We start from the raw sequence: 71,691 nt of genomic DNA, 5'->3' as shown, positions 1-71,691 counted from the left end.
CTGTGTTGCTTCCCTGATGTAGTCTCTGTCCCTCATGGCCTCGGAGATTTTTTGAAATGTTTTGGCATTTCATCTTTTGGAACGGAGTTCTGATAGCACAAATTTCTCTCCCCATACAGATTCAGAATCAGATTCAGTACCTCCCGTTCAGTCCATGCTGGAGCTCTTTTGCGATTCTGGGACTGCATGGTCACCTGTGCTGATGAGCTCTGCATGGTCACCTGTGCTGATGAGCTCGCCTGGCCAAACAGGAAATGAGATTCAAAAGTTTCCGGGGCTTTTCCTGTACATCTGGCCAGTGCATCCGAGTTCAGAGTGCTGTCCAGAGTGGTCACAATGGTGCACTGTGGGATAGCTCCCGGAGGCCAATACCTTCGAATTGCATTCACACTAACCCTAATTTGAAATGGCAATGTCGATCTCAGCTCTAATCCCCTCGTTGGGGAGGAATAGAGAAATCGGTTTTTAGAGCCCTCTATGTTGAAAAAATGGCTTTGTTGTGTGGACAGGTGCAGGGTTAATTTGGATTTAACACTGCTAAATCCGACATAAACTCATATTGTAGACCAGCCTTAGGTTGCGTTTTTGCTTATTTAGTAGGTAATCTGCTTTGCTCTGTTTGTTATCACTTATAATCACTTAAAATCTACCTTTTGTAGTTAATAAACTTATTTTTGCTTTATCTAAACCAGTGAGTTTGAGTGAAGTACTTGGGAATCTAGCTGAGAGAGGCTGTTGCTTACTCCTGTCCACACTGAAGGGAGTTCCCTGTGCAGCGCAAGACGATATAATTTTGGATTTATGCTCCAGAGTGGGTGTGTGCCTGGGAAGCTGAGAGTTACCTTGGCTTTAGCCTTTCTACTCTTGGTTAGTGCAGTGGCTAGTCAGAAAGGCTACATGTAACTGCAGCTGAGTGTGTCCCTACCTGTGTGTATGTTGGTAGAAATATAAGACCTGGAGCATGTCTGCAGCTTGTCACAGCAGCACAGTCTGAGAGGGAGCCCAGGCTGAGTCAGGGGGCTCAGTGGTATCCCAGTTCCAGGTGGCAGCTCAGGGAGAACCTGTCACAGCCTCCACATTTTCAGTAGTGGCAGTGACATCTGACTCTATCCCCTTCTCTTGAAAGGGAGCAGAACCAAAACTTAGTTCCAAGTGCTTCCCAGCTTAGGCATTTGAAATCTGGATCCAAATTTTTCTCAAACTTCACAGTGCTCAGATTCAGCCATTTACAAGAGTACCATATGTTTGAGCTGTGTAGATGGATCTATGGGGCTAGATCATCAGCTGATGTACATCAGCAAAAATTGAGGATCTGGACCAGAGTGTCATAGAACCACAGGATTAGAAGGAACCGCAAGGGTCATTTAGTCTAACCCCTTGCCAAGATGCAAGGTTTGTTGTATTTAAACCATCCAAGACAGATGGCTATCCAGCCTCCTTTTGAAACCTCCAGTGAAGGAGATTCAACAACCTCCCTAGGCGTCTGTTCCATTATCCTACTGTTCGGAAGTTTTTCCTGAGTTTTAATCTAAATCTGCTCTGCTGTAGTTGAACCCACTGCCTCTTGCCCTGCTCTCTGTGGCAGCCTTTCAAGTATTTGAAAATCGCTATTGTGTCCCCCCCCCAATCTCCTCTTTTCCAAACCAAACATACCCAGTTCCTTCAGCCTTTGCTCATATGACTTGTATTCCACCCCTTTGATCATCTTTGTCGCTTGCCTCTGGATCCTTTCCAGTTTCTCTACATCCTTTCTGTACACTGGTGACCAAAACTGAACTCCAGCCGAGGCCGAATCAGTGCCGAGTAGAGCAGTGCTATCACCTCCCATGACTTGCCTCTGATAATGCAGCCTAAAATTGAATTCACTTTTTTTTTTTTTGCAACAGCATTGCATTGCTGACTTATGTTGAGGATGTGACCAATCACAACTCTCAAATCCTTCTCAACAGTGCTGCTGCAAAGGCAATTTTTCCCCATTCTGTATTTGTGCATTTGTTTTTTCTTCCCTAAGTGTAGCACCTTCTATTTGTCTTTGTTGAATTTCATTTTGTTGTCTATAGCCCAATTCTCCAATGTATCAAGATCCCTCTGAATGTTAGCTCTATCCTCCAAAGTGTTTGCAACCCCTCCCAGCTTTGTGTCATCTGCAAACTTGATCAGTATGCTCTGTAATTCTACATCCAGGTAATTAATAAAGATGTTAAACAGTGGATACGGAACAGATCTCTGTGAAACCCCACTTGAGAACTCCCTCCAATCTGACATCATTCCATTAATGGTTACTCTTTTTTGTGTGGTTGTTTAACCAGTTATATATCCACTTAATGGTAGTTCTGCTGAGCCCGCATTTCTCCAGTTTACTTAACAGAATGTCACGTGGGACTGAGTCAAAAACCTTGCTAAAGTCCAGGCATATTATGTCTACTACATTCCCCCTATCCACCGAATCAGTTACACTGTCAAAGAAGGAAATCAAGCTGGTTTGACACAACTTGTTCTGGGTAAATCCAGGCTGGCTGCTTGTGATCACCCCTTCGTCCTGCAGGTATTCACAAATTGAACGTTTTGTACATTGCTCTAGTAGCTTCCCAGGTATCGAAGTCAGACCCACTGTCCCTTAGGAGAAGACAGGTCTCAGCTTCACTTAAGCTGTAGGACACAGAAAAGAACCTCTTGTTTTCCTGGCACAGAAAGATTAACTCAGCTTGCACTGCTTCCTGGCAACACATAGGATTTCTGAAGTTCTGGCCTGGATCATGCCATTCTGGCAGAGGCTGTTGAATACAGTATCCAGCCACAGAGCTAGACTGACGGATTTTGGTTTAGGTGCATCTCTGCAGTCCAAATGGGTCAGCTAAAATAATAAACAACATGTTTCCCAAGTTAAGGATCAACCCAGCTGGCTGATGGGTTTTGTTATTGTTTCGTTTTGCAGGATGACTATTCACTGCATGCTTCTAGTTGGGAATGGAAATGGAAGTGGGAAAATAATACATGAAAGGCTGTTCTCATAAGAGTTCCAACTCCGTTTTGCACACTCAAAAGGTCCAAACAGTTTGGATCAACATCAGAACTGCTGGGGGTTCATCTCAGTTTCTGGATCTTTTCAGGATCACATATCACAGGTAGAGATGGGTAAACCACAAAGTGTTTGGGTAAAACATCAAAACATTTGTCTATTTACTGCAGCTGTGTCTGAACCAAGACTTATGGAGTTGCATATCTGCATTGGAAATCTCAGAAGAGCATCTTGTCTCGGTATTTCATCATTCTGCTTCTGGTCACAGTTGGAAGCAAGTGTTACAGAAGCAGCGTAAAAATGAAAACAAACTATGAAGAAGTTAGGCAAACTTTTACAAGTACTAAATATGTGTGATTTTTGTCTGTCTTTAGTGGCTGGTCTAGTAGAGAATAAGGATTTGTGTAAACATAGCAGTTCTACTACTTTAACTCTATTGGAATAGTTAAAGCAGTACAACCACTTCCCAAGTATGGATTTAGTTATATCAGTATAAAAGTGCTTATACCAGAATAGATTATTTCCGTTGAAGAAGGGAATCAGCCCTACTGGTATAAGGTATCTTTCCACTGGTATAACTGCATCTACATTAGGGGTTGTACTGGTATAACTATATTGGTAAACATCATACCCCTAACCAGCATAGTTGTAATGGTATAAATTTTCTAGGGTACCCCAGGCCTAAGCGTGTGTGATCATATCCCATTCTAGGTGCTGGTCAGCTAGCGAATAACAGCCTACCGTTGCTGCTAGCTAATAGAGTTACTCCTTTGACTCAAGGAGCAAAGGCTTTTGCTTTGGTGATGAAGGTCCCAGGTTCAAGCTCTTCTGAAAACCCATCGAGGGGGTTATTAGGCAGGGACCGCCAGATCTGGCATGACACGTTTGTTCTTTCTTGTGGCTTTTTCTGTCTTCTCATAGGGTCCCATTTGAAAATAGAGGGAGTGGATATGAATAAAGTCATTTCTTCTTTCTTTTTATTCTGATGTGAGTTGACCAAACATTTTTTCAACTTTTAAAAAAGATTAATTCAAGTTCTTGGAGAAGGGTCAGATTCTTTCTTTATATTATTCTAAATGGTTTGCCAGTTGCTAATTTTTTCAGTTTAAAATATAAGCAATTACCAGCCAAGTTACATTGTTAGCTTTGAGTGAGATTTGCTGTTATTCTGCACAGCTATAAAACAACATTATAGTTATAAAAAATAAGTAGACATTTGCAATTTTAAGTTCCTTAGGAATATAAATGATAATTCATTAGCATTTGTTTATACTGGTGTAAATCTAAAGTAACTCCATCAACTTTAGAGGAGTCGCTCTAGATTTACACCATAGAATTCAGTGGAATTGTTCCAGATTTACACCACTAATTTCAGTGGAATTACCCTACATTTACCACGGTGAAAAGAAGCAGAGTTTGGCCATTAAGAAGAGTTCCTCAGCTGATGTAAATTTATGCAACTCTGATGGTGCTATGCTGATTTCCACCAGCTAAAGATCTGGCCCTTAATTTGGAAATATCACCTTAGATACTCCTCCCGTTTTGGCCACAGAACCTCAGGAATGCTGCTGTTGTGTGGAGGGAGAGTTCCTGGAATGCTCCAGGTAGAGAGCAGACCTAGTCTTATATGAACGCCCTGAGCATTGGGTGTGGGCAGTGAGTACCTGTATAAAAGATGAAGCCTGTTGTACATAGCATACCCCTGTGGGCATAGTCCAAGACACGCACTAGATGGGAACCTTACCTCACTCAGGGCTGCTCTTACGTGCTTTTTAGGGCAGAAAATATTTTTGGCACAGTATCCGCCAAAGGCCAAAAGAGGCAACCTGGAGTGGTGTGCCCCCACCCCGGAAGTTAGTACCCATAGTCACTGCCCTGCTTGCTCACCCCTAAAACTGGCCCTTGGGAGAGTGCTCTGTCGGCAATAGCTTGGATTGGTTGTTCTGCCTCAGGAGACGTGCGAGGCAGGCAGCAATCAGAGGGCTCACATTAGCTAACGAGCTGGAGTTTCTAGCCTCACCGTGACACTGGCTCCAGCCTTGGCTATAATCCTATCCCTTGTGAAAAAAATTGTGAGAGCTGGTACTGCTGCAGGTTCAAATCTTCACTCTGCCTGGTGCAGTTACTGGAGATGAAAAACTCAGCTTAGAGTCGGGAAAACCAATACTCGCACCTGTATCTTCCACACCCCGGCTAAGTGTCCTCACTGCTGAGATAGAGAGAGGAAGAGTTTGCCACTTTGCATATATTTCCATAGACTCATTTCTAGAAAACAAAGCAGAGTCATATGATATCTAGACTCTGTGATCACAATCTGGAAGAAAAAAGTGGGAGATGCAAACCCAGAGGTGAAAGATTGGGCAAGTGACACCACACAGGAAAGATCGAAAACTCAGACACCATTTTTTGCTCCCCTGTTCAGGACAGCAAGGACTGGGGAAGTGACTTCCCGCTCTACATGTTAGTAACAAGCTTTGACCCATCGGGAACGAGCAGAGACAGCAGGAAAGCATCTCAGCTCTGCACTGTGACATCATCCTGCCAGCACAGAGCCCGGCACCATGATGTCAGCGCTGAGGTCAGCACAGCCCCTGGGTGGGAGATGCAGCCTGCCTGCCTTTCCAGAACAGACTCAGCAGTTCAGCACGGTGGGTGCAGAGTGGCTGGGGGCCCAGGCTCATGGCCAGAGAGGCCCCCAGGGCAAGGCAGGGGGAGAGGACAGAGAAACTAAACACTACAAAGATGAGATTTAACAGCCAACATGGAAGACAAAGAAGAGGAAATCCCTGACAATAGATAAATTCTTTGTCTAAAGTGTGTGTATGAGTGTGTGTGCGTGTGTGTGTGAAGGGAAGAGAAGGGGTCGAGCTCAGGGAAATCCCTAAATCAGTGAAGATGTCCCATTGCCAAGAGCTTGGGAGTTGGGGCTGTGAGCCTCGTGGATTCTAGGATTTTCCTGGTGTTGGGAATGTAGGTTCTAGGACTTGGTCTAATGGCTATGGGAGGCCACCCTGTTCCAGGTAATGGAATAGGGGATTGGAAAGAAAAGAGACAAGTGTTGTGTCTGTTCTGGCTCAGTGGGTGAAGTGGGGCTCTGAGGGTCGGGGGACTTTGGCTGGCAGGATGGCGTCAGACAGAGAGGGAGCTTTGAGTGTATCTAGAAGTTTGGCCTGCAGAGATTGGTCCTGATGGCTCAGGGGATTCCTGGTCCCACAGAGTTTGGTTCAAGGAATTGCTGCGGCCTGGGTTGGGGAATTGATCGAGTCTGTGAGTGTTCAGCTGAGCCCCGCTAGACAATGGCCCTTCTCCACTATGCAACAGGAATTAAATTAGGGCACCTTCCAAGCTGCAGAGAGCTCCCTTCTCCCACAAAGCTGACAGACAGAGCCTAGGGAGGGCAGGGGCAGGGGATGGACCCTAGGAAAGGCAAAGCCCAAAGGAGACATTTGGCAGAACAATTCCACTGAAAATCCCAACAGGGAGCAAGAGATTAGTATGAGCTGAAAACAACAGCAGCCAAATTCTTCTGGAGTCAGTAACTCTGAGCTGCATTGAATTCCCTCCTCTCCATGTTCTCTCAATGCACAAGACATTGCAAGTCAGACTAGTGGGTAAGGCCTGAGTGCTGGGGGTAAAACCCGCTCCCCTTCCCTAGGGGGAACAGCTGGAGTTTCTCCCGGGGGCTAGTTGCTGTGTTGAATCTAGACAGCAGAGTTCACCCTCTGGCAACTGTCCAATCTGTACCAGCAGGTCAACTGCCGGGGGGAAGAGGGCATAGTCCCTGGCAGAGGATAGACAGCAGTGCCTGCTCACTCAGAGCAAGCGTCAGGGGAATGGCCATGCTATGCACTGCAAAGGACCTAGGTCTCATGTCCTGGTCACAGCTGGGGGCCCAAGCTCGCTCTGTGTCTCTAAGGGCACCTTGGCTGAATGCACTGCATGGAAGAGGAATGAAGGGGAGAGAGTGAGGGGGGCAGCCCCAGAGACGTTGCACCTGTGAGAGGGAATCAATGGGCCATTCCATAAACATGTCCCACGCCATCCTCTCTGTGGGGTTTCACCCAGCAGCTTTGTGGGGAGGGAACAAAGATCCCCCTGGTCTCCGGACCATCTGAGTTTAGCCCCCACTTTTGGCGCTGGGCTCCAAAATCAACAGAATAAAACACTCAGCCAATCCCATTGTTGTTCTTCTCTCTTTCAATGTTGCAGGAGATCACTGAGGTAACTACATGAGGTCTAGACATTCTATTGCATCTCCAGGGGCCACAGGCCATGTGGAGGTCAGTAATGGTGTCCTTTGATAATGTGTGAAACATTGGGCACCTAGAGGGGCCCCTGTCTCATGGGTACTTAAGATAACTTCAAAGTTTTAATGGGGACAGTGTGAAGTTCCACCCCAATCTCATGGTCTCCTGAGCCACACTGGCCAAGGGGATGGAGGCTGGTAACATTGCAAAGTGCTACCCCGTAACTACATGAGGTCTAGACATTCTGTATTTCCCGTCTGCGTGGGTGGCAAGTTCCCGAGTGGGCTCTGTGCTAGCTAAGCTCCAGTGTGGCTGGGGTGAAAAGTTTCAAAGTTCCAGTGAGAGCATTTTGAAGCCCATGCTTTCATGATCCCCAGGCTCGGCCTGGCCATAGGGATCATGAAGGGAGAAAGGAGAAGGGTCCCCAGGCACCTGAGAGCTATTGCATCTCCAGGGGCCACAGGCCGTGTGGAGGTCAGTAATGGTGTCCTTTGATAATGTGTGAAACATTGGGCACCTAGAGGGGCCCTGTCTCATGGGTACTTAAGATAACTTCAAAGTTTTAATGGGGACAGTGTGAAGTTCCACCCCAACCTCATGGTCTCCTGAGCCACACTGGCCAGGGGGATGGAGGCTGGTAACATTGCAAAGTGCTTAGCCATCTGCTTTCCCCATTTGCCAACATTTGGGGACACTAGAGCCTGCTGGGGTCTGAGAAGTTCCCCAAGATCGCTGAAAGGAATCAAAGTCATAACAATGTTTCTGCAGAGCAGAGGTTCTCAAATTTTTTTCTGGGACCCCCTTTGACAATATTTCAGACCATTCTCACAAAGTGATGGATTCTCCCACCCCCGTACCAGGCCACCCCTACTACTGTGCTGCTGCTGAAGGTGGCACTGCCTTCAGAGCTGGGCCCTTGGCCAGCAGCTGCCATTCTCGTGACCCCCCTACAATAGTCTTGTGATTCCTTTTTGGGTCGGGACCCCGCAGTTTGAGAAACGCTGCTGTAGAGGATCCTCGAGGTTCGTGAATGGGGAGGTATGTATCATCAGACTGTCTGTTTCCTCGTGAAGGACGGGACCAGACCTCTCCCAACTCATGCCATCCCCTCCTCTTCCCATTCAGCTGGAGGGAAACATGAGACCAGCAGAGCAGGTTTCTTGCAATGCTGACAGGTAGTGCCTACAGGCCAAGCAAGATTGGGGCACCACTGTGCTAGGCAGGGCTGGATAGGAAATGGTTTTCCTGTCCCATGAGAATTTTTGAGATTTTGACATTTTTTTCCCTTCCAAAAATCTTGACAATTATCACAAACACAAAAGCTGGCAAGAATTCCAATTTGGGTTAATCAAAATGTTACATTTTGATAATTTTTTGAATGTTTTGTTTTGATCTTGACCTTTTTCAAACCTTTTTTTAGTATTCACTAGGATTAATAATTGTACAAGGCACTGTACAAACAAATAACACACAGGCAGTCCCTGCCACAGCTAGCTCATGAGCTAAGATCATCCTTCCTCTCCTAATAACTATATTTATAATAATAATCATCTGCCCTTGCTGATTGTTGTAGCTTTCCCCTATAGCCGTCTCATTACTACCACTTGGGCACCTTCTGGCTACATCCAAACGTCACTTAAACCACGGAATCATTGGCAGGTAAACTCAACTAAGATGCTTCTGTTTAGCACAGCAAATGTTACTTTCCACGCATGCCAAGGGGAGCCTTATGGGCCATACTTTTCCTCCCCCTTCACAAGGCCCTTGTCAGTGTGGCTAACACCTAAAAGCTCTCTATGTTCCTAGGTTAGCAAGGACTAAGGCTGACATTCATCGTGTGAAACGGGCTCCGTGGCGCTGAGCAAATGTGCCATGTGTTCTGTCATTTCTCACCTATTGTTCTTGGCGGTGTCTGGCTAATAAAAAACAAGCTGTCTGGTGGCTGTAAATGAATGTATCATTTCTGGTTAGGAAGTTGTCAGACAAATGAAGGAGCAAGAGGCAGCCTCCAAACAAGACTTTGCATATGTGTAAATATTTGAAAGGTCATTCAGTTATTCATACGGTATGTTCTGCCAAGTGCTGGTCAGGAAGCACTCACCTTTTCGGTGTCTCCTAATAAATCTTTTGGGGGGATTGCAAATGTAACAGCTGATTTCTTCCTTTTGCAGCTAAATAAGCTGTCGTAGGTTGATTCCTTTCTTAAGCAAAATGATTTCTTGTGGGTAAGCAGCGTGGAATGGGACAATTTAGAATGTGGTCTGCACACAAAATTAGTTAACCACCTCAAGGAATCGTGATGACAGATACTTGCGATGAGCAACAAGAATAGGCCCTGAACAAATGTGGGGGTGGGAGATTTGGAGAAGGCAAGACTTTAGTATGACACAGTTCCACACATTTGTTATTTACCCCTTTGCTGCAAGCAGCAATGCATCAGGACACATTTTTTTTGCTCTGTATTCCACAGATAATGGCCAGTGGTGGGCAGCTTTCTAAAGGTTTGGGATGAGTTGGACCTAAAGCCACCATCCTGGCTAGAGAAACCCCCCCCCAAATAAAGGGTAATTTGGGTTTAGACTTGTACTTCCCAGATGGACCTTGCCTTTGTAATGGGCTGAACCAACCCAGTATGCTTGGAAACTGCAGATCCAGCAGCTGATCAGAATAGACCTGGCGGAACATTTTCAAAAGTGCCTATGTGATTTAGAAGCCACAGGGTGCTGCAGCTGTGCCAGTCTAGCACCTTAGCATAGATACTTGCTACAGTGATGGAAGGGGTTTTCCCACTGCTGTAGTTAATCCACTTTGTGATGGGGTGTTGACCTCACCCCAGCCCTGAAGGGGTTAAGGCCAGCTAGCTCAATGATGCTTAATCAGGAACAACACTCACCTGGACAGGAACAGGTGGGGATGCTATAAAGCTAAGAGGCTGAGAACAGCAGGGGACTTCAGGGTGAAGTAGTCTGCAGGAAGGTGTCTTGGAGATTACGGGGTCTGGCAAGAAGCCAAATGGGGAAGTAGCCAGGGGGAGTGGAGGCAGCTCGGTTGGGTGGCAAACCCAGAGGATAGAAGCAGAAAGCGCGGAAGTAGCAAACAGGTCTGGGAGCAAGTAGACCATAGTTGCGGAGCTTAAGATCCCTGGGCTGGAACATGGAGTAGTGGGCAGGCCTGAGTTCCCCTACCAGCCACTGGGGAAATGGCACCATCTGAGCACTGAATGGAAAGATTGCCTGAAACAGTCTGTATAGAGAGACTTTGATAACCCGGAAGGGGAAAATGCACGATGCCCTGGTTGCAGGGCCAAGCTATGAGGAGAGAACACCCTGAATCGCATATATATAGAGCGAGAGATGGCAGGGAGTGTGAATGAGCAGCAGAAGGGGATGTCTGACCTGGCAAGAGCTAATCCCCAGAGTGGCCAGGAGGAGGTGGACTAGCAGTGAGTGGACCCCATGACACATCCCCGTCAGTGGTGGAAGCTAGGTTGATGGAAGAAGTCTTCCGTTGACCTGGGGTGTCTACAATGGGGCTTAGATTGGCTTAACTATGTCTCTGAAGGGTGTAAATTGCTCTTAGTCCTGAGTGACATAACCAGCTTGACCTAAATTTTAGCTGTAGACCAGGTCTCAGTCTCATTGACTTTCAGCTCCTCAGATTTAGCTCCTCACAGGAACTTAGGCAGCCAACTACCATTGAAACCAACGGAGGTCGGCGCTTAAATACCCTTGAGGATCTGGGTCTAAGTCACTTCTGAAACTGGGACATGGAGTCCTTAGTCACTTAGGTGCTTTTGAAAGTTTTACCCTGGGTCAAAAATGCCACTTAGTTTTTTGGTGAGAAATTTTTTGAAAAATGAGCTTTTTGTTTTTACATTTCGCATGAAACATTTTCAATTTTCAGACAAAAGAACCCGAAAACCCAGATCCTTAATGCTGAATCACTGCCTAGGCCTCTCTCTGGCCCTCTGCCCCAGAGTGAGGATCACCTATGGTGATTTGCTCAAGGCCACAGACACCCTCCTAGCCAGAGATCCCAGATACTTTTCCTGTGTTCTAATTCTTCGACCATCTGAAAAATGGGCTTATAATAATAATAATTCTGAGGACTGGGGGGGAGAGCTCTGCTATGGGAACCAGGATGCCTGGGGTGTATTCCGAGCTCCACCATTGGCACTCTCCTGTTCTTTACCTCTGTTTCTTCTCCTACCCTGAGTTTATTTCGTTTGTAGACTATTCCTGGACAGGTACTTCACGTTCTTGTGTGTCTGTATAGCACCCAGCATGATGGGCCCTGATCTTGGATGGAGCCTCCCTGGGTACTATAATACAAAAAATCACTTATTTTCCTCACTGCAGGAGCGGCTGGGGATGACTGCCTTCTCTTTGTGTTTCCATTTCGCTAATCCCCTCTTAACAAACCCCCATGCTAAGAATTAAAAAAAAAAAAAAGTCATGGAATTAACATGACATTTGCAAGCCATCCCTCCGTTCCTCTGTTTGCGTGTCTCACCCTTTCCCCCAACATGTGCCTGCCTCGTGTAGTTAGATTGTAAGTGCTCTGGGGCAGGAACTGTGCACTACTTTGTGTTTGGGCAATGCCTAGCACAAGGGTGCCGGCCTCATTTTCAGTGGTCCACCTAGCACTACTGAAAGACAAATAATAAATAAATAGGAATCATGATTCATTCATTCCTCCTTATAAAGCACTTGCAAGATGAAAACGCTGCCTTCTCTAAAGGCAAAGTATAGTATGGTTCTGGGATTGCTTTAGCAGCATAAGCTTACACAGCACCTTCTTGCACTCTGGCTGGCTTAAAACAATAGAATCACTTTTGTGAGCACTTAAATACATGCAGGGAACTTTTCTGCAGCTAGTTAAAGCATAAAGCATGTAAAACAGGGTATAAAATATAGTGAGGCACATATAAAGCGCAGCTATGTGGACGTGAAGCTTAGTCAAACTGATATAAAATATAATGAAAAGAATGAAGCAGGATGGACATAAATCCTAGTGAGATGAATAAAGCATGTCACATAATGGAGATAGAAAAAGTAGCAAATGGCAAAATACACATCAGCATACACATAAAGCATAATGAACTGATGGATGAAAGTCACATTAATAGATAGATCATTCTTGTCACATACAGTAACTGAGACAATCATCTTTGTCTTCTGCGCCTTCCGTGGGTTCACTGGCATGCAAAGCTGAGGCGTGGGGTTTCCGGTTTCCTTGTGCTGAAACTAATAGTCTGACACTTTCAAACACCTTTCACTAAACGTTATTGTTGGGTTTAAAACCCTTGTTGGCGAGCTCAGCTAGCATTTTAGCAAAACAGGAAGAGATGGGGAATCTAAGGCTTGGTCTGCATTATGAACTATACCAACCTAACCCTAGTGTAGACAGCGCTGCTTCGACAGGAGGGCTTCCCCCATCGACATCACTACCTCCTCTCGGGGAAGTGGAGTCCCACACTGAGGGGAGACCCTCCTCTGTTAGCATCAGTAGCATCTTCAGTAAGCGCTTCAGTGGCGCAGCTGTCGTGCCGCAAGTGTAGACAAGCCATAAAATTAATAGGGAAGCTCGGACGTAGTGACCCTAGCTGCTTGAACTCCAGATAGGAAAGAATGGGTTCAGAGAACGCAGCAGGATGAGGGCATTTGGTTTCAGGAGAAGAAATCTGGGGGAATTAAGAATGCTATTGTTATTATTATTTCTTATGGGTATTGAAGTACCACTGAGAAGCCTCAGTCTTGAGCCAGGATCCCGGTGTGCTAGGCGCTGTACAAACACCGAAAGAAGAGATGGTCCATGCCTCAGAGTTTACAGTCTAGTGGGGAATGTGCAGCAAGCGGAGGTATTCAAAAGCGCCAGTGTGGAGGTGGGTAGGAAAGCACTGAAGACGGGGGGGGGGAGAGGGGGTGGTACAAGGGCATGTGGGCTTAGTAATGGCAGAGCAGGCAGGTTCGACACCTGGCAGAGTGTGGGAAAGGGGTAGGGGAAGGTAAAGGAAATTAAAGGTAACTACCAAAATGAGCTACCTCGTCCATTTTGCTTATGTGCTATTTGGCTGCACTGGACACTTCTTGGTTTCCGCATGGAGTTTAAGGTGTTAGGCACATCTCAGGCCACTCAGGTTATGTGAGACGTGACCCCTGTACCTATGGGACGCCCTGATAGCTGAGATCAGCAGGGGGTACTCTGTATGGAGCTCCCTCAGTATCAGAGTGAGGGAGCTGCGGGCAGCGTGACTGGGGCCTTTCAAGAGTTTCCCTAGTCATCATTAAAGCTCCATTTTCCTACCTTAACTCCATCTGAATGTCACCTTGGTCTGGGAATATGACAAAAAGTGTGGTGCTCCCCCATATACATACTACTGCAAATTTCCTATAGTAATGATTGTTGCAAGCTGGGATATGTACCCCCCCCCTCAGATGGTTATTAGTGTGGCCTAGTGAATGGGGCCCTGGGCTTGTGCCCATGAAACCTGGGTTCTTGTGGTGGCTCTGCCAGTGACTTGCTGTGTGACATTGGTCAAGTCACTTTGCCTCTGTTTCCTCTCCCACCCTTTGTTACCTCTTTGGGACAGGGAGGGTCTTGCACGATGTGTTTGTGCAGTGCTCTTGACCTTGGTTGGGGAATCTAGTAATAGTCCTCAGACATCCGTAGGTTCCTCAGATTCAACTCAGCCCTGCATTATGTTGGCTTCCTATGTTTTTGTCCTATGCTTGTACAGCCCCTAGCACGATGGTCACGACTAGGGTACCTAGGCACTATGATGATATAAATAAATAATAATAATAATAACCTCAGCTATAAGTTAAAAAGTGCCCTTCTTTGCCAGGGAAGAGTCCGAATGTTAACACTGCTTCCACTGCTATAGCACTGGGCCAGAGTGAACTGTGATCTGTTCCAGCAAGGATGAAGAGAGCTCTTCATAGAATCATAGAATATCAGAACTGCTGCCTAGCCATTCAGTCCCTAGTCTGTAGCAGTGCATGGGATTCTTCCATCCTAAGTGCAGGACTCTGCACTTGTCCTTGTTGAACCTCATCAGATTTCTTTTGGCCCAATCCTCTAATTTGTCTAGGCCCCTCTGTATCCTATCCCTACCCACCAGCATATCTACCTCTCCTCCCAGTTTAGTGTCATCTGCAAACTTGCTGAGGGTGCAATCCATCCATGCCATCTGCAGAAAACGACCTAGGGGTTACGGTGGACGAGAAGCTGGATATGAGTCAACAGTGTGCCCTTGTTGCCAAGAAAGCCAATGGCATTTTGGGATGTATAAGTAGAGGCATTGCCAGCAGATTGAGGGATGTGATCTTTCCCCTCTATTCGGCATTGGTGAGGCCTCATCTGGAGTACTGTGTCCAGTTTTGGGCCCACACTACAAGAAGGATGTGGAAAAATTGGAAAGCGTCCAGCGGAGGGCAACAAAAATGATTAGGGGACTGGAACACATGACTTATGAGGAGAGGCTGAGGGAACTGGGATTGTTTAGTGTGTGGAAGAGAAGAATGAGGGGGGATTTGATAGCTGCTTTCAACTACCTGAAAGGGGGTTCCAAAGAGGATGGCTCTAGACTGTTCTCAGTGGTAGCAGATGACAGAATGAGGAGTAATGGTCTCAAGTTGCAGTGGGGGAGGTTTAGGTTGGATATTAGGAAAAACTTTTTCACTAGGAGGGTGGTGAAGCACTGGAATGTGTTACCTAGGGAGGTGGTGGAATCTCCTTCCTTAGAAGTTTTTAAGGTGAGGCTTGACAAAGCCCTGGCTGGGATGATTTAATTGGGGAATGGTCCTGCTTTGAGCAGGGGGTTGGACTAGATGACCTCCTGAGGTCCCTTCCAACCCTGATATTCTATGATTCTAAGATCCTCCAGATCATTAATGAAGATATTGAACAAAACCAGCCCGAGGACCAACCCTTGGGGCACTCCACTTGATACCGGCTGCCAACTAGACATGGAGCCATTGATCACTACCCGTTGAGCCTGACAATCTAGCCAGCTTTCTATCCACCTTATAGTCCATTCATCCAGCCCATACTTCTTTAACTTGTTGGCAAGAATACTGTGGGAGACCGTGTCAAATCTTTGCTAAAGTCAAGGAACAACACGTCCACTGCTTTTCCCTCATCCACAGAGGCAGTTATCTTGTCATAGAAGGCAATTATATTAGTCAGGAATGACTTGCCCTTGGTGAATCCATGCTGACTGTTTCTGATCACTTTCCTCTCCTTTAAGTGCTTCAGAATTGATTCCTTGAGGACCTGCTCCATGATTTTTCCAGGGACTGAGGTGAGGCTGACTGGCCTGTAGCTCCCCAGATCCTCCTTCTTCCCTTTTTTAAAGATGGGCACTACATTAGCCTTTTCCCAGTCGTCCGGGACCTCCCCTGATCGCCATGAGTTTTTAAAGATAATGGCCAATGGCTCTGCAATCACATCTGCCAACTCCTTTAGCACCCTCGGATGCAGCGCATCCATCCCCATAGACTTGTGTTCGTCCACCTTTTCCAAATAGTCCCAAACCACTTCTTTCTCCACAGAGGGCTGGTCACCTCCTCCCCATGCTGTGCTGCCCAGAGCAGCAGTCTGGGAGCTGACCTTGTTAGTGAAGACAGAGGCAAAAAAAGCATTGAGTACATTAGCTTTTTCCACATCCTCTGTCACTAGGTTGCCTCCCTCATTCAGTAAGGGGCCCACACTTTCCTTGACTTTCTTCTTGTTGCTAACATACCTGAAGAAACCCTTCTTGTTACTCTTAACAGCTCTTGCTAGCTGCAACTCCAAGTGTTATTTAACTTCTTGATTTCACTCCTGCATGCCCAAGGAATATTTTTATACTCTTCCCTGGTCATTTGTCCAATATTCCATTTCTTGTAAGCCTCTTTTTGTGTTTAAGATCAGCAAGGATTTCACTGTTAAGCCAAGCTGGTCGCCTGCCATATTTACTATTCTTTCTACACATCGGGATGGTTTGTCCCTGCAACCTCAATAAGGATTCTTCACAATACAGCCAGCTCTCCTGGACTCCTTTCCCCCTCATGTTATTCTCCCAGGGGATCCTGCCCATCAGTTCCCTGAGGGAATCAAAGTCTGCTTTTCTGAAGTCCAGGGTCCGTATTCTGCTGCTCTCCTATCTTCCCTGTGTCAGGATCCTGAACTCGACCATCTCGTGGTCACTGTCTCCCAGGTTCCGGTCCACTTTTGCTTCCCCTACTAATTCTTCCCGGTTTGTGAGCAGCAGGTCAAGAAGAGCTCTGTCCCTAGTTGGTTCCTCCAGCACTTGCACCAGGAAATTGTCCCCTGCACTTTCCAAAAACTTCCTGGATTGTCTGTGCACCATTGTATTGCTCTCCCAGCAGATATCAGGGTGATTGAAGTCTCCCTTGAGAACCAGGGCCTGCGATCTAGTAACTTCTGTTAGTTGCCGGAAGAAAGCCTCATCCACCTCATCCCCCTGGTCTGGTAGTCTATAGCAGACTCCCACCATGACATCACCCTTGTTGCTCACGCTTCTAAACTTAATCCAGAGACACTCAGGTTTTTCTGCAGTTTCATAGCAGAGCTCTGAGCAGTCATACTGCTCTCTTACATACAATGCAACTCCCCCACCTTTTCTGCCCTGCCTGTCCTTCCTGAACAATTTATATCCATCCATGACAGTACTCCAGTCATGTGAGTTATCCCACCAAGTCTCTGTTATTCCAATCACTTCATAATTCCTTGACTGTGCCAGGACTTACAGTTTCCCAGGCTTCTTGCATTTGTGTATAGGCACTTGAGATAACTCGCTGGTCGTCCCTCTTTCTCAGTATGAGCCCTCCCCTCTCGCACGCTCCTGCTCGTGCTTCCTCCCGGTATCCCACATCCCCACTTACCTCAGGGCTTTGGTCTCCTTCCCTCGGTGAACCTAGTTTAAAGCCCTCTTCACTAGGTTAGCCAGCCTCCTTGCGAAGATGCTCTTCCGTCTCTTCATTAGGTGGAGCCCGTCTCTGCCTAGCACTCCTCCTTCTTGGAACACCATCCCACGGTCAAAGAATCCAAAGCCTTCTCTCCACCACCTGCGTAGCCATTCGTTGACTTCCACGATTCGACGGTCTCTACCCAGGCCTTTTCCTTCAACAGGGAGGTTGGACGAGAAGACCATTTGCACCTCAAACTCCTTTATCCTTCTTCCCAGAGCTACGTAGTCTGCAGTGATTCTCTCAAGGTCATTCTTGGCAGTATCATTGGTGCCCATGTGGAGGAGCAGGAAGGGGTAGCAATCCGAGGGCTTGATGAGTCTCGGCAGTTTCTCCATCAGATCGTGAATCCTAGCTCCTGGCAAGCAGCAGACTTCTCGGTTTTCACGGTCGGGGCGGCAGATAGATGACTCAGTCCCCCTGAGGAGAGAGTCCCCAACCACCACCACCCGCCTCCTTCTCTTGGGACCGGTGGTCGTGGAACCCCCATCCCTAGGACAGTGCATCTCATGCCTTCCAATCGGCGGAGTCTCCTTCTGTTCCCTTCCCTCAGATGTATCATCTAGTCCACTCTCCACATGAGTACCTGTGGAGAGAACATGAAAACGGTTGCTTATTTATATCTGCATAGCTGCAGGGGCCTCTCATTTCTGCTGAATCTTTGGACAGTTGCATCTTCCCGAGCTGCCCTTGCTCACTGTACGTGAATGGAAAATGCATTTATCTTTCTAATTAAAAGACTGTATAGGCAGGAGTCGTTTGCCGGTTTTTGGTTCACCAAACCCTCATCAATTCCCAGCAATAGATGAAGCTTGAGCCTGACTCACTTCAAATGGAATTTAGAGTGGCAGAGCCGAGTGCCAGCATCTGACTGAGATTTATTGCTCTCCTGGAGTGCCGTGGTGCTTCTTTGGGTCCTGCTGTCACATTGTTATTTGGCTGCCTCTAAATGCAAATACGTCAGTCAATGCTGTGAAGCAAGCTGGTCAGGAACTATGGAAGATACTTTTCTGATTGGCTGGGATCACGCGCTGGAACTGAACATGATTGGGGTCAAGTGGAAATTGAGTGACCCTTAAAAGAAGGGTGTCTAGAGGCCGCACAGTTAAGTCACTGAGCTAAGACTCAAGAGGCTTGGGTTCATTTCTTAGCTCAGTCCCAGGCTTCTCATGTGACTCGGGGCACGTGGTGTAATTTCTCTGTACCTTATTTCCTCATCTGAAAAGTCAGGATAGTGAGCCTCACTTTTGTCTCTTGACACTTTAAACGCTTGCCAGAAGATCTCCTGCATTCTTCAGGGATTTACCTCAGAGAGTGGTGCGGCCATGTGACTATTTGTGAAAGATGCATATAAATGTAAGCAGGAAAAAAAATAAGCTCAAGGCAACGTTGCAGTTCTGGCCTCCTCACAGGGTTTGACCCCGGTTCCACTCTCAGCTACACTGGTGTGAATCCAGAGGAGCTCCGCTGAACTCAGTGATGTTGGTCTATGAGAGCAGCATGTGGTTCATTGGGTTTAATCTTTCCTTGTGTCAAGGCTCTCACCTAAGAATTCTGCCTTTGGGGGGTCTCACCAAAGGCCTGATGGGAAAGACTCCCATTGACTTCAAGGCGGGGTTGGATCTGTTTAGAATTTGGTGAGGCGCTGTCTCAGGGCTGAGGCTTTGCTAATTCAAACTCTGTCCAACTGCATCCTTTGCTTGAGAAAGCTCATCTTGAGTTGAATTCCTTCCAGGGAGAAGCAGGTAACAGGGCCCCGAAAGAGAGTACAAAATGTATATCCTTAGTGCTACAAAAACAGTGTTGTGTTTCCTCTGTGCACCCTGACTTCCTACCGCACTGATCTTCCAGCAAAATGTCTCTGTTTGTCCCTCCAGATGTCTGAAGGCCTCGGAATGCAGACTGCTGAAAAGGGCCCCTCAGGATAATACCATTCCCGGGATCCATAGTCCAAATATTCAGTGGCTTTCAGTCAGTGCTGGACTATTTGAAGCCAATGGCTCAGCCTGGGCCATACTTTCTATTTGTTTTTACACGTTGTGAACTAAGTTTGGTTACAGTATGTTTGAGCGTGGTGCAGCACACAAGCAGGCCTCTGTCTGCCTCTAAAAGGACAAGGGGGTTTCGAAAGGAAAACATGCTTTCCTAGGGATGCCAGGTTCACATAATGAATAAGCTTTTTATTTGATCAGCAACTACTTGATCTTCTTGAACCTTCATTCATATGGGCCCAGAAACTGGTCTGTAGGAAGGCATGGAGAAGGAATCTCGACAGAAAACAGAAGGCCTCAAATGGGGAAGAAACATAAAATCTCCATTTGCAACTAATTTTTAAATGGAAGAAGTTTAATAAGATCAACGCTTTTTTTTTAAAACTCAAGCACAGAATATATCCACAGAGACACTTCAGCCATTACTGTGGCTTGGCTTAAATCTACCAGGCCTTGTGGTTTGTTATCTTAAAAGTTAGTAGAGTCGGGCCCTACCCTCAAAGTTAGGATCTGGATCAGAACTTTCCTGCAGTCTGAAGGAGTTTGGATCTAGTGTTCTAGTATGGATCTATCGCTGAGTCTTTGTAGCTGCGTTTTTTTCCCATAGTACATTGAGCCTCAGACAATCAACGTTCTATTTCCTACTTGGCTCCTGGCTTGATGGGTGACCTTGAATAAGTCATTTTATTTTTTGTGCCTCAGTTTCCCTGTCTGTAAAATGGGAATGATAGTGCCAACCCACCTAAAGTCAATGGATGAAAATTGTTTTCTATGAATGTTCCAAAGTAACTAGTGGTTTTAGGGACCTCAATTTCTAGGGGTCCAAATTGAAACATATTAAAGGGGCCTGATTCTCAGACAGCACAGAGCACACACCCAAAAATTGAGGCATCCAAAATCACTAGTTACTGTGGAATATTAGTCACTTGGGAATTGGTTCCTAGCAAATAAGAAGGGTCCCAAGCTTCCAGTGGAACTTAGACAAAACCTAACTGATTTCAGTGGAGCCAGGATTTCACGTCTGGTAACGCAATACGAAAAAAACACTGTATGTAGAAACAATGAGGAGTCCTTGTGGCGCCTTAGAGACTAACAAATTTATTTGGGCATAAGCTTTCGTGGGCTAAAACCCACTTCATCAGATGCATGAAGTGAAAAATACAGTAGGCAGGTATAAATATACAGCACATGAAAAGATGGGAGTTGCCTTACCAAGTGGCGGGGGCAGGGGGTCAATGCTAACGAGACAATTCAATTAAGGTGAAGTGGCCTATACTCAACAGTTGACAAGAAGGGGTGATACCAAGGGAGGGAAAAATCACTTTTGTAGTTCTAATGAGGCCAATGCAATCAAGGTGGCCCATTTCAAAGTTGACAAGAAGGTGTGGGTATCAGCAGAGGGAAATTAGTTTTTGTTTGAAATGGCCCCTGAGCCAAAAAAATCCATTATTTGCTCAGCCATAGTCAGCTTGTGACCAGTGATGTGAGCTTGTGCAAGTCAGGTCACCTTTCCGTGCCTCAGTTTCTCCATTTGTAAAATGGGGATATTCCCCTTCCTTTGTGAAGCTCTTTGAGGTCTATGGGTGAAAAGCCTTGGAGACAGGGCTGGCTCTACCTTTTTTGCCACCCCAAGCAGCAAAGCAAAAAGAAAAGCGGCCGCCGAAGAAGAAAAAATGAAAAAGCTGCGGCCGGCGTGCCGCGGAGGGAGGCGTGCCCCTCCCCGAGAACGGCCGGTGTGCCGCCAAGGGAGGCGTGCCCCGCCCTGAGAACGGCCGGCGTGCCGCCCCTTCTGATTTCCTTTGCTGGTGCCGAGGGCCGGCCCTGCTTGGAGAAGAACTAAACGAAGCTGGTATTTACATCTGGATGGGCCCACATTCCTGCAGGCTGAGGTGGGGCCCTGTTTGAGTTTTGTCATGAAATGTAGGCAGAAGGCAAAGCAAGGGGAGACTGTCTATTGGGGAGCAGAGACCAGGGTTCCCACCTCTGAGATACAAAAACTGGGCACATCTGGGACGATCCTGAGCTCCTAAAACTTGCCCACTGGCTGTATGCACTGAGCACCCTGGCAGATTTACCAGGATGGCACCTCAAGAAAAGGATGATCCTGGAAAAATCCAGACAGGTGGCAACCCTCGCAAAGACGACTGCTCCTCCCCACCAAGGACCCCAGCAAGGGCTGGTTTCTACCGAGCTGCTGCCCAGAGCTGGAGTCACCCTACAGTTAGCTAAATTCAGAGGGAAAGTGTATGTTAGTGCAATTTCCACTTTCTTCCAGCGCTCTCAGGCATCAAGAATCTTTTTACACTTATTCTGACACCCTTATTTAGACTCCTCTCCACCCACCAATGCGTATCTTGCAGGGCTCATGCAGGTTGTCCTAATACATATGGAACCCCAGTACTTCTTAAGCAAGAGGCATTTACTGGAGAGAACAGAGAGAAGCTATAAACCCAATGACTTCTCTGTTTTTGTCTCTGGCCAGACACAGCTCCCCTTCCTGGAACTTTCAATACAGCACAGAGACACCTGGTGGCAGTGTGGCATAAGTGCAAGCAAAGATCATCACACAAGTCACTACAGAGTTTGGCCCCTCTGCATTATATGTTGGGGTATTTTACACACCGAAGAGCTGGAGGGAGGAGTCTAAAATGAAGCGACACACCTGGGGCCAGAACAAATGAGTGCAGCAAGAACAGCAGCTTATAACTGGATGGAGAAAGGCAAAAATTAATGTAGCCCCCAGATTAATTTAATTTACATCTTTTACCCTGTACCGATGGTACTTTTATAGCCCCTATTACCATAGTACCTGAGCACTTCACAACCTGTAATGCACCTATCCTCACCACACCTTGTGAGGTAGGGAAGTTCGATCACCCACATTTTACAGACTGGGAACTGAGGAGAGATCCTCACTGTAACCAATGGGAGTTAGGCACCTCAACACCTTTCAGGGTGTGGGTCAGAGAGGGTGTGTCCACACTGCAATGAAACACCCACAACTGGCCCAGGTCAGCTGACTCAGGCTCATGGAGCTATAAAATTGCTGTATAGTCATTCGGGCTGGAGCCTGGGCTCTGGGATCCTCCACCCTCATGGGGTCCCAGAGCCCAGGTTCCAGCCTGAGCCCAAATGTCTACATTGCAATTTTGTAGCCCTGCAACGTCAGTCCCAGGCAACTGTGGGTGTTACATTGCAGTATAGACACACCCTGAGACTAAATGAGCTGCCCCAAGGACACCTAAGGAGTCTGTAGCACTGCAGGGACTGGAACATAAAGCTCCTGAGTACTAAACTGACACCTAAGGGCAAACGCGTAGCTGAAATGAGACACCCTTATGTATCAGTAAGTGGGTGTATATAGCGCTAAGGGTCTCTACATAAGAATTCTTAGATCTGAAGGCCAGAAGGGGCCATGTCATCTGACCTTCTGTATAACACACAGGCTAACATGCACTTCCTTCTCCACTTTTGCCCCAGGATTTGAACCAGAAGCCAAGACCATCCCCTAGACCAATAGGCTGGCTATAAAGGGAGCTAAGTCACACCTCCTCACGTGTCTCCTCTGACGCACTAATGGTTCCTGCCATTTACTGCACTTGCTGTCTGGTACGATCGACGCCTGCGCTGTATTTCGGGAAAGTATGTATGACTGAAGCCTGGCTAAATCAAGCTTTGAGGGCTCCCAGCTCTGCTTGGGAGTGCAAAGCATGGGGTGGGTGCAAGCAGCTTCCCCCAGCATTTGTGCATCTGCACAGAGGGCTGGGCACAACTCTGCTCCTGGTGCTCCCACTGTGTGAGGAGAGAAGGAGTCTGGCACTGCCCGTGCTGCAAGGCCCTGCCCTCTTCCCACCCAACCAGCCAGAGGAGCGAAGCCAGAGCAGGAAGGGGTATTGTTAACGGATGTAACAGTAGGTGAGGTCCCCAGTGCACCCCCGATCCTGACCCTGCGGGCTGCCCTAATTTGCTCCCGTCTGCCCAAAGCCCATGTGGGAGTCAGGGAAATGCAGGGACATGTGACCAGGACTGCCAACCCCAGCCATTCAAAATTCATAAGTAAGGCCCCCCAAAACGAGATAGGCTTAAAAATAATGAGATTTAAAAATAATGATAACTGTTGGGTTCTTTGTCTACTGCTCCGCTAAGTCCCACTTGGGTCATGTTTTCCAGCTTTGCTCTGCAACCAAGAAGCCTGGAATCTTTCTTTGGTTTTTAAAATGAAAGCGGAGATTCTACTAAAATCACATGACTCCAAGAGCTGGAGGTTTGAGAAAAACACCAAATATTGTGAGACTGAGAATAAAACCATGAGAGTTGGCCACTCTGCAGGGCTACACTGGCCATGTCCCCTCCCAGACCCCAGGCACCTCTGACATGCCCTGGAAAGGCCTTGGCTGCTGCAAAGATCCCCATGCTGGAGGTGTTTTCTGTGGGCAAGGGACTGGGCATATGGCTGATTTACGCCCAGATTATTCTGGCGCAGGTAGGGTGGCCAGGAGCCTGGTTTTCAACCGGAAAGTCTGATCAAGACCTGATAGCAGGCCCTCTTAGAGGTCCAGAGAGGCCCAGGCTGCTTCCAGATTTTGAGGTCCCTAGCCATAACAAAAATAAAAAATGATGACACATGAAAACAAAATAAGGCACCAAAAAAAGAGTGAGACATAATTTGAATATTTTTTTAGTTAACAAATGCTTTTCTAGCCTTTTTCTGTGCAAATGCACTAATTATTGAGGAAAAATCTAGCTTTCGTGCAGTGTCACAGTTGATACTAAGCATGGCGAGACCGTTCAAACGCTCTTGTCCCATAGTGGAACAGTGATAGTTCTTTACCTGCTTCAACACATTGCAGGTGCGTTCACCTGAAGCCAATGATGCAGGCAAACTGACAAAAATACGCAATGCAATTGTAATATTAGGAAACACCCCAGAGTGTCCAAGTTCGAATTCTCACACATAAATAATTCCTTTGGCAACTACATGTAAAACTGTAAAGACACTAAAATGCAACAATTCTCTACTTTTCAACACTCATTTGACCCAGCACCAGCCACTAGTAGTGGTTTGTTTATATAATCAGCTGGTCTGAGAGGACACATTCATCACGGTCTAATCTTTTGTCATCAGAACCAATATATTTTTATTAATATTTATGAACATTTTAAACTCTTTAATATGACAAAATCTAGATCAGTTAACAAAAAACGTATGTCTTTTACCAAATCACATCTCTTAGTTGCTTAAATTTGCAGCTCTAAGCTGAGAGCATGTGTCCGATAGGGATGCTCATAAAAACAAGTTGCGAAACTTATCAAATGTCAAAACATTAACAAGTGTCTAAATTTGAGGCCCCCTTTGAGCGTGAGGCCCAAGCTAAATGGCCCTCCTGCCCCCCCCCCCCTCCGATTGGCCCTGCCTGACAGTGTCTGGTCAGATCTATTGACCGGAAACACAAGTCCAGTTACTGAGGTCGGGGGAGGTGGGAAGGCCCCAAGTCAGCATCCACACCAGCCCCTACTTAGCAAGGGCTGCCTCCTACCTGCTTTGGGAAGCTGCAGCTCCCAGCCCCGGCTCTGCAGATGGGTCCCTCCTGACCCAGGTGGGGGGATGGAAGGGGAAAAACAGTGAGTGACAGAGTGAAGGTGAGAAGAGGCATAGATGGGGGCGGGTCCTCAGGGGAAGAGGTAGGGCAGGGCTTTGGGGGGAAAAGGCGGGGAAGGGGAAGTTCCGGCACTCCTGCTGGAGTGTCTGTTTTTTAAATATTACCAAGTTGGCAACCCTAGGGTGACCTAGGGCAGCCATGAATTGGGCCCATTTTTCTTGCGCTGATGATAGACAATCACCTTCTCACCCTCTCTGCCAGCCATGGCCCAAAGCCACAAGATTGCCCTAAAGCCCACATGCCATTATGACACATGCATACTGAGGGTAGGGTTCATGTAGAGAGTGATGACTTATCATATACCCAGCACTGGGCACCTGGGTGCACTGTGCTGTACATGGGTTAGGTCAATTACAAAACTACCATGGTGAGGCTTAGAGAATCACATTTTCAAGGATGATCACAATGCATAAATCATTTGCAAGATGGCTACTTGTGTGTGTGTGTGAATGCTCCTCCGATTTCCATGAAAAATGTCTGGGCACCTGCAGGGTTGGTGGAATGGATGCTTTGTTGTTGATGTTGTTGTCTTTACTCTGGACCCTGCAATAATAGATTTTCTTTTAAGGGGAATTTGCTGACATTTTCATAGTTTGGGCCAAGGTTTGCAAATGTGGGGGCTCAAATTAGTCTCCTAAATCCTTATTTAATCACTTAAAGGCAATATTTAGACATCAGCTGCTTTCAACATGATTTTGTTTTCTCTTGCAGTTGGAAATCTCAGAGACCTCATGTGACTCTGGAGATGACTTGACACATTTATAGACCAGGAAGGAAGTTGAGCAACAAGATGTTACATTGCATTGCTTGGTCTCTCTAGTGCAGCTGCCTCGGATTCAGCAGCTGGAGCTCCACAACAGACGAAAGGAATCAAAAATGTCCCCCCAGACGCCCCCGAAATGTTGCTGTTTCAACATTAAGACTGGAACAGTCACTCTTGGCATCTACCATGTGGTAAGTTACGAAATACAAGGACAGATAGGAAAGCTATAAACTGGGAAATCAAACAGTTCCCAAAGTGTTGACTTTTCTGTGTTCCTGAGAGGTGGGGGAAGGCCTATGATTTAAGAGCAATGGACAAGAGAGGGGAAAAAAGAAACCTACTGTGCTGATAGTTTTCTGAACTAGGTTCTTCTGCCAGAGCTGATGGAAATTCACCGCACTTCCTGTTTTTCCTCTGCTGCTCGAGTATGAGCCTTTGCACTTGCAGTCGGCGCTGTGAATCCTACAAGTTTTCAGTGTAGACAGGCGGATCCATTGGTTGCAAATTGTACAGTGAGATGACAATACAAAGGGTTGTGTAAAAGTTAAGGTTAGGAATCTATAGTGGGGTGTGGGCATGCATGTGTGTATGGATCAGAGCTATAAACAGTATCTAGGTAAAATTGTGAATGTCTTTAATTTCTCTAACAGCTTTTAGACATTGTACCCGGTTCTCAGTTGGTTTCTCTTTGAATCTTATGTCTCTGTTAAGTTGCCGTGGCTGTCCTGGGAGGATTAGCGCTGTGTGTGTGTGTGCGGGGGGGGGGGGGGGATAGGGTGTGGCTGGGGGGGTCTCTGCTGTTGTAAGTGCTGCTTGGTGACATAGTTAGAGTAGCTTTCTGGTGGATGTAACTTATGCTGAGGTTATGACACATTGCATAGTCAGCCCAGGATTGGGGGAGTACAAAAATGGCTTCAAATCACCTCTCCAGTTGCCCTGCACACCTTTTGAGCACAACCAAGGAGCGGGGCCTCGAGAGGTCGCCCGGTTGGCAGCGGGACACTGTGGGTTTTAGGCCACTTGTTGCACTGGGAAGGGGTGGGGTGGTTGCGCTGCAGTGGGTGTCCCGGTTCCTCTGCCGGAGAGGGGGTGTCACCATCCATTGGCAGGGTGCAGCATGCCGGAACAGCACTCCTCCATGGTGCTGATGGGTGCGCCGCCCGCGAGCACTGCATCGGTTGGCTGGCTTGCCAGACTCCCCAGTGCTCTGCAGCTGCGTCACCTCTCCCAGCACAAAGCCACAGCTTAAAAGCAACACACAGGTCTGCAGTTTTCAGGTCCACAGTGTATCTATGGAGTCATCCCAGTATAGGGCTAGATGTTCAGCTGGTGTAAATTGGTGTCGCTCCATTGATTTCAGGGCAACTATGCTGAATTGCACCCACTGAGATTTGGCCCATGTTTAATGGGAAGTCACTGTGGAAGCTTGAATTGCCCCAGTCACTAAGATTCCATTTATAGGCAGATTATAAAGGGTTAATACGTGAGCAACAGATTTTATAAGCATGCTACAAACAGGAGTGGTGTGTGTTATTGATGGTTATAAGCTCATCAATAGAAGGTGACGTTGATGGTTATAAGCAACCTATTGAGCTGTCGGATTCTGTAGCAGCATTGCCAAAGCCAAGTGCTCACAGATGATGCATCAGGCCCCAAAATACCCTGAGACTAGTTTAAAAATCCTGAGATTTTAAAACATCAGTTTCTTTGCATTCGGGTTGTTGGGCCTTTAGGGTACAGGCCCATCATGCTTTTCGGCTTTTCTCCGCTATTATGAGGGTGCTTAAAAAAAAGAAAAGAAAAAGATGAGATTGATATAATCCATGAATTCAGGAGATATCAAAATTTTTGTGAACATTTTCCCCTTTTCCAACAGGTCAGTGAACATAGAGTCTTATCCTAATGCAACTGAAGCCAATGGGAAGATTCCATTGGGATTTCAGTCAAGCCCAAGGTCATTTCAGGGGACATTTTAGGATTATAATTAAGTCCATATTTATTTGCTTGTTTGTAAAGCTGTGATCAGTGGTCCTGATGGTGGGCAGAAAACAGTAATTGTGGCACAGCGCTGTGGTCACCTGGAAAAATGTAATACTGGGGGAGGCAGCGTGGCCTAGTGGATGGAGTACTGGCCTGGCACTCAGGACACCTGGTTTGTAGTCCCGGCTCTGCCACTGGCCTCCTGGGTGACTTTGAGCAAGTAACTTTGCCATCCTGTTTCTCAGTTTCCCCATCTGTAAAGCAGGGATAATGATACAGACCTCCTTTGTAAAGCTCTTTGACTCTTTATCAGTTGATCTCAGAGATTGTTATTCAATGATGAAAAAAGCTATTTTCAGAGAATAGCTCCATAGTTGATGCTCTGAGTGTTCAACAAAGCTTGAGGTGAAGCTATTGAGCGTCTCACCAGATACCAATACAAGGACCAAGGACGCTGACAATGCTGCAGCCTGCCCAGGCCTCTGGGTGGAGGTGGGGTTCAGAGTAGGATTTTTCCTGCCTACATGCAGGGGAGTCAGGGGGAATAAATCTCCCTCCCCTCTCATGCATAGACCACCTGCATCATCAGGTGCTCCATGATGGGGCGGGCTGCTGCTCTCTCTTTCATGCAGGTGTATGGGGAGTGGGCAGGGCAGGGTGTGGAGTGGGCAGGGGGCACTTCCCACCTCCCTTTCGCTAGCTGTTGTGGAAGTGAGCTGTGCCGGGGAACAGCTGGTACAGTTTACTTCCTCATTGGTGCCAGGAAGCAGGGACTGAATTGTGATTCTGAGACTGTCCCACTGGAGCGTAGGGGCCTGCGGTTCTGAAGCCACAGGTCTTGCCGTATGTATGCCAGTTAACCAGTTGCCAGGGTGCCCCTGTGCATTGCGGAGGCAGGGTAATGGGCAAGACTCTGGACCTAGGCTGCTTGGGCTTGCAAGCATCTCCTCTAATTTTATTTTCTGCAGATTTTCAAGGGTGACTAACAAAAAAACGTGTTGTCACAGCTAGTGGGAAGCCTGGTTTTTATGTGAGGGACAGAACAGCCCCCTGCAAAGCTGGGTTGACACAAGAAACTGCCCAATTCAGAGTATGGAAAACATGCTTACTTTTCCAATAGCACCTCTCCCTGCATACTTCTTTTTTCACAAACTCTGTGGCTTTTCCCTCTCTCTCTCTTTCTCTCCCCGCCCATCCACCCGCTCTATCTATCTATCTATCTATCTATCTATCTATCTATCTATCTATCTATTGTGACAAAGTTCCTGCTCTACCTTGGTGGGTCTCGCGCTTATTGGCGGATTTGCTCGCCTTGGAGCTTCACGGCAGCCCTCAGCTTGGCCGTTTTTCTGAATTCACAGTCCAGGTCGGCTCCTCCTGTGTCTGACCAGGAGTTGGGAGGATTTGGGGGGAACCCGGGCCTGCCCTCTACTCCAGGTTCCAGCCCAGGGCCCTGTGGAATGCAGCTGTCTGGAGTGCCTCCTGGAACAGCTGTGTGACAGCTACAGCTCCCTGGGCTACTTCCCCATGGCCTCCTCCCAACACCTTCTTTATCCTCACCACAGGACCTTCCTCCTGGTGTCTGATGATGCTTGTACATCTCAGTCCTCCAACAGTCCGCGTTCTCACTCTCAGCTCCTAGTGCCTCTTGCTCCCAGCTCCTCACACGCACACCACAAACTGAAGTGAGCTCCTTTTTAAAACCCAGGTGCCCTAATTAGCCTGTTTTAATTGATTCTAGCAGCTTCTTGATTGGCTGCAGGTGTCAGCCTGTCTTAATTGTCTCCGGGAGGTTCCTGATTGTTCTGGAACCTTCCCTGTTACCTTACCCAGGGAAAAGGGACCTACTTAGCCTGGGGCTAATATATCTGCCTTCTATTACTCTCCTGTAGCATGTGGGGCAGCCTATATTCCACCTTGGTCCCGAGGCCCGCTGGGGATATCAGTTGGCGGCTCCTTCACGGAGCCGTGAGCATGGGCGTGTTCTTGGCGCGGTTCACCTTTATCCCAGACACCTGCCCCTTTTGCGGCGTGAGGGAAACCTTGGCATACATATATCTGGAGTGTGCCATGCTGCAGCCCCTATTCCAGCTCCTCACAAATATTTTATTACGTTTTTGGTTGCAATTTTCCCCTCGCCTTCTTATTTCATAGAATCATAGAATATCAGGGTTGGAAGGGACCCCAGAAGGTCATCTAGTCCAACCCCCTGCTCGAAGCAGGACCAATTCCCAGTTAAATCATCCCAGCCAGGGCTTTGTCAAGCCGGACCTTAAAAACCTCTAAGGAAGGAGATTCTACCACCTCCCTAGGTAACGCATTCCAGTGTTTCACCACCCTCTTAGTGAAAAAGTTTTTCCTAATATCCAATCTAAACCTCCCCCACTGCAACTTAAGACCATTACTCCTCGTTCTGTCATCTGCTACCATTGAGAACAGTCTAGAGCCATCCTCTTTGGAACCCCCTTCCAGGTAGTTGAAAGCAGCTATCAAATCCCCCCTCATTCTTCTCTTCTGCAGGCTAAACAATCCCAGCTCCCTCAGCCTCTCCTCATAAGTCATGTGTTCTAGACCCCTAATCATTTTTGTTGCCCTTCGCTGGACTCTCTCCAATTTATCCACATCCTTCTTGAAGTGTGGGGCCCAAAACTGGACACAGTACTCCAGATGAGGCCTCACCAATGTCAAATAGAGGGGAACGATCACGTCCCTCGATCTGCTGGCAATGCCCCTACTTATACATCCCAAAATGCCATTGGCCTTCTTGGCAACAAGGGCACACTGCTGACTCATATTGAGCTTCTCGTCCACTGTCACCCCTAGGTCCTTTTCCACAGAACTGCTGCCTAGCCATTCGGTCCCTAGTCTGTAGCTGTGCATTGGGTTCTTCCGTCCTAAGTGCAGGACCCTGCACTTATCCTTATTGAACCTCATCAGATTTCTTTTGGCCCAATCCTCCAATTTGTCTAGGTCCTTCTGTATCCTATCCCTCCCCTCCAGCATATCTACCACTCCTCCCAGTTTAGTATCATCTGCAAATTTGCTGAGAGTGCAATCCACACCATCCTCCAGATCATTTCTGAAGATATTGAACAAAACCGGCCCCAGGACCGACCCCTTGGGCACTCCACTCGATACCGGCTGCCAACTAGACATGGAGCCATTGATCACTACCCGTTGAGCCCGACACTCTCTATCCGTGGCCCCACAAAGTCACGAGATCTCCTGGTCAACCTCCTCCTGACCCTAGCTAAAATGACCAACTATATACACAGGAGTGTGTGTATACACATACAGAGTGAGGAGGTTGGCCGATGGAGTCTCCTGTGACTGTGGGGCCTATTTCTGATCCTCGGTCCGTTCACGTATCCGGGCAGAGTTCCTCTGGGCAGCATCCACTAACTCCCTTGATGCCTTTGAGGAGCAGTGGGCACTGTCCGGGGTTCTCTGCTCGGTGTCCCTGTCTGGTTCCCTTCATTTGACCCTTTGACCACACTGCTGTCCCTGTTATTTCATTAATTGTCCCCCAGATTGCTTTGGTATCTAGGTCCTGTGGATCCCCCTCTTAGGCTGGGGGGGGGGATCCTTTAGCAGTGGACGGGCTTCGCCCGCCCATTTCCCGGATCCCAATAGGATTACTCTCCTGTAGCCATCTGGCCTGACCCTGTCACACTATCTATCTATCTATCTATCTATCTATCTATCTATCTATCTATCTATCTATCTATCTATCTATCTATCTATCTATCTATCTATCTATCCTCATCCACCCCTGCTATCTATCTAGCTATCTAGCTATCTATCTTTTCCTTCTCCAGACCTGAGGAACAGCTCTGTGAAGTTCGAAAACTTACTTCTTCCACCAACAAAGCTGGTCCAATAAAACATATTTCCATCCCCACCTTGTCTGTCTATCTTTCTCTCTATGGCCATCCATTTATTTCTCTATCTGTGGTCACTTATAGGATGCCAATCAATCCACAACGTAAGAGTACACAGCGCAGTGATCCCATCCCATCCCTAGTTTGTCTGCACCGACAGCTCTGTCACGGTGTGTCTCTTTCACACTTAATGCTGTCTCATTGCAGAGAAGGCTGTCTCGCATCAGCACTTTAAAAGGTAAAATATGAGCGCAGATCTTTTTTTCTTTCCTGCATTTTTCATCGTATGTCTGCAGCCAGGCACAGGGAAAAGGGAAAGAGGATTTATAGCCTGGCAGGTACAGTACTTGGATGATTTGCTGAATCAATATCAGTAAAAATTATTGCTGTGGATCCCCGCGATGAATTCCAGTGATGCTTGGTGATAGTAACGCCATCAAACACCAGCGCTGAGGCTTTGTGGCAGTGTCTTGTACTCCTGTAAATTAGATTTGTCTCATTGCTGAGCTCTCCACAGACTGTGGAAATAAATTGTGGATGTTCTCCAATGAATGGGAAGATGTAGGGAATGTGAGACAGAGCCCAGGCCCGGGATTAACACATGCTGAACAGAGGCCATGGTGCTTAGCACAGAGATTCACGGTTTGTTTTAAAAAGAAGCACAGATGTGTTAATTCCCCCGGGAAGCACAGGCTCGAGTTATCTGACACCAGCAGCCGAGCCAGGCATACTATCGCTTTCTACACACTGCTGGGATTCATTGGCACCTGGACCCCTGCATGTTAGTCTGTGGAGGGAGGTTTTTCATTACCCACCTGAGCAGGGTGTGTGTGTAGGGAGAGTGAGGGTGATGGGGAAGTTGGGCTAGTGAAAAGAAATATTGCCCAGGTTCTGTCTAGGAGGGAAGGATGGGCCCATGATTAAGGAGCTAGCCTGGGACTCTGGAGATGTGGGTGCAGTTCAGTGCTCTGGCACAGATTTCCTGTGGGCAAATCACTCTCTCTCTCTCTCTCTCTCTCTCTGCCCCAATTCCCCATCTGTACAGTGGGGGTAACAGCACTGCTCTGCCTCCTGAGGGCGTTCTGAGGCACTCAGATGCGACAGGGATGAGGTCCATGGCAGTATCAAGGGAGCCTTCACCCTTAAAATTGCACCAAGGAACTGAATGTTAAAACCAAATCACTTCAGCAACCTCCCTCCCTCTAAAGCGCCCCAACCCTCCCATCAGCTGCTGATTCCCCTTTCCTCCCCAAACCGTCTTCCAATCCCCATGCCCAGCCAGAATACTTCCTGCTGCTGGCGCCCCTTCTATCTGCTGGACCTGCATCCCCACCACCAGAAACTGTCCCCTCCAGCACATCCTGAGGTGGGCATGACAGAAAAAACTATGTGCAGGCATGCACTCTATCTAGATTCGCTGGTAGCTTCCGCTGCTATAGTAGGGATGCAACTCAAGTGTAGGTCCTGGTCCCAGATAAAGCTCCCTCTGGCTGCTGGAACCCATTCACGGCTCCCATCTCCAGCTTCCATCCATTCAACCTTCCAGCTTCTAGTTGCCCTCCATGGTGAAAGCTCTTGCATTCCCTGAAAGCTAAAGCCAGTCCATATGAAATGGAAGCTCTCAAGCTGCCTTTGTGGCTTATTTTCTCCAAGAGTAATTAATGAAGGAAAAGCAAGGCCTAGAGCGGAAGGTTGGGCTTGCGGTTAACATGCTGGTCTCCACTGGAGGTGATCTTGATATAGTGCCCTGCTTCACTACTGACTCCTTAGCTAAGACCCTTAATTTCTCTGTGTCTCCAATCCCAATGGCCAAAATAGTGAGCTCTTTAAGGTCGGGACTGTTTCTTACAATGTGTTTGCACAGCATGTAACACATGGGGGCCTATCATCATAATAGGACATTTCTTTATTCTTCGGGGGCTTTGTTGATTCCTCCCCAGCCCAGGCTGCATGTGGCTCTTTCTTCTCTTCTTTAATTTTTGTAACAATTTTCCCAATATTTCCCCAGCTTTTCTGAGGGGCTGCTCCCCTGCCCCCAGACCCTCCCATGCACATGCTGTTACAATGCTGTGAGAGTAGGCCGTGTGACAGAGCCACACCTATACAGCGGTTTCAGCTGCTTCTCTTACAGATGCTTCCTTATTCCCTATGGCTTTTCCATGTGAAATCTCACCGCTTGCTTTGTCATCTGTGCTGCTTCTCGAAATTGCTGATGCAGAAACACTCACGGATGCTGGAAACATGAGCAAGAGTGGGAGCTCATAGAGGACACAGCTGAGTACAAGCCCGGGAGACAGGTACTCTGTCTTTCTAGATTCCCCAATAACACCCTTCACTGTGGTGATTGGTGCCCCAAAGCTGTGGGTTCTGGACCATGCGCTGCACAGTAATATGCTAGGCCTACCACCTGCCTCTTGTTTTCCCTTAGGGAAGTTCTTTAGCTCAAGGAGCAGTGGCATCGCTTTTTGGTGCCTACGTTTCCCAGATTCAGTCTCTGCCTATGGCTGTGGTACTCGTAGGCATGGGTTGTGGCTCATTAGACATTAGAGCAAGCATGACCTTATCTATGTGCAGATCCAAATGCAGGACCCACCTCTTGGAGAAAACTTCCCCACCTCCCCCAGCAGTGGTGTCTCCATCAAAGCAACCCACAAGGGGGAAATAAGAAGGGAATAAAGCAGGTGGCTTCAACATCATTGGTATGCTACGTATCACAGTGCTTGGGCTATAGGAGAATCATGCCTCACTAAACTGAAAGATTAAGGGCTTGATTCTCATTACATTAAAGTAGCAGTTCTCAGACTGTGGATCAGGACCCCAAAGTGGGTTGTGGCCCCATTTTAATGGCGTTGCCAGGGCTGGCTTAGACTTGCTGGGGCCCAAGACCAGAGTCGAAGTCTGAGTCCCACCACCCGGGCTGAAGCTGAAGCCCAAATCCCACCGCCTGTTGCCAAAGCCTGAGGGCTTCAGCCTAGGGTAACAGGGCTCAGGTTACAGGCTCCCTGCTGGGACTAAGGCTTTGGCTTTGCCCTACACATTCAGTGAAGCAGGAATCAGGCTTTGGTTCAGGCTTCGGTCCCCCCTCCCAGGGTCGTGTAGTAATTTTTGTTGTCAGAAGGGGGTCGTGGTGCAATGACGTTTGAGAACTGCTGCATTAAGGCCACTTTAGACTTCCAGAGCAGGGTAAAGGGGGCTGAGTATAGATTCCGAAGCCAGAAGGGACCATTGTGATCATCCAGGATAGCCTCAGACTATATGATCACAACGGATCCTTTCTGGCATTGGATTCCATGAAGCTCTATTCTGGCAGCATAAAGGGGCTTTAAAGTAATGAGAAACAAGCTCTTAATCTTCCAGTTTAGCAAGACGGGATTCTCCTCTGACATACACTTGGCTTTACACCAATATACCTTCGGCTACATCAGCAGTTACTCCTGATTCATGCCATAGGGAATGAGAGGACAACCTGGACCTCTTACTGCAGAATTCCCCCTTTTTATAGAAATTAGTGATGAGCCTGCATTGTGAAGTTCAGATCCAGACCCTGATTCAATTTTGAATCCAACTGGGAACTAGAGTTCATGTCCATTTGGATTTGATGACCCCACAGTTCAGCCTATTTGCAAAATTCAGTTCTGCAACCAAAAGTGAACTCCCCTAATGTTCAGTGGCTTCGGATCCACTGTTTCACTTGAGTTTCTGTTGCACAGAAACCTAAAAAAGTCATTTCCTCTTCTGTTCCCCACAATAGCACTTGAGGCATTGACTTCGCAGCAGCAACAAGGTAAGAGAAAGCTCTGAGCAGCTCTTCCATCCTCAAACACCTCCCAACAAAGTTGCAAAGTTCGTTCCCACACAGAAAAAGTAGCATGTAATGTTCGCACTTCATAGAATCATAGAATATCAGGGTTGGAAGGGACCTCAGGAGGTCATCTAGTCCAACCCTCTGCTCAAAGCAGGACCAATCCCCAATTTTTGCCCCAGATCCCTAAATGGTCCCCTCAAGGATTGAACTCACAACTTCAGGGATATTGCACAGTACAGACGGATGTATCTATGTGATAGACCAGGAGAAAACAAATGGGTGTCATCTACATAGGATTCTTTCTTCCACGTATAAATATATATCCTGTTTTTCTTGCATTCACACCAGTTGAGACTTAGGGAATATGAGATCGATTCCTGTCTCTGTCACAGGCTTCTTGTGTGATCTCGGGGCAAGCCACTTAGTTTCTTTGAGCCTCCATTCCCCATTTCCAAAGTGGAGACAATAATCCTCCTTTTCTCCCACTCTTTGCCTGGTGTATTTAGATTGTGAGCTCTTCAGGGCAGGAATCGTCTCTTACTATATACAGCATAGTAAAACAGGGTCCTGAGCTTGTTTGGAGTCTCCAGGTGCTATCATATTACAGATAAGAGTAATTTTTCTTCTGCTCAGTTAGACACACAGCTCTAGGCTTGATCGCTTCTCTGTTTGCTACTTTCAGGGTTGTTTCCTGTATGCACCCATTGCAAACACAAGTACAAACCACAGCTATTCCTGTCCGTCATCTTCCGCATCATTTTTCAGGCTACTTTCCCAAAATACTCTGAGAAGCTGTTTGAGCCAGATAGAATGTATGCAGTTATTTATCTTGTGGGGGATATGATCATACTTCCTGTGCCTGTCATAGGGTCCGTTATCTCATGATCAGCTCTGCAGAGAGATCTGTGAAGTCTGGCTGAGCTCACGGCCTATCTCATAGGCTTCTTCTTGACAACACTTCAGCACTCGCTGATGCCTTGTGAACCTAGTAGTTTAAGTAGTATGTCCCTCCAGTGCTGCCTGTGGCACCAGGAGTATCGCAGAACATTGGAGCTTCTGGGGACACCACTGAGTCCTGCTATGGGTAGAGATGGTCAGGAATTTTTCAACAAAATGTTTTTTCTATCTCATTCATCCAAACCGAAACATTTTGTGGGAAAGTGTCAATTTGGACAAAACTTTCCCCCATGAGGAATGGAATTTTCTAGTCAAAACCAGAGAGTGCCCCCACAAATTGCTAATTGCCTGGAGGCCTATGGGACTCACACGGAGTAGGGGTGACCTGGATTCATTTTCCTGCACTGCCTGATTTGAACAGGGACTTGAATCCAGGGGTCCCACATCTCCAGTGAGTGCCTGAGCAAGAGTCAGTCTCTGTCTTGCTTTCTCAAGATCTCCTGTTGGAGCTGTTCCACAATATGCAGTGGGCCAGAGAGAGATTTGCTAGCTCAGTGGTTAAGGTGCTCCCTGGGTCTGTGAAAGAGCAGAGTGCAAGTTTCTCCCTCCGAATGCTGGACTTGACTCTGGCCTCCCATGTTCCAAGTGACCGCCCCACCCACAAAGCCATTCTGGGGTGGATCTCTTGCTCTGTTTCCCTGCCATTTTTGGAAAGGTCTCCGTTTTGCCCCAGTGCAGAATGGGAAAGTCTTCAAAATCTCAAGCAGTTTTTTCAGATGAACAGAGTGGCTGCAGGGAGATCCAATAACAAAGGAGCTGGGCGAGTAATAGCAAGATGGCTACAGAGAAACAGGAGGTAATTTATTAACTGGAATCCATAATATACAGTGTACGCTCATGGCATATAACGCAATGTACATGCATGGCTCAGAACATACAAGCGTGGCCCCCAATGTCCACATACGACATGCACCAGGGTTTGTACAGGTATGGGCTACAGGCTGAGTCCTATTTATGGAGCTCATGCCGCATATTCAAATTCTGCAGAATCTAAATTTCTATTTTAAGAAAGCCCAGCCCCCTCATCAAGTTACTCACCCTGATGAATGTGAAGGAAACCTTCCAAGGGTAAGCAATGTGGCACTTCCTTCCTGAGTCTGCAGGCAGCCTGAAGCAATGCCTCTGTGAGGTGTCAACTCAACTGCTCCCTCATTGGTCCTATTGGGGTGTTATCTCTGAAAGCTAATGATGGCTCTTTAAATGTCACCCGAACTATGTCCTGGCTGACCTTTTGGCAACGGTGTGAGGAAAGGGCACGGCAGTGAAATCTGCATGGGCCGGGTGTCGCTACAGAGAAGGAAATGCAGAGAGAAGAAAGAAGGAGAAATACGACAGGACTGGGGGAGAGAAACAAAGGAAGGAAGAGAAACAAAAGGCAGGAAGAGCAGTGGGCTAAAAGGGGAGCCTATTTTTCCACCCAGTGGTGTTGAAAGTTTCAGTAAAGCACCAAACCAGTAAGAAATAATGGTGATTTATTTATGCTTTATCAGCTGGAGCTCTGCTGTGGTCCTCATTTTATGATACTGCCAGCCCACAAGTAAAAATACTCTCTTCCCAGAGGGAGTCTGATATCCCAGACACCTGCTGTATGTAATGTCTGTACATTATCAATCTGTAGTGGGATGCAGCTCTGGACTGACTGCAGGACATTAACTCTCTGCCACACCAGGTGTAGTAAGGGGCTGGTAGCAAGGCTACATTTATTTCCATGTAGTTTAATCTGGAAATTCCTTCTGCAGTTTACGATGGCTATTATCAGGTTGAGCATCTCTTGGGATGTGGAGGACCGCAGTTCACGTCCCTGCTCTGACTGATTTGAAGCAAGGACTCGGACCTGCCTCTCCTACATCCCATTTGAGTGCCTCACCCACCAGGCTGTTCTAGGGGTTGTCTCACCTGTGTTTTTTCATGCCAGAATCCCAAAGGCCTCATTTTCGCTCCACATCAGAACAAAAACAAATTCCAAAGCCTCCATATTCTTGTTGTTCTCTGGCCAGCCCTACAGGCGGCAACCATCACTCGGAGGGTACTGTCAAAGTTCTCAGCCCCCAGCAGCTCCCATAGTGATTAGGGTTACTACCTGGTCAGTATTTGACCGGCTTGGCCGGGTTTCTTTTTATAGATTTGCCAGTTGCCGGAAAAATAATTTAATCTGCCAGGAGTTTTTTTACATGGGTCTAAAGATTTGCATCACAGTGTTGTTATCTAATGTTAAAAGTTTCTGTGTCTGCTGTTCTCACTAACGCAGTTTAAGCAATAACAGATCAAAACTGTTGAAAATACAGCAGCTGTCTGCCCAGCAACATGCACGCGGTGTACCCTGTGTGCGACAAGGTTTGAGTCACAGGACAGGGTGGAGAAGTGCTATGTTGCCAATCTTATCTATCTGTGTTATCTCTCTAGATACTGTAAGTGGCTGTTGAAGGGGTGGGGGTTGAGGAGTTGCCTTGGGTGGGGGGTGTTGGATGGGGGTTTTTTGCATTTCAAAGGTGGTAACCCTAAATTGAGCTGAGCTCTTTGGAAAATCCACCCCCTTCTCTTTAGGCCTACATGAGCACCAAGCTCTTTTGAACATCAACAATCTTTGATGTTTGAAATAAATTCCTCACCACAGAGCCTACAAGGGGGTTGAGGAAGAAGCAGAGTGTTATGGTGAAAGCACAGGACCGGGGCTGACTGAGTTCTTTCCCTCGCTCTCCCACAAATTCTGTCTGTGACCTTGGGGAGGTCCCATCGGTCTGTGCCTCGGTTTCCCCTCAGTCTCTCACAGAGCAGTTTCAGCAAAAACAACGAGAAGTCCTTGTGGCACCTTAGAGACTAACAAATTTATTTGGGCGTAAGCTTTCATGGGCTAGAACCCACTTCATCTGATGCATGGAGTGGAAAATACAGGAGTAGGTATAAATACATGAAAAGATGGGAGTTGCCTTACCAAGTGTGAGGTCAGTCTAACGAGACAATTCAATTAACAGCAGGGTACCAAGGGAGGAAAAATAACTTTTGTAGTGGTAATGAGAGCAGTTTCAATCCATTAACGTTTGTATGGCACTTGGAGACTCTGAGGCGGGTTGTGCAGTAGGAATTCCAAGCAGTAGTGATCTCTGGAAACTGGTTGATAAGAAATTGGCAGGCTGCCTGCATAACCATCTCCTCTGTTTTGCTCTTCTAGGTCATGAGCATACTGCTCTTGATTGAGTACTCGATGGAGGTGGCTACTGGGAAAGGCTACTGCAAAGTCCTGGACAAGGATTACTACATAATTGGTAGGTTCAGTAGATGGAAGAGAAGCCAGAGGAGAAGCTGAGAGGGCTGCGTTTGAGAGGGTGCATTCAATCCAAGGTTGTTTCTTCTCCAAATCTTCTTCAAACCAGTTGTCAGATGCTGCAGTTTAGAACTGAGGGGCAAGAGCTGAAAACTTCAGACCCAGATCCGACCTAAAACAGATACATAAATTAGGGAGTAAATAATAATAATCCTCTGTTTTTTTTGTATACTGGGAGAGAGCTTTCCAACCACAGATCTCAAAGCCCCTGGCTAATATTAATTGATTAAATCTCATAACAGCCCTGAAATAGGTGAAATTTTTCTGAATTTCAAATTTTCAGTGATGTTTTTCTGCAAAAATGCAATTTTTGATCAAAACAAGACCAATTTTTATCAGTTTTTTATTAGCTACAGAGCTGATTGAAATTTTTCAATGATCCAGATCTATAATGTTAACATTTCGGGGGGTGGGGGTGGGGGGCGGGAAATGAAATTTGAATAACTAGTAGAAAAGTCCCACAATTTTGTTTTTATTTTTTTCAACCAGTGCTACCTGGCATGTCTATAGGCGTTGTACACATAAATGTATATGCTGCTTAGCAACATTTTTGAACCGCTGTCAAATATAAAATGTTCCCACAAGTAGTGATGTATAAAAATGATGATTTGTTTCCAAAAATTTTTTGAAAAAAAAAATCATTTAGTGACAATACATTTCACATTTTACCAACCCTGAATTAAATGGCCAGTTTTAGCAGCAGGGAAGATGTCAAATGATCATGAAGTTTCCATACAAAAATAAATTGTTATCCAAGCGAGACATTGCATTTCACAAACCTTGAGATTTCTGCTTAAAAACAGAATGATTTTGTGTGAAAACAGTACTATTTTTTAACAAAACAAAATTAAAAAGGCCAAATTTGGCATATATTCCCTCTACCCACTCGCCTCCCAAAGTTGCAGTATTTTGCAAATTTCCAATGAAATCCCGAACGCTTGCATTTGAAGGTGCATCACAAATATTTCACAGAGGTCTATTCATGAGATTGCTGGCATTTTTTTTTCTGGTCAGACTGGAAATACCACAAAGAGGAACTTTTATAGTTCCAGAAATTAGAAGTGAAAACAATGTGTTTAAACACTGCAAAATGCTCAGCTTGAATTCAAATACAGAAATGGAAGAAGATTTGGGAAATTCATCCACCCCCCACAAAAAAAACTGGTTCTCTCACTCGTCCTCAACGCCTTTTGTTCTGTGTGTAAATTGCACCAGAGTGGAGTGTGTTAATAATACCCTAGAATGTTGTGAAACTCTTTACCATTTCCTGTGAGTCAATTTACACCCCTTCAGCTTTTGCTTTCCCATGTGCACTAAAAGTGCACACATTTGTATTTAAACTTTTAATTTCATTATCGTTCTCAAAAGCTTTGCAGCAACAACTTGCACATTTCTACTGTGTGATATCATGCACTACAGAAATGTAAAACAAACAATAGTGGAAGAAAAGAGCTGAGCGACAATTTTAACCCACATGGGAGATTTTCAAAGGCGTTAGGTGTCCAGATCTCATTGACTTTCAATGGGAGTTGCATCTTTATTTGGTCTTTGTGCCGCATGGAAAGGCCAGACCTCTAACACGCCTTAATTCCATTTGTGGTGGCTTAATTTCCTTTGTTTTTGTTTTAATTCATATATAAAAATGTATGACTGCAGTAATAATGACTAGGAGTTGTCATCACAATCTTGATGGACTCATTCAGGGGAAGCAGCAGAGCTATTCAGGAAAACAGTGTGCGTGCAGCTTTTGTCATGTGGACCAGAACCCCCTGCACTGGAGGCAGAACACGCTTGAAGGACCGTTAGGTTTATTTCTCTTGCCAATCCTGTCCTGCCCTTGAACCCAGCTGTTCAGAAGCAGCACTCTGCAGTGTATCAACAGCCCAACAACCTAAATATCCATCTCCAGCAATCAGCAAATGTGACTATTAAAACCACAGTTTACGAGCCCTGCCTGCATTCCCCCCCCCCTCTCCCACCAGTTTATTGGGCCATAAAATAGAAACAGGCCTCTTTGCATTCAATGGGAACATTAGGAGTCATTCAAAGTCCCTTCTAGCTGCATTCAGCACACTAGCTCTGATGTGGCCAGAAGTTAATCAAAACACACATTTGGCAAACAAAACCTGTTTTTTTATTAGTCCCCTTGCTATGGTTGCAAAGGCCCAGTATAGGCTTCATCAGACCACCATGGCGTACACTGTTGATACCACATTTGCAATGAGAAAGGACTTTTATTTCATAACATACTTCTCCCTGCTCATGAAATTCCTGGGTATCTCTGCGCGCGAGAGAGAGACCACGTTTATTCATTTGCTGGCATGTGTGTTTGTATAAATCATGGACTGGGGCAGTCTCATGAGATATACACACCAATTTGGGGAAGCTTTCACCAGCAGCAGTGAAATCCCCAAGCAAAGTGGACAGGCTGGGGGGAACTATCCTCTTCAGATATGCACAGAGGTCTTCAATGGCAGCTTAGACCATGGGTTTGGGGCTGGGAGAGGGCAGGAAGCATGTCTAGTGCGACTGTGACTACACACCAGCCAAATCCCCCCATGTGAGTGGGAGGCAGGATCCAAAAGCCGAAACCCCTATGAAGGAAAAGGAGGACATTGTTGTTACTGTCGCACACCGTGGGCTGTTGTAGCACCTGTAGAAGTGCTCCCTGCCCTGGGGAATGGAAAGGAGAATTCTGCAGAGTAGATAGGAACTCAGGTCTGGCACTGTGGATCCAGATTTGATCCTTCACATGAGGGTGTTTGGAAGAAAAAAAGACATGATTCTATCAATTCAAGCCCCCTGCAATACAAACCACAGGTGCAGAGTGAGTCTAGGGAAGAACAGATATAGCAACACCCAAGAATGAGTCTCAGTCCATAGAATCACAGAAGTTGGACATGGAAAGATCGTATGAGGCTTTTCCCTTATAGTCTATTCTCCAGTGCTTCATCCACCACAGAAGTAAATGTCCCACGCAATGGGTATTCTGCTACTTGTTTTGGGAGACAATTTGCCCAGCTTAACACCCCTTGCAAAATATTTATCTTCCACTGACAACATATCCTTATATAATTCCCTGGTTAACTGTGTCATGTCCCTGGCTAGCAGCTGTTCCGTATAGAGGGTAAGAGCCTACTACTGGTGGCACATGGCAGAGGTGCTTCTTTAGCTCATGGGATGGAGGCAACTGGATTTAGCAGTGACGGTCCTGCGTTCAATTCCACCTGAGGAGAAGTCATTATGTTGAAGTAAAAGCTTTGACTTATGGGACCAAATCCATAAACCATAAATCCATAAACCAGTCTTTAACTCAGTTAAAATTTCCATTGAGCACTGATTGACTAAGTAGTTCTGGCCCATGATTTGAAATGCTTCTGTGTTGCATTGGGATCTTAATATTATTATTTATTAGCGGACATCACCACCAGCTTCCTGTTGATCTTCATGCTGTTTATCGTCAGCTTCTACCTTCTTTATGGAGTGGTGAAGGTATGTCATTTTAAAATAACTTTCAGTCTTGTTTTTGTAGGGATGGAGGGGGGGGGAGATTATTTACAATTTCAAACCCATTGAACTGGTCACTCACAAATTTGCTCAAAGTCTGGCTGTGCCTACTAGGGTTAGGGGGAAATTTTCCATCAAAATTATTTTTAATGGATAATTGGGTTTTCAATTAAATGATTTTTTCATGCCAAGAGTCTGCTTTCCACTGACAATTAAGATTTTTTGTTGAAATATTTCAGCCGAAACCTAAAATATTGTTGATTTGGAAATGCTGCCATGGTGCCGAATTGCAGTTGTTCTCCTATATGGGCTGGTCAGACTACATCTCCCATAATGCACCATAGTCAGCAACTCCCATGATGCAACCGCCCCCCCTCTCCAATAAGAGAAACCATGGTGAATCATGGGAGATATAGTCTGACCAGGGTGCTTAGCCTAGAGAGAAGAACAGCAGCTTGAGGCCCCCGAACTACAATTCCCATGAAGCAAAGTGGCAGAATTTCCAAATTGAAATATTTCAGCTTTCAAATTGCCATAAAAAAATCTAAATTTTCCATGGCAAAAAAACAAAAAAACAAACCCTATTTTTTGAACAGCTCTCATGTCTATAAGGTAGATTTCTAACACACCTGTCACACTAATATCTAGAGTTAGGTGTGGAATTTCTTGCCGGGGTGTGTGTGTGTGTAATTTTTTCTAGCTGTAACAGCACAATAGCACTATAATAGCCCTTTCTAATCAATCCCACTTGAATAGAAATAATCAGTTGCCTGCTCTCTCTCTCACAGAATAGGGAACGCCTCTTGATTCCATTCCTGGCTTTGCAAATCATGGATTTTCTCCTCACCCTCTTCACAATCTTCAGTTCCTACATTCAAGTCCCTGAAATGCTGTCATTTGCATCCATTAGCCATGTGGTAAGTAAGAAGCATGAGCCCACTTTCAGGCTGCCGGGGTGCAGATATATAGCAGTATACGTGAAACTAAACTTGATGGACTAGACAAAGGCCCCAGAGAAGCAGGAAGGCTAGTCCAGTAGTTAGGATTGTCACCAGGGTCTTTGGAGACATGGGTTCAAGTCTCTGCTCCGCCACAGACTTCCTTTGTCATCTTGGGCAAGTCACTTAGTTTCTCTGTGCCTCAGCTCCCCACCTGTACCCTGGGGCTACTAGTACTTCCTTCTCTCACAGGATAACTGCATTAAAAAGATGATGAGCTGCTCCGAAGCTACTGTGATAGGGCTATATAAATACCTAAGGCAGATAGGCTAGTGATCTACTCTGACATAGGACCCCTAGCAGGATACTTGGTGCGCTATATGAACAAGGGGTGAATGTCTGGCCCCACTGAACTCAGTGGGTGTTTTGCCATTGGTTTAAATACAGCCAGGATTTCATCCCCAAAGTCCACTGCTAGTCTTACAACCCTGTGTAACTGGAATCTCTGCCCCACTGCAGGAATCATTCATTTAATATTCATCACATTTCCTATAACCTCACTTGCCTGATTCATCACACTCGATGTAATTTATTTACAGTAATAAAAGCAAAGTGACAGCAGGTTGAGGGTTGGCCAGGGGAACATTTGTGTCTAAGATGATGGACCGGAGAGAGGTCTGACAGTGGAACTAGAGAGTACTTTAAAGGGAAACTGTAGTGATGAATTCTCCTCTCATGCCATTGATAACTAAATACATATATTTCATCTCTGGTCAAAAGTCAAACTTCAGACCTAAACAGTAAGCATCAAACATGATATTTAGGCATCAAAATCAGGAGCAATTTTCAGAGATGTTGAAAGCCAGCAGCTCCCATCAGCAGGAGCCCAGAAACTCTGAGAACTGGGTTTTTGCATGAAATTCAGCCCATTTATTGGGTGCCTAAATATGGATTTTGCTGCCTCTCCTGCCTATATCCCCAACACCCCAAGTCTGAAAAAATTTGGCCTGCACTATACTTTCTAGACTGTTTTTCGGAAAACTTTTATGGGTGACAGGCCTGATTCACCATTGCCCTTCCCCCTTGTGCCATCAGGTGCCCTAGTGCAAAACAGGGGTAAAACACCACATTTTACATCCACTTTGTACTGGGGTTAACAATCATGCAGGGGACCAGCTCCCCATTGGCAGTCAGGGTATGTCTCTATGGCAGTCAGAGGTATGACTAACACATACCCAAGCTAGCTTTGATCTAGCTAGCTCCAATAAGAATATCACTGAAGCTGCGGCAGCGTGGGCTCACTGATCAAGTATGTATCCAGGGCACCAGGCATAGGGGGTGTTGTACAGCCCATGCTGACACGCATGCTGCCATGACTTCCCTGCTCTGTTACCCAAGCTATCTAGATGAAAGCTAGCATGGGTATGTCTACACATGCTGCAGTCACACCTCTGATTGCAGTGTAGACAGACCTTAAGGTCTGACATACTGATAGCAGTGTAGACATAACTTAATCTGGAGCACCTCAGCAGCATAAAGGCACCTTCAAGTGCCACTTAAACTTTAGTCCACTTGAAGGTCTATTTACACTGTCAGAGTGGCATAAAGGGGTTGTGGCATAAAAGAGAGTAAGGCCCAAGTGCAGGATAAAGGAGAATCAGGCCCTTTATAGCTAAGGAAACACCCACAAATATGGCTCTTTCGTTTAACCAAAAATAAAGCCTTGATCACTCTGGCATTTTTGTCTCTGTAGAAAGCACACACGAAGTTTCCCTTCCTGGCCGTGCAATTACTGGATTTCTGTCTGAATGTCTTAACACTTTGTAGTTCCTACATGGAGGTCCCAGGCTATCTCAGCTTCCACTCAGCGAACCAAGAGGTAGGTAATAAATGAACGACAAGCATGAGCCCGGACAACAAGTGCCATGTTGTGCTTTAGCCTATCAGGGAAATCAGCAAAATGTTCATCCAGTTTTTTTCTGTTCTGAAAAATGTTTCTTTAATACTTGCTGTTAGAGCAGCACCCCCAGCTCTGCTCTGCTCAGTGCCAAAGGTCATCTGTAGGGAGGGATGAAAGTAACCTAAGGGACTTACCGGTATGCAGGGGGGCCGGGGTCCTGAGCAAGGTCAGGGGGTGGCTCAACCGGAAGGGGTGGGGCTAGGATGACCAGATGTCCCGATTTTTGGGTCTTTTTCTTATATAGGCTCCTATAACCCCACACCCCCGTCCCGATTTTTCACACTTTCTGTCTGGTCACCCTAGATGGAGCCTCGGGCGGAAGGGGCGGGGCTTGGGACAGACTCACCCAGCCAGCCCTTCAGTGTGGCCTGGAGGCAATTTAAAGGGCTCCCGGCCACTGCCACCATCGCTTCCCCCGGGCTCCAGCAGCAATTTAAAGTGTCCGGGGTAGCAACAGCCGGGAGCCCTGGGCCCTTTAAATCACCGCCAGAGCCCCATGGTAGTGGTAGCAGCAGTGGGGAGTCCCGGGGCTCTGGCAGCGATTTAAATTGCCGGGCCCCGGGGAAGCTGCCCCCTGCCAGTACGGTCGGCTTTATACCAGCTTGGACCGTACCGGCTTACTTTCATCTCTGTCTGTAGGACTTTCTAATCAACATCACTGTGCCCTTCCCTGACAGTTTGCTTGTGCATTCATCATTTCTTAAAAGCACAACTCGTTTTGCTGCGGCAAATTTTGTGGGTGCAAATTAAATCGGCAAAACTGGGAGGCTGGGAATTGGCCTCCCTGAGGACATACCTTCACTAAGGCTCTGATTCAGCAAAGCACCTAAGCTAGGGTTACCAACTTTCTACTTGCACACAACTGAACACCCTTGCCCCGCCCCTATTCTGATGCCCCACCCCTGCCTCGCCCCTTCTCTGAGGCCATGCCCCCTGCTCACTCCACTCCCCCCTCCCTCTGTCTCTCCCTTTCCCCACCCTGACTCACTCACTCATTTTCACCGGGCTGGCTCAGGGGTTGGTATGTGGGAGGCGGTGAGGGCTCTGGCTGGAGGTGCGGGATCCAGGGTGGGACCAGGGATGATGGATTTGGGATGCAGGAGGGGGCTCCAGGATGGGGCAGGGGGTTGGTGTGTGGGGGTGTGTGAGGGCTCCAGCTGGGGGTGCAGACTCTGGTGTGGGGCTGGAGATGAGGGGTTTGGGGTGCAGGAGGGGGCTGAGGGCTGGAGGTGTGAGTTCCAGGGTGGGGCCAGAAATTAGGGGTTCAGGGTGCTTGAGGGGGCTCCAGGCTGCGGCAGGGGATTCAGGTGCAGGGTTGGGGGTTTGGTCTCTGCCTGAGGGTGCGGGCTCTGGTGTGGGACCAGGGATGAGGGATTTGGGATGCAGGAGGGGGCAACAGGCTGGGGCAGGAGGTCGGTGTGTGGGAGTGTGTGAGGGCTTCAGCTGGGAGTGCAGACTCTGGTGTGGGGCTGGAGATGAGGGGTTTGGGGTGTAGGAGGTCTGCTCCAGGCTGGGACCAAAGGGTTCAGGGTGCAGGAGGGGGCCCCGGGATGGGGAAGGGGAGAGGGGTGCGGAGGTGGGGAGGGCTCCAGCTAGGGGTGCAGGCTCTGGGGTGGGGCTGGGGATGAGGGGTTTGGGGTGCAGGAGGGTGATCCAGGCTGGGATCAAGGGGTTCGGAGGGCGGGAGGGGGATTGGGGCTGGGGCAGCAGGTTGGGGCACAAGACGGGGTCGGGGTGCAGGCTCCGGATGGCACTTACCTCAAGCAGCTCCCAGAAGCAGCTGCATGTTCCCCTTCTGGCTCCTATATGGAAGTGCGGCTAGGTGGCTCTGTGCACTTCCCTGTCCGCAGGTGCCGCACCCGCAGCTCCCATTGGCCGTGGTTCCCAGCCAATGGGAGCTGCGGAGCCGGTGCTTGAGGTGGGGACAGCATGCAGAGTCCCCTGGCTACCCCTACATATAGGAGCCAGAGCGGGGACAGGCCGCTGCTTCTGGGAGCTGCAGGGAGCCACGGCAGGCAGGGAGCCTGCCTTAGCCTTGCTGCGCCGCTGACCAAACTTTTAATGGTCTGGTCAGCAGTACTGACCAGAGCCACCAGGGTCCCTTTTCAACCAGGCATTCCAGTAAAAAACCAGACACCTGACAACTCTAACCTAAGCACATACCAAGTCGAAGCCTATTCAGCAAACCAATTAAACATGATTAACTTTAGCCACAAGCTTAAGTGCCATTAACTTCAATGGATTGGGATCAGCTTTTAGATAACAAATCAATGCATTAAAATTAAGTGAAAATATTCGGGCCAGTTGAAAATTTTCCATCAAAACTGTTTTCCTGTGGAAAATTGAGGTTTTCATGAAACTAGATTTTTCATGAAAAGTGTCTGCTTTCTGCAGAAAATTTTTTGTTGAAAAATAGAGCATCTGAAAACTGAAATATTTTGGCAAAAAAAGAAATACTTCAGCCAAAACCGGAACTATGTCTGATGCACAGAGGGGACAGCGAGGTGCATGATGGGAGATGGAGTCTGATCATGGAGCCTGGCCTATTGCAGAGACTGGGAGCATGGGGCACATGAACTATAGCTCCCAGGAGGCACTGCAGCAGCATTTCAGAATCAAAATATTTGGTTTTGGCCAAAATATTTTATTTTTTGATTAAAATATGTTGGGGATTGATTCCTCCCTGCCCCCACCCCCAAAAAACTTGAAATTTTCCATGGAAAATGTAGATAATTTTTTTGTTTTGTTTCATTTTTGTTGATATTTTCTGTTTGGGGCGGGAGGGGCATTCTGACCAGCTCGAGATCTGCCTTTGCTGATCAGAGCAAGGCATTTTGCCCATGGAGATGCCATTACACATTTCCCTGTCAGAGTGGGTGCAATTAAAGGTGGGGGCTGGATCCACCCAGGGTTAATCAAAGCCCCGATTCAGGCCAGGAAGCACTGGCAGACACCTGGTTATCAACAGGAAATGAAAAACTGTCCCTTATGGATTACTACTTTCCCACTTCAGCAGAACCAGAATGTTTGGTCCTTTAAGTCATGAAAGTTTTCCCTGATAACAGGGAAAACAAGGAATGTGTCTCCAAGGAATCAGACCAAAACTGTCAACTGATTTCATCTGGCCCTTGATGTTGGAATAAAGACATATGACTATCATGGGCACTTCCCTTTCCTTTCAGAGCTTCCTGCCAAGCCAGGAGACGTTGTCTTCCGAGGAGTATGCCAAAGTGATGATCACCTTCACCATCACATTCATCGCTGTCCTCCTCCTAAAGGTAACCCACCATATGCTGCAGGATAGGGATAGGATACAGAGGGACCTAGACAAATTAAAGGATTGGGCCAAAAGAAATCTGATGAGGTTCAACAAGGACAAGTGCAGAGTCCTGCACTTAGGACGGAAGAATCCCATTCACCGCTACAGACTAGGGACCAAGTGGCTAGGCAGCAGTTCTGTAGAAAAGGACCTAGTGGTTACAGTGGATGAGAAGCTGGATGTCAGTCAACAGTGTGCCCTTGTTGCCAAGAAGGTTCATGGCATTTTGGGCTGTATAAGTTGGATCATTGCCAGCAGATCGAGGGACGTGATCGTTCCCCTCTATTCGACATTGGTGAGGCCTCATCTGGAGTACTGTGTCCAGTTTTGGGCCCCACACTACAAGAAGGATGTGAAAAAATTGGAAAGTGTCCAGCGGAGGGCAACAAAAATTATTAGGGGGCTAGAGCACATGACTTATGAGGAGAGGCTGAGGGAACTGGCATTATTTAGTCTGCAGAAGAGAAGAATGAGGGGGATTTGATAGCTGCTTTTAACTACCTGAAAGGGGGTTCCAAAGAGGAGGGATCTGGGCTGTTCTCAGTGGTATCAGATGACAGAACAAGGAGTAATGGTCTCAAGTTGCAGAGGGGGAGGTTTAGGTTGGATATTAGGAAAAACTTTTTCACTCGGAGGGTGGTGAAGCACTGGAACGGGTTACCTAGGGAGGTGGTGGAATCTCCTTCCTTTGAGGTTTTTAAGGTCAGGCTTGACAAAGCCCTGGCTGGGAGATTTAGTTGGTGTTGGTCCTGCTTTGAGCAGGGGGTGGGACTAGATGACCTCCTGAGGTCCCTTCCAACCCTGATATTCTATGATTTTATATTGCCTGGTTTTCTCAGGAAGGTCAAGCAAATGTTTGCTGCCTCATGAGACATGAGGAATCTGCTCCTCCTCTCCAGTCCTGCCATTAGAGGCACTTACTGAGCTCAACAGGAGCTGTGCACGTAAAGCAGAGCCTAGATACTGGAGACAAGTGTAGGAGAGAGGTCTGAGATTCAAATGATTCTGTTCCCTACCTCTGCAGACTGCAAACATGAAACAAAACCTCTCCAAAGCTCAATCTCTCCCCACTCTTTATAGATGACACCAGCACATCAACCTCCAGGAGATTCATGAGTTGGGAACAAAAGATGAGGGGCAGTTCGGCTGTTGTGTGCCAAAACAAATCACATCAGTACACAGTGGGTCAGATTCTTGGCTGGTTAAAATCGGTGTAGCTGCGCTGACATCAGTGGAGCTTACTCCAGTTCACACCAGCCGAGCTGGGGGTCTGGGGCTGCCCTAACATGTAATTAAAAGCCCACCCACTCCTAACCCCCCCGGCCTTTTAGAAAATCCTTTCGCAGTGGAGTTTTCTAGTCATCTGTTGATGGCTCAGCGAACAGGTTTTTAATTGACTAGTTTCAGACCATTTCAGAAAACCACAGACATCTCCAGCTATTCCAGCAGATGCTACCTGAATGAAAATGCTATTTTCAAGTGGAGATTTTTTTTTATTAAGATTCTTCCCAGGCAGCCAGACTAGCCAATATGAAGCACAATGTCTTATCTGATTGCACTTCTGACATGACTTCATCATATCTTTTAATATTAGCAGAGCAGGGAGTGGGGCCTAAGGGCTGTGTAGAAGTCTGACTAGCAGGACTGGCATAGCACTAGGGGCATTCCAGCAGAAGGCTTAGTGCCCCTGGCAAATAGAACTCGGCTTGAATTTACTACATGTTTAGCTAGATGGGTATGCAACATATCATGGATTTTCACCACAAAGCTTTCCTCCTCGTGTGCTGGAGACAATAGACAGAAGGGTATGTGAATGTGACTCAACTCCTCTGAGATGGGGCAGTATAATGCCAGTGTGTGTGTGTGTTACACCAGTAAAATCCAGACTTCAATGGAGCTATGCCAGTCTGCACCAGGTGAAGATCTGGCCCATAGTGGCATGAATAACTCTTAAGTTGTGCATGGCTAGGGCTGGTGCCCAGTGAGTATCTGATTTCTTTGCTGGGGGATGTGATAGTAGCAACTGAATTCAACATGGCCACTTGCTCAACAAGTCATTGTGCTTGAGAGGAGTCGAAACACCCTGGGGTTGAACTTCAGCTGGTACAAATCAAGATTAACTTCAATGGAGTCAATAGAGGTACTCTGGTGCTAGTGAGAGGAGACGTGGGCCCTACGAGGTGGGTAGTGTCACAAATAGATTTCCGCGATGTGTGCCATACGAAGGGGAATCCTGAAACTTTTGCCTGTTGTAATAGGGGGTCACTGCATGTAAGAGGTTGAGAATGGCTGGCATCATCATCACCATGTGGCATGTAGGGGCCCATTATGCTAGGTGCCGTACAAACAAAGAACCAAAAGATGGTTCCTGGCCCAAAGAGTTTACAATCGTAGACAAGAGACAACAGATGGGTACAGAGAGGGGACTACAAGGACCTAAGATATAAATATATTTTATCACATCCCTGTGAGGCATCTCACAGCTTGACTGATCTCACTGTTAGGAAGTTACATTTGCTTCTCAGATTAAATTTACCTTTGAGGGGGCTCTCACTCGCCATGGCAATGACAGGTGAATCTCTGCTACTCCTGACTGACAGCATAATGCCACTCTGCTCCCTGAAATTGACAAAGACATGTCACCTAGAGCTTCACAATCCGGGTGCTGTGATATTCCCTTCACTTTCCTCTGGTGCATATTGACACTGAGGGCTGGATGCAGAAGCAGCCGTGGCTATTCAAATAAGGGACAAGTTCCAAGGGAGAGAGTATTGATGGGGATCATGGTTACAAATGGAAATATTGTAGATCTAAAAAGGCCATTTGGTCCATTTAAGCTCATCAGTTTCAATTCACTGTTCCCCTCCAGGAAAGCATCTCAAGGCCCCCTGGGCCAACCCAGTATCTTTTTGCCTCAATTGCCTTGCCTATTGGCCCATTGCAAGCATTTATTGTCCTTCCATTCAAACATCGTGGTTCCTGTATATCTGGTGCCATCTGTTCGCCTTCTAACTTGACATTAATGCCCAATAGCTCTGTCCTCTACGCTCTCTTCCAAAACAGAACATACCGTGCAGGAAAGCGAAGAGAAGAAGGGGTCATTGGCGAGAGAAGAGAGGGTCATGACTAGGGCCCTACCAAATTCACAGTCCATTTTGATCAATTTCATGGCCAGAGGGTTTTAAAATTGGTCAATTTCACATTTTCAGCTGTTTACATCTAAAATTTCACAGTGTTGTAACCCTGGGGGTCTCAACCCAAAAGGTACCTGGAAGTGGACCTATCTCCCCTCTTCTCCCCCCTGCCCCCAGAGCTGCCATGCAAGGGAAGGACAAGTCCTGTCTCTCCCCAACCCAGCAGGGACTTGCAGCTAGGAGCCCCCTGGCTGGGGCACTCCCAGAAGCAACAGGGAGATCAGATTTCATGGGGAAGGGCTTATTTCATGGTCTATGACATGTTTTTCACAGCCATGAAATTGGTAGGGCCATAGTCATGGGTTCTATTCCACTGTATGCCACTAACTTCCTGGGTGACCTGTAGCAAGTTACTTAACCACTCTGTGACTTGGGTTTCCCATGTGCAAAGTGAGCCAGATGGCCCGGTGGTGAGGGCACTAGCTTACAATGTAGAAGACGTGGGTGCAGTTCCCTGCTTTGTCATAGATTTCCTGTGTGACATTGAGCCAGTCACTTAGCCTCTCTGAGCCTCAGTTACCCATCTGTGAAATGGAGCACAGGAGGCTAAATATATTAAAGATGGGCAGTGCTTTGCGATCTACAGATGAAAAGTGCTAGATGTTATACTTATCTATCCCTGGGGCAGGGAGAGGCGATCATTATCCAGTGCTTTGAGATCCTCAGATGAAGAAAGCTTTAGAGATGCAAAGTGTTGTTGGTATTATTAAAATTATTGCCTATTGTTCAAGCAATGCTATACAGGCTTTTCTGGAGATGACGGGTGTACAGGAGAGGAGGAAAACAGAGGGCCAGAATTGCAGAGCATCCCCTTCCAGAGCCGTATATTTCCTCCCCAGCCATGTACACTAATAGATACCTGGGTCTGATGAAGACTTAAATATGTTGTATCATAAAGCTAACTAGCTTCCCCTCCACCACCCACAGGGAAAAGCACAGAGGAGCTATCAGAAACAAATCTGCAGGGATGGTGTGGGATGGGAGGCAGGTGGGGATTTTTAACGTACTTTAAAAATCAATTGTCGGTGTCATTTCTTATGACTATTAGTTCTTTATTAGCATGAGATCAGGCATGGGCAGTTCAACACCCCCTCAACACCCGGGAAGAATTAGTAGGGGAAGCAAAAGCGGATGGGACCCTGGGAGGCAGTGACCATGAGATGGTCGAGTTCAGGATCCTGACACAGAGAAGAAAGGAGAGCAGCAGAATACGGACCCTGGACTTCAGAAAAGCAGATTTTGAAAACCTCAGGGAACTGATGAGCAAGATCCCCTGGAAGAATAACGTGAGGGGGAAAGGAGTTCAGGAGAGCTGGCTGTATTGTAAAGAATCCTTATTGAGGTTACAGGGACAAACCATCCCAATGTGTGGAAAGAATAGTAAATATGGCAGGCGACCAGCTTGGCTTAACAGTGAAATCCCTGCTGATCTTAAACACAAAAAAGAAGCTTACAAGAAGTGGAAGATTGGACAAATTACCAGGGAAGAGTATAAAAATATTGCTCGGGCATGCAGGAGTGAAATCAGGAAGGCCAAATCACACTTGGAGTTGCAGCTAGCAGGAGATGTTAAGAGTAACAAGAAGGGTTTCTTCAGGTATGTTAGCAACAAGAAGAAAGTCAAGGGAAGTGTGGGCCCCTTACTGAATGAGGGAGGCAACCTAGTGACAGAGGATGTGGAAAAAGCTAATGTACTCAATGCTTTTTTTGCCTCCATCTTCATGAACAAGGTCAGCTCCCAGACGGCTGCACTGGGTAGCACAGCATGGGGAGGAGGTGACCAGCCCTCTGTGGAGAAAGAAGTGGTTTGGGACTATTTAGAAAAGCTGGACGAGCACAAGTCCATGGGGCCGGATGCGCTGCATCCGAGGGTGCTAAAGGAGTTGGCGGATGTGATTGCAGAGCCATTGGCCATTATCTTTGAAAACTCATGGTGATCAGGGGAAGTCCCGGACAACTGGAAAAAGGCTAATGTAGTGCCAATCTTTAAAAAAGGGAAGGAGGAGGATCTGGGGAACTACAGGCGAGTCAGCCTCACCTCAGTCCCTGGAAAAATCATGGAGCAGGTCTTCAAGGAATCAATTCTGAAGCACTTAGAGGAGAGGAAAGTGATCAGGAACCATCAGCCTGGGTTCACCAAGGGCAAGTCATGCCTGACTAATCTAATTGCCTTCTATGATGAGATAACTGGCTCTGTGGATGAGGGGAAAGCAGTGGATGTGTTATTCCTTGACTTTAGCAAAGCTTTTGACATGGTCTCCCACAGTATTCTTGCCAGCAAGTTAAAGAAGCATGGGCTGGATGAATGGACTATAAGGTGGATAGAAAGCTGGCTAGATTGTTGGGCTCAACGGGTAGTGATCAATGGCTCCATGTCTAGCTGGGAGCCAGTATCTAGCGGAGCGCCCCAAGGGTTGGTCCTCGGGCCGGTTTTGTTCAATATCTTCATTAATGATCTGAAGGATCGCATGGATTGCACCCTCAGCAAGTTTGCAGATGATACTAAACTGGGAGGAGAGGTAGATACGCTGGAGGTCAGGGATAGGATACAGAGGAACCTAGACAAATTAGAGGATTGGGCCAAAAGAAATCTGATGAGGTTCAACAAGGACAAGTGCAGAGTCCTGCACTTAGGACAGAAGAATCCCATGCACTGCTACAGACTAGGGACCGAATGGCTTGGCAGCAGTTCTGCAGAAAAGGACCTAGGGGTTACAGTGTACGAGAAGCTGGATATGAGTCAACAGTTGCCAAGAAGGCCAATGGCATTTTGGGATGTAAATGTAGGGCCACTGCCAGCAGATCAAGGGACGTGATCATTCCCCTCTATTCGACGTTGGTGAGGCCTCATCTGGAGTACTGTGTCCAGTTTTGGGCCCCACATTACAAGAAGGATGTGGAAAAATTGGAAAGAGTCCAGCGGAGGGCAACAAAAATGATTAGGGAACTGGAACACATGACTTATGAGGAGAGGCTGAGGGAACTGGGATTGTTTAGTCTGCGGAAGAGAAGAATGAGGGAGGATTTGATAGCTGCTTTCAACTACCTGAAAGGGGGTTCCGAAGAGGATGGATCTAGACTTTTCTCAGTGGTAGCAGATAACAGAACGAGGAGTAATGGTCTCAAGTTGCAGTAGCAGAGGTTTAGGTTGGATATTAGGAAAAACTTTTTCACTAGGAGGGTGGTGAAGCACTAGAATGGGTTACCTAGGGAGGTGGTGGAATCTCCTTCCTTTGAGGTTTTTAAGATCAGGCTTGACAAAGCCCTGGGTGGGATGATTTAGTTGAGGATTGGTCCTGCTTTGAGCAGGGGGTTGGACTAGATGACCTCCTGAGGTCCCTTCCAACCCTGATATTCTATGATTCAGCCCATTGCCAGATTGCCAACAATGAGAATTACATGACATGCATTCACCGCAATTGCCGTGCTCCTGGCACGCCTTCCCCTCAATTCAGTCCAATGCTATCTGGGCATGGTGGTGTAGAGCCATGTCCCATTATGGCTGACAGCACCTTGGCTTCCCCAAATGGCTCCTGGGGCTTGCTCTGTATTATTTCTCCCTGCGGCTGGTGCTGTGCTGCTGGATGGGTTGAAGAGACTGGGTAACCAACCGGGACTGTGAGCCTGGTGCTCGTTTCACTGCCTAGTGGAGCTACAAGTGGCAATGTAAGTCTGACAAGGAACTGAGCCGCACAGCTATTGCTCTTTGGCATCCATGCTCTGAGCACCCGGGGGTCTGCAAATCAGAGCAGGGGCCTATAAACACGATGCAGACAACTACACTTAGAATGCTGCCTGGGTTTTAGGATTAAATGCAGCTAACTCCCTGCAACTTTAGCAAGAGTCGGAGCTGAATGAAGTGCTGAAGTGACCATGTTTGGGCCTTCTAAACATTCCGGTAAGGTCATGAGCAATATTTGATATAGCCGGGGGAGAGAAACCAAAGAGCTTGTGTCAGATCTCCTGTGGAATCCACCTGAAAAACCTCTGGTGTGTCTGGGTGAGAGAGCACATTTGCTTTGATTCTGTTGCTCTAGGGGCCTAGACTGTAGAGATTTCACAGGTTCAGGGCCTGCTCTTGTCAGTTGCTAGGCACCGTCAGCACCCCAGCAAGGCGCAGACCTTAAAGGGCTACAGTTTGTCCTACTGCAGATTAAGTCAGTTGCCTGAAGGAAGAGTAAGGCCTATAATATTGGGCTGTACATACAGCTAGAGTGAAATCTTGCCCTGAGATACACGCACACCGCTCCTGCTGAAATCAGTGGGATCCGCACTCTCCAAGAGCACTCCTGGAAGGATGTTCAAGCTATTCTGACCTGTCTGGTAGGCTCCTTCCCGCTTCTTTGGGGTGGTCAGCACACCTGGTGGTGCTAGAAGGGACTGCAATTGTTGCTGGTCCCTTTGTGGGGGGATGTAAGGAGGGGGAAGCTCCCCCTACTTTCTCCCTATTGTCCACCTACCCCATGGCCAAGCACCATCTGTCCCCTAACCAGATGAGACTCCTTGCTTCTGGGTTGTGAGCATTATAGCTCCATATTTCCAGGATAGATGGAGCATGCCAGAAATGTTCTATGCACCAGCTGCCTGTGGCACTGAAAGAAGAAGGCAGCCAATATTTTACCTTTCCTGCCCAGGTTCATCTCCACAGTTTCACTCAGTTGGTACATCTACACAGACCATGCAATCATCTGGTCCAACAGACTTGAGCTCACACCATGGCACTAAATGTAGCCGTGTAGATGATGCGGCTTGGGTTCTGAAGCCTGGGGAGAGGGATGGACTTCAGCCTGAGCTGGAGCTTAAAACGCTGTCTACATAGATATTTTCAGCACAGTAACATGAGCTCAAGTCTGTCGACCCAGGCTGGGAGGCTCGATTCCGTCGGCTGTGTAGACATATAGAATGAGACCCTAGTGTGGAGGCTCTGAGTGACACTGAGGGCCAGACCTGTCTCTGAGCAACCCCCACAGGTCTATGCCCTGCAAGCCTTTTCCTTGCAAATAAGTGTGTGCAGATACATGTGCTCATGCTTCTCTCTTCCTCAATGGCTAGAGTGACCAGATCCTGAATCTGCTGGGATTGTTCCAGTTTGCTGGGTCAGTCCTGTTCTCATGGCTGGGCAGTGAGGGGTTTGATCCAAATGTCATAGACCTGGCCAGCCCCATCTCCTCACTCACAGCTCCCTACACTCTCCCATAGCTCCCATCTCCCTCCACCAGTCCATCAACTAGTGATAAGTGCTCAGCCCTTTCCTTGCCTCCTGTGACTTGCACAAGGCCCCACTCCTGCCTAGCATGCCTCCTGGCACCCAGGTCAGGGAATCCCGCTCTCGCTGTGTCAAGTGGTCCCTTGCTGGTAACTTGGCCCTCCGGCCAGGTCACCCTTTCCAGGGTTATGGAGTCCAATTGTCTGAATGTCGTCTCCAGCTGGTGTTCAGCCCCAGCTCAGGCCTTTATGCCACTAAGCCAGGGACTGGCAGAATAACCCGAGCCTGCCCCATACCGAGTTCCAGCCCAGGGACCCTATAACCAGCAATCCAGGTCCTCAGTCCTCATCTTTCCCTGAGCTCCTTCCTACACTTTAGCCTTCTCTACATTTTCTTTCCAGCTTCTGGGTTTACCATGGGAGCCTACCCTACTCCCATGGTGCCGTCACTCCCTCCTAGCCTTGTGTCAGACCCTTTACTCCAGGGCAGGATCCCAGTGCTTCCCCTCCCACTTGGCTTTCTCTGAGTGACCACCCTCCTCCCGAGGAGTAGCTGTAGGCTCCTGTCTTTGCAGTCCTCTTTCTGCTTTCAGTGTCCTGGCTTTATCTGTATCCCAACCCTTCCCCTGCTGGCCTTCACTCTCACAGGTGATGCCAGGTAACCTAACTGGCCTCTCGTTAACCCTGTCAGGGCTGGGGGTGGGATACAGATGGGATACCCCATCACATCATCCAGTTCATCCTCCTCCCACCAAGCGCTCACAACCTCCTGAGTCCCACAACTCCTAGGACAAGCTCCCTGACCCCTAACCAAACTGCCCGACAGCTGACAGCACCCTCCAGTTGGACCCTCATCCACAATGCAAAGGAGCTTTAGGTTGGGATTTCATAAGGCACCTAAGGGAGTTAGGTGTCCAAACGCCATTGAATTTGGATGGCAGATATGTGCCTAACTCCCTTTGGCCTGGCTGGAATGGCTTACATTCCATCATCCTGCTGTTAGGCTGAAAGATGGTTTTAACTGGGTTTCTAACCACCAATAAAACTGCCCTCTGCCACCCTGCAATTACAAGAGGTAGTTGGCTGCAGGCCTGAATTTAAAGCGTCACACTTGGCATTTCTTGACTTTAGCAAAGCTTTTGACACGGTCTCCCACAGTATTCTTGTCAGCAAGTTAAGGAAGTATGGGCTGGATGAATGCACTACAAGGTGGGTAGAAAGCTGGCTAGATTGTCGGGCTCAACGGGTAGTGATCAATGGCTCCATATCTAGTTGGCAGCCGGTATCAAGTGGAGTGCCCCAAGGGTCGGTCCTGGGACCGGTTTTGTTCAATATCTTCATAAATGATCTGGAGGATGGTGTGGATTGCACTCTCAGCAAATTTGCGGATGATACTAAACTGGGAGGAGTGGTAGATACGCTGGAGGGGAGGGATAGGATACAGAAGGACCTAGACAAATTGGAGGATTGGGCCAAAAGAAATCTGATGAGGTTCAATAAGGGTAAGTGCAGGGTCCTGCACTTAGGACAGAAGAACCCAATGCACAGCTACAGACTAGGGACCGAATGGCTAGGCAGCAGTTCTGCGGAAAAGGACCTAGGGGTGACAGTGGACGAGAAGCTCAATATGAGTCAGCAGTGTGCCCTTGTTGCCAAGAAGGCCAATGGCATTTTGGGATGTATAAGTAGGGGCATAGCCAGCAGATCGAGGGACGTGATCGTTCCCCTCTATTCGACATTGGTGAGGCCTCATCTGGAGTACTGTGTCCAGTTTTGGGCCCCACACTTCAAGAAGGATGTGGATAAATTGGAGAGAGTCCAGCGAAGGGCAACAAAAATGATTAGGGGACTGGAACACATGAGTTATGAGGAGAGGTTGAGGGAGCTGGGATTGTTTAGCCTGCAGAAGAGAAGAATGAGGGGGGATTTGATAGCTGCTTTCAACTACCTGAAAGGGGGTTCCAAAGAGGATGGCTCTAGACTGTTCTCAATGGTAGCAGATGACAGAACGAGGAGTAATGGTCTCAAGTTGCAGTGGGGGAGGTTTAGATTGGATATTAGGAAAAACTTTTTCACTAAGAGGGTGGTGAAACACTGGAATGCGTTACCTAGGGAGGTGGTAGAATCTCCTTCCTTAGAGGTTTTTAAGGTCAGGCTTGACAAAGCCCTGGCTGGGATGATTTAACTGGGAATTGGTCCTGCTTTTAGCAGGGGGTTGGACTAGATGACCTTCTGGGGTCCCTTCCAACCCTGATATTCTATGATTCTATGATTCTATGATTTGGGCTCCATATTGGTTCGTCCTACTTTAACCCCCTTTCGAACTCCATTTTTAAGGACATAGCGGCAGGCCTCGAATTTTGCTTCCTTCTTTATTTGCAAACTGATATTTCCCTGAGTGATCTTAAGAACGGATGACCCAGAATTCAGAGCCTAACCTGGGCATACCTGACATTTTCAGACACAGTCAGATTTTTTAGGGGAAGAGTCCGCTGTCTCTGAAACTGGCTGAAATTCAGGCAAACTCCATCATCACCTCTAGTGCAGATATCCCAGGTGGGGCTGATATCATGGATTGCAGGCTCTGTCCAATAGGCGAGGTTTGCAACGGAATCTAAGAAATTTAGGTGCTCAAGTCCCTCCGAATTTCAATGGAGTATCTCTCTCTCTCACCCTCTCTATTTCAGGGTATTATACTGCCACTCACTAGCATAGCACATTCCATGTAAAATCAATAGCAAAGTCCTTAGTGGAATTCATGGAGCATCTGGCACTTTTCCCTTTTTGGGGTAAAGACTCTGCTAAGGGTGGGATCTGTGGGGGCGGAGGGTGGCATTGGTTGATTTGTTTCAGGGTAATTGTTTTGGTTGGTTCGTTGGGTGGGCGTATTGCGTTGAAGGGGTGTCAATGGTGGGGTTTATGAGCAGCAGGCAGGGACAGGTGTTAGGGGGTGTCAAGGTTACTTCCCCACTCTGAACTCTAGGGTACAGATGTGGGGACCTGCATGAAAGACCCCCTAAGCTTATTCTTACCAGCTTAGGTTAAAACTTCCCCAAGGTACAAACTCTTACTTTTTGTCCTTGGACCTTATGCTGCCACCACCAAGCGTGTTAAACAAAGAACAGGGAAAGAGCCCACTTAGAGACGTCTTCCCCCCAAAATATCCCCCCAAGCCCTACACCCGCTTTCCTGGGGAAGGCTTGATAAAAATCCTCACCAATTTGCATAGGTGAACACAGACCCAAACCCTTGGATCTTAAGAACAATGAAAAAGCAATCAGGTTCTTAAAAGAAGAATTTTAATTAAAGAAAAAGTAAAAGAATCACCTCTGTAATCAAGATGGTGAATACCTTACAGGTAATCAGATTACTCCTTTTTACACAACTGTACCCCGATTACACTCCCATCTTGGACAACTGGGCACAACCAGGGGCAGCCAAGTTAAGTTCCAATAGAAAGCCCTTACATTCCTTCAGTGATTTTGATTACATTACCCAATAGTCAAATAATTTTGATAAGATTATCTCTCCGCCTGCTGCCTGCAGCAATCCCTTATAGACCATTTCTGTGGGAAAAGGGCCCATTTTCCCTCAGAATAACTGTAAAGTCTTCTGGGGACAGAAGCATAGTTGTGGTAGTAGCCACTCTACCTGATCCCCTTGGATAATTTAATTACCAAGCTTCCATCCAATGTGACTGCACAGAGTTGCACATACAGTTACATTTATATAACTGGGTTTTATCATTAAACAAAAACTTCCTTCTTGTAACACCACAACTGTTACTCTTTTAACATCTTCACAACAGTTACCTTTTACCATTTCCACAACTCCCAAATGTTTACTTTCCTGCAAACCCTGTATTATCAATTCCTGCAAAAGGTATTTGTAACTTTTCACTCACTTCTTTAAATCACTTACTCCTACAGTTAGTTCTTTAAGGTAGTGCAATTTGTCTGTAACTTAGCCACCAAGTACAATTATTGCCACACAGATGCCTTAACCTGTGCTGTCTTCACCCTGAGACTGTTCAAAGAAGCAGTAAAACATTTGTCTCCATGTATGCCCATGGATCTTTTACTCCAAAAATTCCAGTGGAATACAGCAGACCTCCGTCATACTTTGTCCAAAATAAACAAAACCTTTTCACATAAGTATCCAAAATACCCTCCATTAAAACTTCAGAAAAACAAAAGTGTGGAAAGGTGGGGGGAGAGGAGGGGAAAGAGGTGGAAAGAAGCCAATTAAGCCTGTCAGGTCAGTTTAAAGTATAGGCTACCAGCAGCAAATTAAGTAAACCGAGAAAAAGAAGGAAAAGAAGAAAAGGATATAGTTAGCTCTGAGCCAAGAGTAGGCTCCCCGGGTTGAAACAGTTGGGAACCCTCATCCCCAGGTTCTCATTCTGGCTCTGGGAGAAGAGTGGGGGTTGCTACCTGCTCCTGCAAACCCTGCCATTTTGCACTTTGAAACTTCTTTCTGTCCACTCCCCCAGGACCAAGTCCCAGCTCCAGTCTCTAAAGGTCATCTGTTAACTCTGCTTTTGACTTTAAACCCTGTTGTGCCAAATCATCTTTAACCACCCCTAACTAATTTACAACCCTTCGGCAGCCCTTGCTGAAGCAGCACCTAACTTGAAAGATTCCCGGCAGCTTCCCATAATGCTGCCCTTACTTCAAACCTCTCACAAGCACGCTGAAGTGCCTCCTTTCCCTGTAAGGCATTCAGTCCCCATGGGTAGGGACCTTCTTCCACTACCCATATACCAAAGGAGGGTAGGCTCCTCAGCCACCCCCCATCCCTCTGGGTCCCCTAACACTGCCTCCATTTCCTTTTTAATCTCATCCCAGGTTGACCCCTGCACCTGGTATGGGCCCTGGTTCTTCCTTAACCATTTATCAAAAAAATCCTTTACCCTGGCTTGCCAGAACCCGCAACTACCATCACGAGAGTTCGCTATACCCCCTCCAAGCAGCTGCACGGACTGTTGGGGAGCAGGACTTACAGGCTGCCACTCACCTATCCAATGCAATGCATCCGAGTCACAGCACCAAGATGTTAGGGGGCTTATTCCTTCACCCACTTACTTCCCTGGTCCTTCTCACATGAACAGAGAGGAACAATACCTGAAGTCCAAAGGTGCAAACAATTCCGTGTTTATTGGGGTGAACTTCCAGCAAGCATGATTCCAGTTTCCTTCCTTAGTGTCCCCCTTCCCAGCTCTGACACCACAGAGCCTTACCTGTGTCCCTGTTCCCATTCCCCCCCTGTTGCGGGCACCCAGTGCTGAGAGGCTGAACAACAGCTTAAGTTGGTTCGGTACCCGGTGTGCTACACCCAATAATCACAACGGGGTGGAGAAGCAGAAAAGTTTATTTGAAGCTTCAAAAAGGTACAGGGAGATTTGAATGTCAAATCCTGTACACAGAGCAGGAAGTTACACAGGCTTTTATACATCCTTTTTCCCAGCATACTTATCCAATAGCAAGCTGCCCTAAGTATCCATATAGCCAGCCAATCCAGTTCCCGGCTAGTTCCCTGGTTCTCTGTATCATTTGTTAAACTATACATAAAGCTGCTTTATTCAGCATTGTTCTTCCATATCTCCCCTGTGTGGCCTTGCTTAGTTTCAGGCAGTCTGACTCCGCAGCATATTGTTGCAGATTCTCAGCATAACTGCTGTGTGTGCCTCCAGGCGGGGGGGCCAAGGACACTTGGGCATAGTACGCAGAGCTGCTACGAGTGCCTCCAGGCGGGAAGGGGGGCCAAGGACACCTGGGCCTAGTGCGAGCGGGCTTCATCGACACTCGTGGTCTTCCATCCCCTCGAGTTACCTAGTGGCCATGCCTCAGTGTCCCCAACACCCCCCTTAGCTAAACATGATTCCAATTTCCCCAACCCCCTTCCCTGTTCCCATTCCCCACCCCCCCCTTACTTCCTGATTGACTGCAGACTATATAGTAAAACTTGAGTTCTGCTTAGCTATACCTTAACCAATCATTGTACTGAAATTTAACTAACCAATCCTAACATATTGTAACATGATTATTTAACCAATTATATCCCACTACCTTAATTAGTTTACACCCAGCAAAATTAATTATACAGCAGACAGGAACAATCACAGAACCAGACAGAGATTATACAGACAAACAATAGCAAAGTGGGAACTATAATGACAAAACAATACAGAAGTGAGGATTTCACATCCCAGCTATTGATAAGTGAGTTCTTGCCAGACAGGATGCTATCAAACTAAGTTTCCTTTTACATTTTCTAGGCACTTCCCTTTCTCTGGAGGTGATGGGCACTATCAGGAGAGGATTGTATTCCTAACAGCCCAATAGCACCTTATTTCAGTGTGACTAGTTTGGAATGTGAGGAGGTGACCGTTCGCTTCCCAGCTTATGGCTGCCTCTGCTGCTTAGCCAAAGGCCTTAGCCTAAGCACAGGGCCTCAGACTGTCACAGTAAGAGAAGGCCCTTACACCGGCAGACAGTGATTTTGATTCTTTCTTTTATACCTCTATAAGTAGCTAAGTGATAAGAATACACCTAAATTCTTAGAATATAGGCCTTTACAGACAGGCCTGAATATCTATATCCTAACACCAGGGTTGTGAAGTGCCATTGTTACAGCACAAAGGCCTTTCCAAGAAGAGGGTTTTGCAGCATTTCCTAGAGATGCTCAGGCTCTGGATTCACCTGATCTCCTTTGGAAGTTTGTACCACAGCTGGATCCCCTTGACTGAGAATGTTTGGTCTCAGCTCCCACATGCTGTGGCCTCAGCTTTGTGATCTGCGTTGTCCCAGAAAAGTGCATTTATCTCAGTGGTTTATGATTTGGGCATCTAACTCCCTCAGGCTCCTTTGAAAATCCCATCCTTAGTCTTTTTCTGACACTCAGTTTGGGGTTTATTTCAAAGCACATTCCAAAGTGCATTTTAAAAAACACGCCAATAAAAATAAGAGATGCATGACTTTGCCTCACTGCACATAGTAAAGCAAAAGTTTATTTAATACGGTACGTTGTCTTGTGTCACAGTCTGTCAATTGATTCATTTTCCTAGAAAAACTCTATTTATTTCATCTTGTAAAACTCTCCAAGGCCAGAGGCTATTTTACCAGAAAAGTGGAACTAATGAAAGTATAATAAATGGAATGGGCAGAACTTCAGGTCCATTCCTGATGGAAAGTGTCCTTCGTGTTTCTCCTGGAGGGCTGAGAGGCAAAGGTTATGGCCCACAGTGCTTTTTCTGGGCGACTGCCCCACTCAGGAAAAAAAATCAAAGAAAAATACATTGACCTGCCTCCCAATTTTGGGTTCAGTTCTGTTGGCCAATCTTGTCCCTGATCCATCAAAGCCTGAAAGCACTTGCTTGACTTTAACCATGTCACCTTGCAGAATCAAGACCGGTGTGGCAGGGGCACCAGAATAGGGGGTGCCAGAGGGCCATGGTCCCATCACTTTTCACCGGCTGTAAGGGCAAGCGATGGGGGAGGGGGGATGGAACAGGAGGGGGGGGGGGCAGGGTCTTGGGGGGAAGAGGTGGGGTGGGGGCAGGGCCTGAGGGAAGGAGCAGTGCAAGGGTGGGCCTCCAGCACAAGGAGCAGTGCAAGGGCGGGATCTTGGGGCGAATGCGTGGTGCGAGGGTGGGGGCTTGGGGAGAAGGAATGATGCAGGGGCTCAGGGGAAGGGGCAGTGCAGGAGATGGGGGCATGGTTCAGGCATCGGTGCGCCTCCACACACACACTTTTAGGGAGCTTTTGGCACTCCTTGGGCCACTCAGAGGTGGGCATTCAACAGAGCAATGGACCCACGGTGAGACAGCTGCATCAGGGTTCCAGAGAGTGTGGTGGGCAGTACTTCAGGGCCTCCAATTCAAAGGAATAGCAGCAGTTCAGTGGCAGATCTAGGGCAGTACAGCAGTGACTGATTGTTGTCAGGAATGAAAAGGCAGTAACGCAAGGACAGACCTCTTTTCCCCTTTGATTTTCAGGCCTGCATGTTCAAATGCGTCTTGAGATGCTACAAGTACATTAAAGGCAGCAAGAGGGAGGAGGTGAAAGTCATGCCAGAGTTTTCTGAGAAGGTGAGAAGTTCCGAATGCCAGCTCCTGGTGTCCATCACTAAAAGGCAGGGTCTGGATGGAGATGGGGCACAGCAGCAGGCAGAATTGAAGCTTCCATTAACCACCATTAGAGCTCTGATTCACCCCCACGTTACTCCAGTTTTAATGTGGTGTAAAACGATTTAAGTCAGTGGAGTTACACTGGGATGCATGAAAAACTGGAATATTGTAGTGCTGAATCAAGGCTTCTCCATTATAGAAGATACTGCATGTGAACCAATGCAGAGCTGTCTTGCTGAATCTACGGGCAGCCTGAATCAGTTGTTCTAAGGCCTTGCCCTAGCAAAGCACGTGCTGAACTTGGAGAATATAAGCAGTCTCGCTACGGTTAGGACTATGTGTTACCCAGTGCTGTTGATGATGCACGAGAGGGAAATAGACTCCTGCTTGTACTCAGTACTATGCACATGCTTAAACTCAAAGGTAAGTACTTTGCTGGATAGGCATCTAAGCGAGCTGTGATACTTCCCCATTCATTTCAATAGGGTGTTAATGCCAAAGTCTAACTGGAATATTTTCAAGTGTTTCACAGCTGACCATTTTAGCAGAAGCTGCTCTGGGATTCTGTGTGTAGCTGCTGAAAGGCCACTCCAAAAACATAAGGACACGCCATAAAAATAGGTCGATAGTCAAGATGGTTGAAAAGCAGTAACCTCCCTACCCCCCACAAAAAAAAACCCTCCCTCAAAAAAAATTGTGAAAAATTGAGTTGAAACATTTTTGTTGTTTTTGTGTCTCAAATTGGAAATTTCAACCAATTCTGATAACTGTCCAGCCAGGGGAGTGTGGAGTCCAGACACCGTGACTCTGACTCTTGTGGCTGGACTACATAGAGGCTTATGAATTTGCTACTGTTGTTGCACTAACAGAGCTGGGTCATCTAGCTCAGGCTGTAGCGCTTTCTGTCTTTTGGTTCAGAGGTTCTGGATTCAGCCCTTACCACATGCCTTCATTTTCCAGTCCTCTGTCCTTCATATAAGCCTTGTCACTCCCGCCCCACTCCTTTGCCCTGGGGAAAGAAACACACACTAGGTAGGTTTCAGAGTAGCAGCTGTTTTAGTCTGTATCTGCAAAAAGAACAGGAGTACTTGTGGCACCTTAGAGACTAACCAATTTATTTGAGCATAAGCTTTTGTGAGCTACATCATTCGGTGAATGCATCCGATGAAGTGAGCTGTAGCTCACAAAAGCTTATGCTCAAATAAATTGGTTAGTCTCTAAGGTGCCACAAGTCCTCCTTTTTACACAGTAGGTAAAATCCAATCGAAACATTTTCCTGTTTCCAGAGCAAGTCTGGGACTCTAATGATTTCTTCCTCCCAGGTCATGCTGCCGTCATACGAGGAAGCCGTAGAACTGTCCTCCAAGGAGTCACCACCGCCCTACTCAGGAGTTTAAGCCCCAGCCACTGAGATGGGAAGACGTCTCTGCTGCTATGAATGCCTCTTAGCTCTTGTGCCTCAACTGGCAGATACTCAGCCTCACTGAATAATGCCTCTGTTACTGTGATAGCGTGCTTATATTGCACCAGACTCACTCTGGTTCAACGGACTTGGAGCTCATAAGAACCTCAGTTTCTGCTGTGAAAATAGAAGTGTCAGATCTGATTGTCCTCTAATGCTGGTTTCATCCCAGCACAGCTCGGTTTGCTTCCAAGGAGTTACTCCCGATTTACACCTCTCTAGCTGAGAAAAGAATTGGACCTGCAGAGTAGGAAATAGAACCGAAAAAAGCTTTTTGCTGAGAGAGCCCAATTCTGAAATTTAGCAGCTTTTAATGAAGTCCTATGGGAAAAGGATCAGCAAAAGGCAGGTGATTCTGAGTGAACCGCAGTGCAGTGCTCAGCCTGCCAGCCTATGCTACTGAGTTAGAGTGTGTGATCTGGCTGTTGGAAGCGCTGGGATCGTTACAATATTGCTCTGCCATTTTACACTTCCAAGTCTTTGTGGTTTTGCTTTTCTTGTGTGATTTGAAAAATGAGTTTAAATAAAAAGCTAATGGCTTCAATCCCTGGCTGTCTGGCTTCTGTAGAGTGCTATCCTTGCAATTGGAGGAACATAGCAAATGAGCAGCTTTCCTCTTAAAAGCAACTCTATTAAAAATGCCATTGTGGGATTTTAGGTTTATTTTAATTCACTGACTCCAGATCAGATGGGCATCATTTGCAAGTAAAAAGATTCTAACTGCTGGCCCTGCAAACTCCTAAACAATCTGAGAGTCTAGACAGATTTTTTCCTTCTTGCACATCATTTCCAGGGATAAAGATCTGGCCAGCCAAAGTGTGCTTTCGATACACTTTAGCAATCAATTAAAGTTGCACAGGGGAAACTGATCGGAATGTATTACCCAGTGCTGTTGACAATGCATGAAAGGGAAATAGACTCCTGCTCGTACTCCCAGAGCAGTGTTAGCTCTGCAGAGCTAAGGGGAGTTAAAATCAGTTAAAATTTTATTTTTCCCCTTAAGTTAGCAAAATATAGAGAGAAGATTCCCCAAGTAATAAGATTCCATTTATAGCTAATCATGTTTGCAAGTAGGACCACAAGCAAGCAATAAAGGAATAAAGTAGCTAGACCTGGGTGAACTTTTTCAGACATTTAGTTTATTTCTCTGACAAATGCAGTTTTGGTCAACCCAACACTATGTGCAAATTTGACACAAATAGTTTTGGCCATTCCCGAATCAGTCAGAGGAGAAGGAAGAAGTGGTTGTGGTGCTGGTGACACTGTTTTCTTCCCCTCCCATCCCCCATACAGTCTTTAGTCTGGGGGTTAGGAAGACCCAGGCTGGAATCCCCAATCCAAACACAAAATGGATTTCTTCAATTCACCGGGCAGTCCAGATTGCTTTGACCTGCACCTTTTACCCACCCGGAACTGCCACCACACTGAAAAATCAATTATTTGCCCAGCTGTACGAGTGACACTCCAAATCATGCTAATCTCATCTGTGCATTTCCATGGAGAACATAGAGTCAAAAAATTTCCAACTGACTCTGCAGCTGTGTGACTGTGGACATGAGTCACTTCAACTTTGCTTCCCTTCCCAGCTTTTGTCTTTCTTATCTATTGAGATTTCAAGCTCTTTGGGGCAGGGACTGTCTCTTGCTATGTGTTTGTACAGCACCTAGCACGAGGGAGTCCTGATCTTCGTTGGGAGCTCTAGGCGATATTTTAATACTATTACTAATAACATCATCAAGACATCAGCTACAGACAATGGGGTTGCCCATATGTTGCTAAGGACCCATTTTGACCCACAGAACTCATTGCTGGTGAGGATGCATGAAATGGAACAAACCCAGCTTGACCCAAACATCCCAGGAGAACTTTGCAGGCTTGGCAGTCACAACAAAATCTTTTCACTTTTAAACTGATCACCTTTGATACATAAAACACTGAGAGACAATAAACATAGATCCCCATACACTAACTGTTTAGATTAGAACAGCTCTTTAAAAGTGGGATTTTCAAAGCACCTTAGGAGAGCAAATCTCATTGAATTTAAATGAAAAATCCCAAATTTATGAACCAAATTCAACCTGCTGCACACGTGTCTGAGAGCAGAATTTAGTCCTAGAAATCAGCAGAGAGGAGGTTCTGGCTTTCCTAGCAATCTGCAGGTGTATTGCTGCTTGTTCATGCCCTCCCCTATAAACTAGATGCCAGTGTGGCTGAAAGCGTTCCTTCAGCAGATATCTATTTGAACTGGCAGTGAATGAATGATTGGCATCAGGCATGTGCTGACTTCTGTATCTGGGATTTGGCCTGGTCTCCTGGATAGAAAAGGCTCGTTAATGAATCAGTCTCCAACTACCAAAGACAAACAGGAAAGAGCTCAGAGGAAAGCAACAAACACGATATAATGCTTCAACATATCAGACTTAATATTCAGGGCAAGGTGAGAGAACAGAGCAGGTTCAGGCTAGCTGATAGAGCTTTATAACATTGGTTCTCAACCAGGGGTATGTGTACCCTGGGGCATACACAGAGGTCTTCCAGGGGATACATCAACTCATCTAGAGATTTGCCTAGTTTACAACAGGCTACATAAAAAGCCAGTACAAACTAAAATTTCATCCAGACAATGACTTGTTTATACTGCTCTATATACTATACCCTGAAATGTAAGTACAATATTTATAAAAACAATGAGGAGCCGGGGGCCCTAAAAGACTAACAGATTTATCTGGGCATAAGCTTTTGTGGGTAAAAAACCCACTGCTTCAGATGCACCATGCATCTGCATCTGAAGTGGGTTTTTTACCCACAAAAGCTTATGCCCAAATAAATCTGTTAGTCTTTTAGGTGCCACTGGACTCCTTGTTGTTTTTGTGGATACAGACTAACATGGCTACCCTCCTAATACTTGATACAATATTTATATTCCAATTGATTTATTTGATAATTATATAGTAAAATTGAGAAAGTCAGCGATTTTTCAGTTATAGTGTGCTTTGACACTTTTGTATTTTTATGTCTGATTTTATAAGCAAGTAATTTTTAAGTAAGATGAAACCTGCGGGTACTCAAGACAAATCAGACTCCTGAAAGGGGTGCTGTAGGCTGGACAGGTTGAGAGCCACTGCTCTATACAAATGTTGTGAAAGAGATTTATACCCATCATACCTAGGCTGGGAGATGGGTCTTTGTCCTGCTTGAGGAGGGGCTAGTCTGCAGAAAAGGCTACAGACAATATTTCAGCTGTGCATTGGGAGAGCAGGTGTTTAGCTCAAGCACTATTATTAGTGTGTATTATGTATACTGCAGTAGCCACTAGCAGTCCCAGGACCTCACTGTGCTGTGCAAACACAGCCCAAAAATACAGTCCTTGCCCCAAAGAGCTTACATCAGTGCAAACAGTCTAGTACTTAAACCCCACGGATAACTCCAGTAGGTTTGGTTTGCACCATTATTGGCTGTAGACAGCAAAACTAAACTGTCTGCCCATCTATCAGAGGGTTAAAAAATTAACCAGGTCTGCTAGGGAGTACACTATATGGTGGACCTTCTGGGCCTCAAGTTTCCCCATCTGTGCAAGGGGATAACAACACTTTGTTCCTTTGCTGAAGTGGCTGCAGGTTAATGCCACTGTTGACGTGGAGTAAAATATCCAGCAGAGCCTAAAGGCCAGAGTGTCGAAGCTATTTAGGCTCCTAATAATGCAGATCAGCACCTACTGTGATTGGCAAAAGCGTGAGTGGTGACGGAAAGGGGAGTTAGGCACCTAAGCTGCTTAAGGGCTTTTGACAATCCTACTAGACGCCTATCTACATGAGCAGGTGCCTAAATCTCTTTGACAGTCTGGCCACAAGTGGCTTAGACACCTAAGTGACTTAAGGCCTTTTGACAATGTTACCCAGAGTGCTCAGTGCACCTCACCTGGAGACCCATAACTACCGTAACAACATGACCAGTTGTCCGGCCATGCCCCCAATGGAGGTTGTCACCTTTCCATGAAGCTTCTGGATGTCCCTTTCATTTCTTGCTGGGGAACAGCCTACTTGTTGGCTGTTACTGAATATAACATATAATTTATCCTGTAATAATCATCCTGCTATCGTCTACAGTATATGGGCTGCATCCTGAAGTCCATGCACACATTTTATTCTGGCCTTGCACAGGCATAAACTCCCATTGGCTGCAACTGGAGCTCTGACAAAGTAAAAGTGGAGTAAAGCTAGTAAGTTTTGGTCCTCTATGTTTTCACCAGTGCAATACTTATGAGGAAGAATGGGCTTATGGTTAAGCCCCTGGCCTGGGCCAGAAGCTAGAAATTGGAGTACAATTCCCAGCGTTAGTATAGACTGAGGTGAAACTATCTCCCTATGCATCATTCCAAT

At 46.9% G+C, this 71,691-nt stretch overlaps 1 protein-coding gene across 1 annotated transcript; it reads left to right on the top strand.

Annotated features, from left to right (window-relative positions):
* The first annotated feature begins 25,676 nt into the window (after positions 1 to 25,676).
* LAPTM5 (lysosomal protein transmembrane 5) lies at positions 25,677 to 67,856 on the top strand. The gene is made up of 8 exons (XM_073317709.2): positions 25,677 to 25,845; positions 39,447 to 39,540; positions 43,015 to 43,091; positions 43,895 to 44,023; positions 45,798 to 45,923; positions 49,187 to 49,282; positions 65,719 to 65,811; positions 67,173 to 67,856. The coding sequence occupies exons 1-8, from the start codon at positions 25,768 to 25,770 to the stop codon at positions 67,245 to 67,247; spliced, it is 768 nt and encodes a 255-aa protein (XP_073173810.1). The 5' UTR covers positions 25,677 to 25,767; the 3' UTR covers positions 67,248 to 67,856.
* The last annotated feature ends 3,835 nt before the right edge of the window (positions 67,857 to 71,691 follow it).

The sequence above is a fragment of the Lepidochelys kempii genome, chromosome 19 (assembly GCF_965140285.1).
Source record: "Lepidochelys kempii isolate rLepKem1 chromosome 19, rLepKem1.hap1, whole genome shotgun sequence".
Classification (NCBI taxonomy): Eukaryota; Metazoa; Chordata; order Testudines; family Cheloniidae; genus Lepidochelys; species Lepidochelys kempii.
This window is presented reverse-complemented; position numbering and strand designations above follow the sequence as displayed.

Bases quoted from the DNA above. Each gene is read 5' to 3' on its own strand.
- LAPTM5 (XM_073317709.2), top strand. From the start codon at position 25,768: ATGTCCCCCCAGACGCCCCCGAAATGTTGCTGTTTCAACATTAAGACT. The intron at 25,846-39,446 runs GTAAGTTACGAA...TTGCTCTTCTAG, and splicing joins CTCTTGGCATCTACCATGTG to GTCATGAGCATACTGCTCTT. The intron at 65,812-67,172 runs GTGAGAAGTTCC...TCTTCCTCCCAG, and splicing joins TGCCAGAGTTTTCTGAGAAG to GTCATGCTGCCGTCATACGA.